Raw genomic sequence first — 72,089 nt, 5'->3', positions numbered from 1 at the left:
TTCGAACTCAGGACCATAAATCCATCCAACAGGATTACGAATCAACCGTGGATCTTGATGATCTAAGGGCTGAAAATGATTCTTATTTTATATCTTAAGAAATGTTCTTATTTTAGCCCTTCCCTATATATATATATATATATATATATATATTTTTTTTTTTTCAAAAAGCCAATAAGAGCCGCAGCTTTTTGGGGCCATCAGCCGCAACTTTTTTTGCAAAAGGATTCCTAACCCTAATTAATATATTAAGGTATGTAATACGTAAGAATTTAGCTCAAAAAATAGAGATGTGATAAATTCTTATATATATTATTTTATTTATATTTCAGATTTTTGAGTATTTGTTATTTAAATTAAGTATTTGTGTGTTTTAAGTATTTGTGTTTTTGGTAGAAAATATATTATAGGTAAATATATTACTATAATTTTTATACTTTAGTTGCACCTCGTCTACGAAAAGCCCATGCCTGCGCCTCAGGCTCTGCGCCTAGACTCCAGGCCAGTTTGCGCCTCATTGCACCTTGCGCCTTTTAAAACCAAGCTATGGGGGCTTAACATATGATTGGTAGCATGGTGTCTTTGCTCCATTCACAACCCCAGAATTATAATTAGTTAATATAGGGAAGGACTAAAATTGTTGGATCATGTATATCTCTTCCTCAACATAACATTAAGGAAGATGATAGGTGCATCCATTAGTCACATTATCGCCATTCATGAATTTTGGCAAAAAAGAAAAAATCTTGTAGACTTCAACATCATGTAGCAATAAGAATTGTTCTCATATTCGGCATTTGTCTTCGAAGGGCTAATTGGGTTATATACGTTTCAATTTCCTTATCAGTCATAAGATTACAGTCAAGGCAAGCAATTAAATAAGAAGAATCTACCTCTTTATGAATAAAGAAAACTGACAATTGCTGTGTTGATGATTTAAAAATGGTACTCTTCACCGTGCTCCACATGCACCTCCAGCTGATGGTCTTGACATCCGTAAACCTAAAAAATTAATTATTGTATGAAGATGGGTTTTTTAACATAATTTTTACATATCCGATGCACTCTTTATATCTTGCTTGTGGCAATGTTTATTTTGGGCTACTTCATTTATAGTTTTGAGATTGATTAAAGCTGCATGATTATGTTTTCTCATGGCAGAAGCAGTTTTATATCTCCTCCTTATTGAGAGCATAATCTATTTTTAGCACGTTTTGATTAATGTTACCTTGAGATATAGTGTGATTATTTATTTTAACTGAAGAACGCAGAAAGCATTCTATATGGATTATAATGATGCATCCGTGTTTCAGGGTATGCCAGGAGGAAAATGAAGAAGCCTTGATCAGTCTTGGATGTCTATGTCGAGGCGGTCTTTCGAAAGCACACCACTCATGCATAGTGAAGTGGTTTAATACTCGAGGTTCTAATAAATGTGAGATATGCCAGTTAAGTGTCCGAAATTTTACTGATGGTTTCAGCTTAATTTATGATGGATGATAATGAACCTCTACATTTCTCATGTAGGCAAGTAGCTGCTAACGTAATACCTCCTGATCCTCAGGCAAGTGTCGGTCAAATTTAGTTTTGGATGCTTTAGATCTTGATTTGGAATTCTGAAGGATCTATATGCCTATCTTCTTTACTTTTGTACTTCTTGCTTATGATATAAACCTTAGTTGGTGGTAGTATCACTGACTTGATTCTTATGCATGACAGACTAGTTACTGGGTTTGGACAGTTGATCCAGCCTTTAGAGCTCAAGATCGCCAAAGGGTGAGGGAGTATTCTTTTCTTTTCTTTGTCTAAGCTGTTGTGAGTAGATCTAACATCTCTTTTTGTTGAAAACCACTACTAAATTACTGATTATGACTCGATAACAGGGGTGTTTTAGTCCTCTTTGGGTGGCATTTTCCATTCTTGTTGGTGGGCTGTTGCTGGATGTGCTGATTTCCGTAACCCTTGGTGTTTCTGCCCTCCCAGTCAACATTATCATTGGTACAACTTTGTCGCACAATAGGATTGAACTCTGACCAAACTAATCTGGATGTTTATAAAATGTGAACTACGGTATGCAGGAGTGATTGTTGTGCTGGGACTTGGAACTGCTCTTCGACTGGGGCTAGAGTTTTGTCAAGAGTGGAATGTAAGAAGGGTGGTGCAACGGGTAGAAGCAAACGCCACTATCGGGTACCATCCCGCATTGTAATCCAGACTTTTTACCTGCATATTTTATGAGCGGATGTGTTGTGTCTTAAGTTATAAAAAAAGATCTAGCTTTGTTTACTAAGTTAGGGGTGGTAACTAGTTAGGAGGCTCATCGAGAGATCTTTATTTCATCTTGCTTCTATTGCTGACTTGCTGTATATATTATTTTATTGTCGCTGATTTTTTGTGAATGCATAGTGAAAGATCGCTGTATGTAGTGTTGCTGATATTTTCGGCTATCATTAAGACATTAACAGAGAGGCTCAGTTTCAAAAGTTCAAAGGTATAGTTTGGACCAATTTTTAAATCGGAGTGTATGCAATGACATAGCTTCCTTTATTTCTTTTACGGTGGCTTCCTTTATTTTTTTTATTTTTTATAGTTCAACATATAAGGAAATTAAGCGGATATTTAATTTTCAAATTATTTTTGGAGCTTTCAATGTTGTACACCGCCAATTGTTAATGTGGGTATATATGCATCTTAAAATTCATTATACCAAGATAGACAACCATGGAATTCAACATTGTGGTACTATTACTAATTTAGTAGAACTCCATGCAAGGAAAACTGCGGATAGGGTGTTTGGCTGAGCTTGTAAGCTTTTTAAACTAATTTAGAAGTATATTCCTAAAAAAAAAAAATTTAGAAGTATAAGCTCCTTCAAATAGTTTGTCAAAATAAGTTTCTAAAGAGTTTATAAGCTGTAAAAATAAACTCTAAGAGCTTATAAGCTTTCCAAAAAATAAGTTCATCCACTCCAATTTATTTTCTCATTATTTTATAAGTTACACTCATTTTACAAAAATAAATTAACTATGATTTTTTTTTCATTATATATTATTCTAATTTTATCGCTTTTCGATTTTCTCTCTCTAATTAAAAATTCTCTCTCTAGTTTATAAACTCAATTATTCAAACACTTTAACAACTTATGAGCTCTTAAAAAATTACTAAGTGGCTCAAAACTTTTCGCCACGAGAATTAAGGAGATGTAAATTTGTTAAAAGTGGTAGGGTGCACACTTTTCTGAAGATTAAAATTTTCTATTTATAGAAATAGGCCATTTGTAGTAGGATGACCTAAAATGAAATACATGTCACTTTTAGTGGGCGAAGGGAGTACATCTTATAAACTCTTTTTTTTTTTTTAGAATTACAAGAGGTATCTATAATTAAATAAGTCATCCGCACGCAGGATGGATCCCTACACCACCTCTACACCATACCTTTACACCGGATAAAGGTGTGAAAATAACTGCATGTAAGTGTACATATGTTGACCTAGTGGTAGAAGATTAATGCCCAAGGCATGAGGTTTTTGATTCGAGTCCTCCGTCGCGCGGTCTTTGAATTTCTTTATTTACTTCAGTAATTTATCAAAAAAATTAGTTGTATGTAGGTGGGATTATTGCCCACATAAAAGTGAAAAAACTAATCATACGCAGACAAAGTTGAACCAAAGACCTCTCACAAAGGAAAAACTCTTGAAATATCTTATAAGCTTATAAGCTCTTTAAACTAAACTTGCCCAAACACCCTATAAATCACCCACCATAATTGATCCATTTCGTAATTTCACTTCAAAAAGTGGCAATTAAATACAGTCTATAATTTTTTTGGCAACTGAAACTCAGTTGTCGTTTCCGACGATTTTCACTTAAAAAGGTTGAATATCATTTCAAAGTTTACAACGCGTAGTGTTGTACCAGCTATTTTCACTTAAAATTTTGACTTTCAATAGATAGGTCTCCAATCATCATCATCATCCTACCATCATGGAGGTCGAACATGCTAGAAAGCTTGCGATATTGCTGTGACATGAACAATTGTTCTCGTCATCTTATTCGGTAAAAAATTCATCGTTGCTCAATCAAAATTGACGACTTATACAACAAATATTTCCACTTTCAAAAACATCAAAAACCTATAAATTAACTGCATAAATCACATTGTATCTTGATAAATATTTCTAGAAATACTTCTATTTGTCGAGCTCAACTTACATGTTGAAAATCTCTTTAGTTAATTGCTTTTTGCCTTCGTTTCGACCATCAAACTACTCTATAGAAGTATTTTTAGAATTTTTATTTATCAAAATAGAATGTGATTCATGCAATTAATTATAGGTTTTGATGTTGCTGTGAATGAACAATTATTCTTGTCATCTTATCTGGTGAAATTCTTCATCATTGCTCAATCAAAATTGACAAATTATACAACAAAATTGTAACACCCCGTATTTAGTTACCTTACAATAGTATCGAAATACTACCGAGAGTTAAGGACTAACATACTAAAGTCGAGAGGAAGTTATCGATGGATGGTAATATGAGTGAAATAGAGATGTTATTTGTTTTCGAGTTGAGACGAAGTGCGAGAGATAGAGTCGAGGTAGTGATTGAGAATTTCTATAGAGAGGATTAATCTAGAGTGACGATTAGAGTAATGACGAGTGATGATCTGTTTTTAATGTGATAACTTTGTGAGTTATTTATTTGACGATTATGTGATTTATATGATACGTGCGCACTTATATTATTTGAGTCGTATAATTTTCGAAAATGGCATACATGATTTTATTTTACCACCACACACTCCTACTCTCACACCATTATTTTTAATCCTTTTCCCACATGTGGAAATAGGCGGATTAGACTTGTTGATTAGGGGGAGACAAAATACTATTTGAGCATTTAATGCTTCTTATCTTAGAGAATAAGAATCTTGTTAAAACCGAAGCGTCTCTCTCTCTCTCCGTCATTTCTCATCATTTTCGGCCTTTCAACTTCCTCTCTCTCCCTCAAGACATTTTCTCTCTCCTCCATTGGAGACTAAGCTCGAAGCTTCACCAGTCATAACTGAGATAGAATACTCCGCTAAATCTAGCCTTAAACACTTTCTACGCTTGATTCAAGAAGTTTAGTGGAGTCTATAACCCGAAGAATCAAGAGAAGACGCCCTTTTTCTTGAAACTCTTTGAGTAAGTGTTCTGATCTTTTGAGTCTAGACTTGCTGTGAGAAGAATGTGGTGATATGTGTGTGTAATAAGATGTTTCAAGCATGAGAAACTTCCCCTTCTCCTTTCTTCTTCATTTTCGAAAAACTTGGGTTCGTGCCCTGTAAAAACCCTTCTTTTCTTAAATGGAGATGAGAAATGTGTTATATGTGATGTTTTGAAGTGATTAACGTGTATTTTACAAAACCGAGTCTTGAGATATGAGTTTTTACAAAAATTAGTTGAGATAAGATTTTGGGAAAGATCTGTAAAGTGATGTCTTGCAAGATGTTTTGATGTTGAGTAAGAACTTGTGATAGGATTAACGTGTTTTTGATGATTTTAGAGTTTGTAGAGTTCGTGAGTGAGTTATGATGATGTATGATAAGTTTTGATGTTTTTGAGTGTTTGATGATGTTTGAGAATGAAAAAGTTGATGAGTTTTCGAGTTGCTCTTGACTACACCGTTCTGTCTTGAGTCTTGCTCTACTCGGAACCGAGAAGTCATTCCTCGGGCATGCCAGAGAAATCGTTTCCCCGCTGGCACGCCAGAGAATTCATTTCCCCGCTGCCCTGTCAGCGAGTTCGATTCCTCTGATTTGGATTCCTCTGAGTTCGATTCCTCTGAATTCGATTCCTCCGAGTTCGATTCCTCTGAGTTCGATTCCTCTGACGATCGATTCCTCTGACGATCGATTCCTCTGATGTCTGATTCTTCTAATGATCGAGTCCTCTGATGTTTGATTCCTCTGACGTTCGCCATTCCTCTGGCGACAGAGAGTTCGCCATTTCTCTGGCATTTCTCCGCTGCTCTGCCAGAGAATTCATGATTCCGCTGCCCGGGCAAGTTGATTCCTCTTCTCCGCTGTTCTTCCGAGCTATTCCGCTCCGCTCTACTGAGTTTTCCCACTCCGACCACCGAGCATTCTCTTACTCTGGTCTCCGAGTCAAACTTATGTTTTCTTACTTGTGATATGCTTTTAAGTGAGTTGTATGCTTAAGTGTTTATGCATGCTTATGTGCTTGATTGCTCTTAATCTAGCCTTTTAAGCGTTAAGTCGAGAATAAGATTAGAGTTTTTATCATAGAGTCGAGTGATTAGACGGAGATAAGCTGAGAATGATTATGATGAGTGTTATTATAAGATTAAGGTTAAGCTTTTTGTGAGGAAGTTTCTAACTAATTCCTCACTTGTCACATGCACTACTCCGACGTTACAACTACAGAGACCAGTCGAGGGCGTAAGTGAAGATCTTCCCGAGTACCGCCTACAGTAAGCCGAGCACTACAGGTGGGCAGTATGTTGAGAATATGTCGAGTATGAAATTATACCGAGTTTTCTGAAATGATTTATTGATGTTATGAACTTATCAAATGTTGAGTTAAAATGATGTTTATGAACTGTTTGACTTGCCAATATTTCTGATGATGAACTTGTGTGTTACCCTCTACTGATGAGACGAATTCGGATCCTGCCACAAGCGGGGTTGTGTACACAGAAGTGACTGTGAGCCGTCTTCGGGTCGGCCGGTCACGGTGCTTGAGAAGGAGGCCTACTTCTCGGTACCTTGATGATGATAAGTTGTAGATGCGGTACATGCATGTTGATTATTTGTCTGCAGACACTTCCTTGTGATGTTTGATTATGAAAACTGCATACACAGCTTCTTTGACGTTAACTTAATTTCTGTGTATTGCTGATGTTATGGCAAGCTTCAAACATATAGCTCTAAGAGCACTTTTCTTGTCTTTCGGCGCCTGCCCACAGAGTATTATGTACTCACGCCCTACATATATTTCTAAATGTGCAGGATAAGCATGGTCGGAGGATGGCATGGTGTTGGCGGGGACCGTTGTTTCGAGTGATCACATTTTGATGCCTTTCCGCCTCTATGGCAGCTTGATGTTTTTGAAGTTGTTCATAGCTTACTTAAGAAATATACTCTCGGCTATATGTCTCCATACATATAGTTCGATCAACTTTTGTTGTGTAACTCTGTATATATTAGAATCCTTGTACATAGTTGAATTACGACCTTTTGTTTATGTTAACACAAAACTCCGATGCTTGACTTTTATAGAAATGCCGATGTTTATAATCTAGAAGAATGTTAAAGTTATTACGAGTTGTTTACGCTTCCGCACAAAAACGAGATTAGTTTTTCAGCCTTTGTTTTCTTTTTTCATTTAGTCGTATCAATACCCGGTCTACGCTATCAATGGCTAGGCGGCAGGCTGCGACAAAAATATTCCCACTTTCAAAACCATCAAAACCTACAAATTAATTGTACAAATCGCATTCTATTTTGATTTAAAAATAAAAAATAAATAAAAAATCTAAAATTACTTCTATATGTCGAACTCAACTTGCATGTTGAAAATCTCCTTAGTTAATTTCCTTTTGCCGTCGTTTCGATCATCAAACTACTCTATATTATTAAGTTGACATTTCTTCTCAAAGAATCGTTGAAAACAAGAATGTGAAACCCACAACACCAAAGTTCGTGGTTGGTGAAAATAGTGACCAAGTCTTGTTAGAGTCAATGTTGATTCCGACAATGTTGGGTAATGTTGATAACATTCGTGTTTTCAATGTTGGGTGGAATGTTGATAACATTCTTGGTGTCAACATTTCTGGGTTTCAACCAACATTCTGGAGTCTGCCTTGACTCCATACTTTGACTCTCCATTGGTAATTGTATATATTTAATCTTTACATTCCTTTCACGTTTTCTTATTCTTTGATTGTGAAATAACAGTTTTATGCTTGTTGACCACGTTTCTAATAAGTGGATAGGCGGTTATGCATGGTTCAAAGTAGTGGGCAGGTTGTTGCTATTTTTCAGGAACCATGATCTCGTAACCAACATTCCAAGGCTGGTCGACTAGCAGTTTTTGAAGACATATTGCAGCAGTTATATGAAGGTTGGTTCTGGAAGTGGGAAGTGTATGAAACCAACCACGACATGAAGGCCTATAAATGCAACAAGAAGCTTCAATCATCCTCACGTTTTGGAAGTGCAAAATCAGCGACTTAACATTCACTCACAGCCAACTCGTCATTTTCCTGCTGCAAACGTGACACCGGTTCTTCAAGGATTGCTTTGACGAAGTAGACTTAGGTAGCCAATCTGTAAAGTCTATCTTTGTATCGACAGGACGTCGAGAGCAAGATTTGAAGTGCAAGGCCATTGGAGCGTAGCAGATTATTTGCTTTGTTCGATTAACTTTTGTTATTCGGCTGTTGTATATATTTAATCTTTACCTTCGTTTCACGTTTTCTTATTCTTTGGTTGTGAAATAATAGTTTTATGCTTGTTGACCACGTTTCTAATAAGTGGATAGGCAGTTATGCATGGTTCAAAGTAGTGGGCAGGTTGTTGCTATTTTTCAAGAACCATGATCTCGTAACCAACATTCCAAGGCTGGTCGACTAGCAATTTTTGAATACGGATTGCAGCAGTTATAGGAAGGTTCTGGAAGTGGGAAGTGGATGAAACCAACCACGACATGAAGGCCTATAAATGCAGCAAGAAGCTTCTTATGAGGAGTAATATATGCAGAGCAGATGAATGGACTTGGACAGAGGCATCGCTCGGATCAGAGGAACGGGATCAGTCAGAGGAATGGGCTCCGTCAGAGGAACGGGCTCGGTCAGAGGAATCACTGAAGTCAGAGGGATGACTTACCCACAAGATAGTTAACGACAAAAATGACCACTTCACCCGGGAAGCGCCAGAGCAGAGGAATCACTCGTTCGCAGAGGAATCCAAAGCTCTGCGATACATATGCTTCTTTGTCGCTGAGCAGAGGAACGAGCGAAGGAAGGCAAAATTACCATCGCACCCTTTACCACGCGTGGAACGTGACCCCAAGGATGAAATTACTATTTTACTCCTCGAATGTACTCTATAAATACCCCATGCACTCCTGCTATGTATTCCTACGTGTTCTCTAGCAATACAACAACAAATTTACTTCTCTCTCAGCAATTCAATTCTACTCTCTCAGTTTCCACGATCAACACTAGGTAAAACTCATAATCATCCTCACATTTTGGAAGTGCAAAATCAGCGACTTAACATTCACTCACAGCCAACTCGTCATTTTCCTGCTGCAAACGTGACACCGGTTCTTCAAGGATTGCTTTGACGAAGTAGACTTAGGCAGCCAATCTGTAAAGTCTATCTTTGTATCGACGGGACGTCGAGAGAAAGATTTGAAGTGCAAGGCCATTGGAGTGTAGCAGATTGTTTGCTTTGTTCGATTAACTTTTGTTATTCGACTATTTTAGGTTCTGTGTTGTATCAACATCGTAGTACAGAAAGTAGATAGGTTGGTTTATCTTAGGCAGGAAATCTGTAAAGATAGATCTCCAAGTGATCCAAATCTGTACTTTGTATTGTTGTGTCAACATAGTGAATTTAGCCTTGAGGCACTCACGGGTTATTTATGATCCGTGAAAAGGTATTCCCGTGTGTTATATATTCTTTTCCGCTGCATGTTGGTTACAATGTTATTAACATTCTGTTGATAACATTCCTTCCAACATTACTCTTTACATTACACAGTTTTACTTTGTTGGTAATTTGAGGCACTAAACTATTTCAATTGGCATCAATAGCAGGTTCTTGACGTACTAAGAATCGATTCATGTGTGCAATCAATGGATTTGTCAAGTGTGTCGTGATGAAGCCCAGAGCAGAGCTTCGGATACTGCCCAGAGCAGAGCTCCGAATGCAGTGCAGAGTAGAGATCTGGTGCATGTTCCCATTGGTCCGGTGACGAGAGCTAGATCCAAGACGTTCAAGGCTAACTTAATGGCTTTAGTGGAAGAGATCTGCAAGCAAGAGCTGAGAAAGCCGATTGGAGACAGGCTGCCAGAACAGAGTACAAGTGTGGTAAACCTTGTAACTTACAGAGCAGACCTGCAGAGCAGAACAGACCTGTAGAGCAGAGCAAACCTGCAGAGCAGAGCAGACCCGCAGAACAGAGCAGACCTGCAGAGCAGAGCAAACATGCAGAGCAGAATCGACTTGCCGGGTTAGAGAAGAGCTGAACTTCAGAGCTGGCTCTAGTCAGAGCAGAGCTGAGCTTCAGAGTTGACTCTAGTTCAGAGCAGAGCTAAGTTTTCAGAGCTGGAGTTTTCAGAACTGACTTTTTCAGAGCTGACTTTTCAGAGCTGGAGTTTTCAGAGCTGGAGTTTTCAGAGTTGGAGCTTTCAGAGCTGGTGCTCCAGAGCTGGTGTATTCCAGAGCTGGCGTATTCCAGACTTGACGAGTACAGAGCTGACTTTCTCGCTAGTTTGTTTAAACGTGCTGATCAAGTTTAGTTGTTCCTTGTTTTAAGTTTCCTTTGTTTTCACGCTATTTCCTTCATTAGATTAGGGTTTAGTATGCCTATATATATGGCTGATTATTGTTGGACGAAAGTTAGCTAATTTTTGATATATGATATTGTGAGTTATTCTCCCTCAAGTTTCTCGAATTCTTCTTGATTGTTCCAAAACAAGAATTCAATTATCGACGTAACGATGAGTTTACCATCCCTCGTCGCGTGTCATTCAACGTCCCCGAGTTGCTGCATCAATCATACGTTGGGGTTTAGGGATCCGTTCTCTAGATAACTTCGTAGATTAGGTCAGGGGTTTTGGGATAATTCCATACTTTATCTTATTTCAATTCTCGTTGTTCAGTCTTCCGCGTGTGTTCTCTATCCAGTCCGGCGAAGATCTTGTTATTACCGGCGAGGATCACATCAGTTGGTATCAATATCCAGGTTTCGTAAGGGTTGCACTTTCTAGGGTTTTTGTTCTCCATAATTTTTCGATCCATAACCCATATTTACACCATTCACGTCTATCTCATTTTCCATCACTCCATACTACATTGTCGCAGCCCGTTTCCCAATGCTAGTAATAGCGGGGTACGAGTATCGATACGACTATTTTTAAAAGAATAGAAGATAAGACGTATAAGTCAAACAGCAAGCGGAAGCTCGCATCAAAGGTGTTAAGAAAATCATCACACATGAACCCAAGGGTAAAATCGTCAACATCGTCATAACTTTTTAATTATCAGGAATTTCCCGAACAAAAACAAAACGGGTATAGCTCATTTTTCATCAGGAAGCATAAAATGCAGAGTATCGCAGCAAAAGGCGAACCGATTATATGTATGGAGACACATAACCGTGAGTATATTGCTTGATTCAAGAAAAACATTGTAACATTTTACTAAGGTTTTATCAACATCCGAAGGAAAACAAAACTCATCATCCTTAAGACTCTAACATCGAAGGAAAACAATCAAGGAAAACTTCATCAGTGAAACCATCCCCACCAGCACCAGTCCAATCTCGCTCCGTTGCTTAGCCTGCACATTTAGAAATATATGCAGGGCGTGAGTAATAATACTCAGTGGGAAAACGCCGAAAAAACATCAAAGGCGCTCTTAGAGCTATATGTTTGAAGCTTGCCACAACATCAGCAATACACATAAATAAGTTATCGTCAAAGAATCTGTGCATGCAGTTTTCATAATCATAACATCATAAAGAAACGACTGCAGTCAAAATATTCATTATGTATGTACCACGTCTACAACATCATCATTATTATCGATACTGAGAAGTAGGCCTCCCCCTCAAGTACCGTGACTGGCCGACCCGAAGACGGCTCACAGTCACATCTGTGCACAAATCCCGCTTGTGGCAGGACCGAATTCGTCTCATCAGTAGAGGGTGACATACAAACTTAACATAAAAAATTGGCAAGTCAAACAGTTCATAAACATCATTTATCTCAAAACATCAAAACATCTTATAATATCATCATCATTTAAACAGTTTAGAAAAGCTCTTAAACTGAATACTCAAAATAATGCCCACCTGGAGTCCTTCGCTTAAGCTCGGATAGGAACAGGGGACTTACTTTTTCGTCTTGCTCGGGTCTTCATAAATCATCAACATCATCACGAAGGTTCATGTGATAAAACAACCTTAGTTAGTACTCAATACTGAAATCCAATCTCGTCTCAACAATAACTTCTCACTCAACGTCTATTTACTCAGTAAAACTAAATCCCTAGGCATACTCGACTTCTAAGGATTCCCACGTCTTACTCTCGACTTAACTCTCAACTCGGACCATACTCATAGCAGTCAAGCACATAAGTATGCACAATCACATAAGCATGCAACTTCACATATAAACATGTCACAAACAATCAATCATAAGTTTGACTCGGAGACCAGAGCAGAGAAATGCTCGGCGGTCAAGGTGGAAAAGCTCAGCAGAACGGAGCTGAGTAGCTCAGCAGTACTGCGGAAAATACTCGCCAGGGCAGAGGAATCAACTTGCCAAGGCAGCGAAATCATGAACTCTCTGTCGCCAGAGGAATGGTGAACGTCAGAGGAAACAAACATCAGAGGACTCGATCGTCAGAGGATTCGTCGTCAGAGGAATCGATCGTCAGAGGAATCGATCGTCAGAGGAATCGATTTTAGAGGAATCGAACTCAGAGGAATCGATTTCAGAGGAATCGATTTCAGAGGAATCGAACTCGCTGGCAGGGCAGCGGGGAAATGAACACTCTGGCATGCCTGCGGGGAAACGATTTCTCTGGCATGCCAGCGGGGAAACGATTTCTCTGGCATGCCCGCGGGGAAACGATTTCTCTGGCATGCCAGCGGGGAAAAGAACTCTCGGCTGAGTAGAGCAAGGCTCAAAACAGAACGACGCAATCAAGAGCAACTCGAAATACTCATCAACTTTTTCATTCCCAGAAATCATCAAACACTCTCAAACATCAAAAATACTCACACTCTACATCATGACCAGCTCAAAACTCATTTTAAACACTAATTCATCAACATCACGTTAATCCTTTCATATATTCATGCTCATCATCAAATCGTCATTCAAGACATAACCTCAGATTTTTCCCAAACTCTTACATCAAACTGTTTTTTTTTTTTTTTTTAAAAAAAAACTCATATCTCAAGACTCAGTTTTGCAAAATACACCTTAATCACTTCAAATCATCACATAAAACGTATTTCTTACCCCAATTTTAGAAAAGAACCAGAAAGGTTTTTAAAGGTACCCTAATTTTCGAAAATGACGAAAAAGGTGGAGGGGGAGTTTCTCATGCTTCAATCATCCTTCTATGCACATATTTCACATAATAAAGTCTAGATCCCAAAGGATTCAAACACTTACTCAGGTAGTTTCGAGAAAAAGGGAATTTTCTTTCTATTCTTCGAGCATCAAACTCCACTAATCTTCTTGAATCAAGTGTAGAAAGTGTTTAGGGCTAGATTTAGTGGAGTATTTCATCGTAGATACGTGTTTAGAATATTGAGCTTAGTCTCCAATGGAGGAGAGAAGGAATGGCGTGAGGGGGAGAGAAGAAGTTGAAGGCCAAAAATGATGAGAATGACGGAGAGAGAGAGGGATGCTTCGGTTTTATCAAGATTCTTATTCCTTAAGATAAGAAACATTAAATGCTTGAATAGTGCCTTGTCTCCCCCTTAGCAGCAAGTCTCATTGCCAACAATTATCCCCATGTGGGAATAAGAGAATAAAATAAATCGGTGGTGAGTGTAGGAATGTGTGCGGCAGTATTTTAAAATCATGTATGCTAATTTTCAAAAATCACACTGACTCAAAAATAAGTACACACGTAAATAAATCACATAACGTCGAACAAATAACTCACAGAGTTATCACATTCACGGATCATCACTCATCATCACTCTAACTTAATCCTCTTTATAGTGATTCACAATCACTACCTCGACTCTATCTCTCGTCTTTCATCTCAACATCAAAATCAATTTACCATCTTCGTCTCAACTCGCACATCACTCTCAATTCTATCAACATCTCTAACTCAACTCGTTTCTCAAATCTCATCATTCTAACTCCATCAGGAGTTTGTCCACTCATAACTCATAATCTTCACATCTCGACATCTCAGTATTCTCAATAGTGTTACAACACTATCTCTCAACATAAGGAAAAGTACGGGGTGTTACATCCTACCCCCCTTAAAAGAAATTTCGTCCCGAAATTTGAGTTATTCACGTCGGGATAAAGCTCTGGGTACTTCTCTTTCATCTTCTCTTCGAGCTCTGGGGAAATACACTCCCGCAGATTTCAAGTAACCCATCAAGTGTGATTATTAAGTTCTTCTACACTTCCACGCTTCGCTTTTTAGCCATCTAGAATTTTGTGCTTTGCAGTTACTTCGTAACTGCCGCTTTAAACATCTGCTCACCACCATCTTCTCTTCAAATTCCCCAGTCTTCATTTTGAATGTTGACTCTCATTCCGACCGTGATGTCTTCATTGGATTTTCACCAAATGAATTGACTTGTTCCTCAATTGCTGAATCTTCCGGTCCAGTATAGCATCAAGTCTCTCTCTTCGTAGCTCAAAACTGGTACCAGGGACACTTCTTTTAAAGGATGATGTGTTTTGGATCAAACACATACTTTCTCAGTTGAGAAACATGGAAAACGTCTTGGACGTTCGCGAAGCTCGGAGGCAACGCTAGTTTATAGGCTACTTGGCCTACTTCTTCTAATACATCATAAGGTCTTATATACCTCGGTTTGAGTCTTTCCTTAATTCGAAAATAACTCGTTCCCTGAAATAGGGAAAACTTACATAAACATAAACATCATTTCTAACGTCCAAAGAATCTATCGGTGATTACTCAACTATCGGATTTCCTCTCTCGATTGTTGCTAATCGATGTCATAACCCTTTGTACTTACATCATCTTCATTCATAATACTTCAGCAGTTTTCTCTCGAGTTCTGTCCGCAGTGTCAGCGGAGAAAATGGTGATTTCCCTGCCAGAGCAGAGGAATCGCTAGTCAGAGCAGCGAAATCAAGAATCCAGAGGAATCGAATGCCAACACAGCGTAGTGAATCGCCAGAGGAATGGCTTCCGCTCTGGCGCAGATCTCTCACTTCGTCAAAACTTATGTATACATCTCAGCGCTCTCATCCCATCAAAAGTATAACTCAAATGCTCAATATCTCTATTTATCATCATAACTCCATCTCATCTCAATTACAATCTCATATCTCAGTACCGTAGTACTCTCTGTAGTATTTTGATACTACCACTACTCATAAAAGTACGGGTTCGCTTTTGATTTGACTCTTCAATTTTCTTATCAGGCACCCTCAGCCTCTTTCCTCAAACAAAACGGCATCATCTGCCGCCTCTTGGTAATTCTCTACACTCTCGGTTCGAATCTACATTCGCCACTTTTCCATCTTCTCATCATTCTCTGCCAGAGCAGAGGAATCGTGATTTCTCTGTCAGAGCAGGGGAATCGGTGCCAGCTCTGTCCAAAGAAAGACCGTTCAACACATAACTCTCTTGGCAGAGCAGAGCTTCTCGGTCGTAAGTCTGGTGTACGACTCAGTGCATAAATTACTATTTCTGTCATTTGTGGGGTATTTCTTCCTCCAAATTCATCTTCCCAAATTTCTTGATTAGGTTCACTTCTTGAGTAAGGAGAAATCCCAACTCTCCCTGGTTCTCTCTGCTTAACGCGTCATCTACAACGTTAGCCTCTCCAGGGTGATGATTCATTTCACAATCATAATCCTTCACTAACTCTAATCGTCTTCTTTGTTGCTCAAAGAAAAATTTGAGACTTTCATGATCGGTATACTTCTCACATCGTACTCCATAGGTGCCTCCAGATCTCAAAGCATGCACTACGGCTGCTACTTCTAAATCATGCATTAGATAATTTATCTCATATGGTATCCACTTGCTTTGACTTCTCTCTCTCTAAAGTTAGTTCCTCATCAGAGCAGAGGAATCGGCTCCAGTGCAGAGGAATGCTTTCAGTTCTATCGTCAGTGCAGAGCAGAGCTCAACTTCAGCTCTGCTTCCAGAGCTGAGCTCGGCTACAAATCATCGGAAGATAAGATATCTTTTCCCTCTTGCTTCAGCACGCAACCTAGACCATCTTTCAATGCATCGATGCAATTCGCATACGAAGTCTCTTCTTCAGCTCTTGAAAACTTCGTTACATTCGTTCGTTTGACGAACTTGACTTCTTTCTTTAGTAGGTGCATCAATGGTTTAGCGATTTTCGAAAAGCCCTACATAAAACATCGATAATACTCTGCTAATCCCAGAAAACTTAGAATCTCGTGCAGTGTAGTTGGCAATCTCCACTCCTGTATCGCTTGGACTTTCACTAGGTCCACTTCAATTCCTCTTGTAAAAACAAAATAGCTAAGAAAATTGATTTCTTTAAGCCAGAACTCGCATTTGCTAAACTTCGCATAAAACTTCTCAACTCACAGTCTCTCTAACACGATCATCACATACTCTTCGTGTTCTCGTTTACTCTTCGAGTAAAATCAGGATATCGTCCATAAAGACTAACACGAACTTGCCTAAATATTCGTGAAAAATGCGATTCATGAGGTCCATGAACAAGGTCAGGACATCCATCAATCTAAAAGGCATTACTATAAACTCATAGCGTCTATATCTCGTTCGAAATGCCGTCTTCGGAATATCTTCCGATCGTATCTTCAGCTGATGGTACCTCATTCTCAATCCAAAATTTGAAAGAGTACTCACTCTTCGTAATTGATCAAACAGATCATCGATCCGGGGTAACGGATACTTATTCCTTATCATCACTTCATTCAACTCTCGAAAATCGGTACCCAACCTCAAGCTTCCATCCTCCTCTTTAACGAAAGAACTGGTGCTTCCCTACGGGGAAACACTAGGTCATAAGAAACCCATCTCTAGAAGTTCTTGTAGTTGCCGTTTTAACTCTTGCAACTCTGTGGGGCCATTCTGTATGGTGCTTTTGACGTCGGTGACGCGCCAGGCTCTACATCAATCGTAACCCAAACTGTCGGTTTGGGGTAATCCCGGTAAAGTCTTAGGGAAAACATCTTTACACTCTCGCCCGACTGGCATCATCAACCTCTGCTTTGGATTTGTCTCTCTGGCTCAAATATACAACGTACACAGTTGTATCATTTCTCTGCAAGAACTTTCTTGCTTGGAGTGCCGAGATAATTAGCTTCTTCTTTCATTGCATCTTCACATGGTTTTTCTCTAACCAGTCTGTAACACCCCAAATTCCATAAATTTTACTATTTAAAAATTTTAGAGAACAAAAGATAGTAAAATAATAATTTCTTGATTTGTAAAGAAAATTTAAACTAATTTCAAAACCAACTTGCCAAAACTGAAGTAGTATCATAAAAAAATAAAAATAAAAACTGATAAACTAAGACTTAACAAGTTCAACTAAAATGTTCAATGTGAAACTCTATCCCTAGTCATCCTCCACTTCCATGGCCACCTCGACTCAGGAACTGCAAAACTGAAAAAATAAGGGGTGAGCATATTGAAAAATATACTCAGTGAGGAACCATGCACATATTCACATACGCTTAAACATGCAAATAATTCACATTGTCATACACATATACTTAATTCTGAGTGTTTCTGAATTTATAATCATGTACTTGAACATGATATTATGAATTTCTGATCATGTACTTGAACATGATATTCTGAGTTTCTGATCATGTACTTGAACATGATATTCTGAATTTCTGATCATGTACTTGAACATGATATTCTGCGTTCTGATCATGTACTTGAACATGATATTCTGCGTTTCTGATCATGTACTTGAACATGATATTCTGCGTTCTGATCATGTACTTGAACATGATATTATGAATTTCTGATCATGTACTTGAACATGATATTCTGAGTTTCTGATCATGTACTTGAACATGATATTCTGAATTTCTGATCATGTACTTGAACATGATATTCTGCGTTCTGATCATGTACTTGAACATGATATTCTGCGTTTCTGATCATGTACTTGAACATGATATTCTGCGTTCTGATCATGTACTTGAACATGATATTCTGCGTTTCTGATCATGTACTTGAACATGATATTCTGCGTTCTGATCATGTACTTGAACATGATATTCTGCGTTTCTAATCATGTACTTGAACATGATATTCTGAACATGTATTTCTACATGGCTGAGCAAGTATAATCAAACATGAACTAAGAGCATATAAAAACATACATGAATATAACTACAAGCATATAATCCCTCACCTTAATGTCGTAGACAATAAAAGCAACAAAATCTGGAATGGAAAATCTTAAATGCACCGCACCTAATCACATAAAAATTCAAACAATAGAAAAAAATAAGGGCCTAAGTAATGGACTAAGAATAATCTATAATTAAAAAAAATTATTCTTGTAAGGTTATTACTATTATAGGCCTAATTAAATAATAAAAGTTCTTATCTTATAAATATTAATTTAATATAACTAAGTTCGAGTTAATAATCTAAGCCCAGGTAATAGCTAATTATTAGCCAACTAATATAATAACTATGAAATTAACCCATCCAAACTAAACTTATTTAAAAATTTTGATACCTTAATCATCGAATTAATAAATCTTTGCAGACTACCACTAGTTAACATCATTCTTAATCAAAATTATAATTAATAACAAACTACAAGAATAAAGGCACTAACTAGACTTAATAATAAAATTAAGCTAAGTTGACTTTTTATATGAAAAATCATTACAACAAAAATAGGTTATAAGAAAACCAATTGTGCGAAAAGTATTTTACTAAAACAGGTATTCCAAGACAAAACTAATAATTTGGAACCTATATAAAATATTTGTAAAAAAAGGTGTTCTGATGCAGCATGAGCAGTTTCGATTTTTGGCTAAGTGAGAAAGAGGGTGATCCTAAATAAATATATTCTATTACTAATCTATGTTCAAGGCATACTGGCTAGATCAGACTAAACAAAATTTCACGAAAACTGTGCGTAGAAATAAAGGAAGAAAAAAATAGCATACCGATTTTGCTCGCTTAGGGTCTGCGCGTATGTATCTCTTTTAGGGTTTGAAAATTGATCTCATATTTATACTAGTCTTCAAAGAGTTCTAGTTCTAATAGGAAACAAAATAATACTAATAATAATAATAATACTAATACTAATAATAATAATAATAATAATAATAATAATAATAATAATAATAATATTAGTCTAGGTAAAATTAATGGTGCATATCTATATGTATCATGTAATTATTGTTAAAAAAAAATAAGCTATACAAAAAAAATACTATTAATTAAACTTATAAAATAAATCTAAATTATCGGGATGTTATAACCTACCACACTTAAAATAATTTCGTCCTCGAAATTTCTTGTCATGCTTCTTGAATTTCATAACCATATATGTTCTATCGTGAGTGAACTTACTAACACACTAACTTTTGTTCTATGGCAACAAAACTTGTTATACCTCTTTAAGCATAAACTTACTTGTACATAAAAGCATCATAAAAGAAAATATCATATAACTCATCATAACTGCCATATACTAGAACGATTAAAGCACATACCTTGGAGTCGATGCAGCACATGAGTTTCGAATGACTAGGCTTATTTAACCTTTTAAGCTTACTTAAACCTTTTTAAAAGCAAAACATTTTTTTTAAAGCACGAGTCTACAGGAACGTAGACCCGCTCTGATACCACTATGTAACACCCCAAATTCCATAAATTTTACTATTTAAAAATTTTAGAGAACAAAAGATAGTAAAATAATAATTTCTTGATTTGTAAAGAAAATTTAAACTAATTTCAAAACCAACTTGCCAAAACTGAAGTAGTATCATAAAAAAATAAAAACTGATAAACTAAGACTTAACAAGTTCAACTAAAATGTTCAATGTAAAACTCTATCCCTAGTCATCCTCCACTTCCATGGCCACCTCGACTCAGGAACTGCAAAACTGAAAAAAATAAGGGGTGAGCATATTGAAAAATATACTCAGTGAGGAACCATGCACATATTCACATACGCTTAAACATGCAAATAATTCACATTGTCATACACATATACTTAATTCTGAGTGTTTCTGAATTTATAATCATGTACTTGAACATGATATTATGAATTTCTGATCATGTACTTGAACATGATATTCTGAGTTTCTGATCATGTACTTGAACATGATATTCTGAATTTCTGATCATGTACTTGAACATGATATTCTGCGTTCTGATCATGTACTTGAACATGATATTCTGCGTTTCTGATCATGTACTTGAACATGATATTCTGCGTTCTGATCATGTACTTGAACATGATATTATGAATTTCTGATCATGTACTTGAACATGATATTCTGAGTTTCTGATCATGTACTTGAACATGATATTCTGAATTTCTGATCATGTACTTGAACATGATATTCTGCGTTCTGATCATGTACTTGAACATGATATTCTGCGTTTATGATCATGTACTTGAACATGATATTCTGCGTTCTGATCATGTACTTGAACATGATATTCTGCGTTTCTGATCATGTACTTGAACATGATATTCTGCGTTCTGATCATGTACTTGAACATGATATTCTGCGTTTCTAATCATGTACTTGAACATGATATTCTGAACATGTATTTCTACATGGCTGAGCAAGTATAATCAAACATGAACTAAGAGCATATAAAAACATACATGAATATAACTACAAGCATATAATCCCTCACCTTAATGTCGTAGACAATAAAAGCAACAAAATCTGGAATGGAAAATCTTAAATGCACCGCACCTAATCACATAAAAATTCAAACAATAGAAAAAAATAAGGGCCTAAGTAATGGACTAAGAATAATCTATAATTAAAAAAAATTATTCTTGTAAGGTTATTACTATTATAGGCCTAATTAAATAATAAAAGTTCTTATCTTATAAATATTAATTTAATATAACTAAGTTCGAGTTAATAATCTAAGCCCAGGTAATAGCTAATTATTAGCCAACTAATATAATAACTATGAAATTAACCCATCCAAACTAAACTTATTTAAAAATTTTGATACCTTAATCATCGAATTAATAAATCTTTGCAGACTACCACTAGTTAACATCATTCTTAATCAAAATTATAATTAATAACAAACTACAAGAATAAAGGCACTAACTAGACTTAATAATAAAATTAAGCTAAGTTGACTTTTTATATGAAAAATCATTACAACAAAAATAGGTTATAAGAAAACCAATTGTGCGAAAAGTATTTTACTAAAACAGGTATTCCAAGACAAAACTAATAATTTGGAACCTATATAAAATATTTGTAAAAAAAGGTGTTCTGATGCAGCATGAGCAGTTTCGATTTTTGGCTAAGTGAGAAAGAGGGTGATCCTAAATAAATATATTCTATTACTAATCTATGTTCAAGGCATACTGGCTAGATCAGACTAAACAAAATTTCACGAAAACTGTGCGTAGAAATAAAGGAAGAAAAAAATAGCATACCGATTTTGCTCGCTTAGGGTCTGCGCGTATGTATCTCTTTTAGGGTTTGAAAATTGATCTCATATTTATACTAGTCTTCAAAGAGTTCTAGTTCTAATAGGAAACAAAATAATACTAATAATAATAATAATACTAATACTAATAATAATAATAATAATAATAATAATAATAATAATAATATTAGTCTAGGTAAAATTAATGGTGCATATCTATATGTATCATGTAATTATTGTTAAAAAAAAATAAGCTATACAAAAAAAATACTATTAATTAAACTTATAAAATAAATCTAAATTATCGGGATGTTATACAGTCCATTCCAAAATTTATATCCAAGTACCATATAGGCATCAATCTCAGGTTTCTCACCTCGAGCTTAATCGATCTCAACTCAAATTCTAAGTTAGGGCACACGGATGAAACCGTAGTGGTTCAGCCTATAGGTGTGATTACTCTTTAGAGGTTGTGGAACAGGCTCTTCGTTCGGCATTGAACAAAATACAATGGGCACATCTTTCAATTCGTCTATCTCTGGAAATTTTCCCTCGATTCTTGTCTGGTGCTTTCTGCTCAAGCGCGAACAGTCTCTGTTGCTGCGGTTGATTCGCCTGCGGGGCTGGCGGTTGCCTTCTTGACTGACGTGGTCGAAAGGCTGGCTGTTGTCGCTGTGGTGGAGGTAGCGTTAGGATTCCTTTCCTTGCTTTATGTTGTGGCCGAACTGATTCGGTTGTCCTCCGTTTCCACTTTGCTGACGATTCGGACACTAGCTCGGGTAGTGCCCGACCCTTCTGCAGGTGTAACTGCTGTTCTATTCCATCTTACATCATTTCAAACATAGCTTATTGCTCTTCGTCAAGGCGACATCCCTCGTGATTCTTAAAGGTTTACTGCTGCTGGGGCAGTTGGGCCAACCTCAGGCCGTTTTTCTCAGTTCGGATATTGCGGTGGCACATTCTGACTCTGCCACGGCTTCTTACGGCCTTGACTTCGGTCGTCTCATTTTCTCTTCCCTTCTTGCCTTCATCCAGAAAAGATGGATTGCACATTTGAGTGCTCTAACTCGTTTGGGGTGCTGAAGCTCAAAACGCGTTCTCTGGCTGCATTGCCAGTTCTATATTCAATGCTCTATTTAGTGCTTCAGTGCACATAATCGCACTCTGACTCGTTAAATCGTCTCGTACCTCTTATCTCAAACCTGCTCTAAACAATCTTGACATCTTCTCGTTCATCTCTTCTTGATATGTGGCATACCGAACTAAGTCGTGAAACTGACGTTCGTAATCAGCTACGGTTTTATTGCCTTATCTCATATCATCAATTCTATTTCTTTCTTCAATCCGTTTCTCTTTCTCGTTAAAAGTATAAGGGAACATATATCAACCTTAGAACAAATTCTCATAACTCACAAGTCATAAGACTCTTACTCAATCATCATACTATTTTCTCAATTCTTATAACTCAACGTCAAAGACAGATTTCATGTCTATCATCGTAACATCAGCTCAAAGCTCTACTCAAGCATAGGGGCTCTCTGGTCATCGTCGTATAGACATATAGGAAAAGTTTTCTCTTTCGAGAACTTTTACTGATCGCGGGGCATAACGGAAATAAAACATTCCGTAATACTATGTCGTTGCTACTTCCATACTGATCGTCATCTCAGTCTGCTATCGTGGGAAAACGTCATCTGTTCTAATCTGTCATCTCGATCTCCTTGAATCTGCTATTGCCTATTCTGGCTTAGCATCACTTCTTCTCATCCTCGAAATGGTTAGCTTCTGCATACTTGGCTAATATAAGAAAATCCATAATCAAATTGTTGTGCTCGTCCTGTAATAAAACATTCTACGTCTACTCCCGTAACTCGTGTTTTCTTCCAAAATTCTCTTCTTATCATGCCATCCTAGTTACCTAGACATTCTTATCTCTCGTCGGATGTGGTAGGGACTAGGATGTGAAAAATGTCTGATCTTGAACAAGACGAGCTCGAGTAATGGAATGATTCCATAATAGCCAGTGCTATCTCAAGGATAATGAAGAAGTTACAATCAAAGGAAGATCAAAAGCTAGAATAGAAACTAGGATCAAAACTGAGATATAATATGATGGGAGTAAATCAATACTGGAAGTAGAAACAATCCACTAAGTGGAGAAGTGAATAAATTGTCCACTGTTAAAGCAAGGGGTAAGGTTTTTCCAACACAAACGGCTCAGGCTCAAACACAGTGGATCTGGAAACATTTCTCAACAGCAAGTAGTTCATCTCATATAGGAGTTCAAATGGATGCAGAAAAGTTTAAAATACGACCAAGCGGGATAGGGACTCAATAAGTCCATTCTCATGATCACTCTAGCGATGATAAACGCAGTCCCGGTAAAAGTACCTCTATTGCGAAGTACAAAAGGTCAAAAGTATCTATGCATCCTATGAGGTCTCCACAATACGTTCGCCCTATTAGGGTCGTGTCTGCAAATCGCGATGAAATCTCTAACTCTTATCGCGTTATCTCTACTATCTCTCTCTCTGCTTCTCTTCTTCATCTTCTTCTTGGTTTATATATCTTCTGTTCCCTCTTCTTCTCGGAGACATACTACAAAGGAGAAGGATTATATAACTATCGACTTCGAACTAGTCATTCGTCAAAATAAAATACTAATCCTCTTCTTTCTCACTTCGCTTCTATACCTCATAAGTGATCTCAAAATTCTCGTCCCCTCTAGTTCTCGTTCGTCATCATTCGGAATTTCTCGTCAGTCTCTATTTCTCATTTATCATCAAACATCTACATCATCATACAAAATTCTCAATCAGTTCTCTATATCTCAACTCAATTCTATATTTCTCCTATAGAATTCTCATGGTTCTCGTCATCTCTATCGTTCATCTAACATCATGCATCAAATCATCAATCTCAAAACTCTAATGTGACACCAAACTCTCTAGTCATCAACGTCATCTCTATATGAAAGGGAAAATTACCCCTCTCTCAAGGTCTTATGTACCAAGGCTCTAACCCAAAATGATGCTCTAACTATACCAGCATCATAGGTACTAAGTGCCTATAAATATATAAATATCAACTATACATCTTCACATATGTACGCGTCTATTAGATACACGTGGTCGCCAGTCATCGTCTCCTGAAATCCTGCTCGTCGCATTATCAACCTCTAAATCCTCACTCGGCTCTAACTCTCGCACTCGTCGATCAGTCGGTAGAAGCCATCGTCGCTCGGCTCATCCTTGACATCGGTGTCCAATCCCAAGGCAATAGATCAGTGCTGGGAGACGGAACAAGTGATAGAAACAGCTGGGGATAGAGGTGCAATCGCAAACGACTCCTCGGAAAGTGGGGGCATAACAGCTAACTCCCTTCCTTGGGCTGGTCTCTCAGGCTCTCCATACAGCGATGAAGGTGGCTCAAAGTCGCGATGAAGCCACGAAAATTGACGCTCACGAACGCCCGAACTCAGTCTTCAAGGTATGTTGCGGCACCAGCGAAGCCGCCCGTCTTGCCACTTGGGTGGCAGTTGTGGAATCAAAACGTAATGGCCTCCGCACCGTCAATCCCATAGGGAATAGCCCTCCTCCATCGTTGGTGATAGTGTGCCAGAAGTTCACCCAAGGTGTCATCCTCGTCCGGGATATACTTCCTGGACCATCGCTGCATCATTGTCTCAATGTAACTCGGCATCTCATCCTCGTTTGGTACGGTGGGGCATTGGCTACACTAGCCTCAACATCTCTCCTCATCTTCCACATCAACTTCCTCACATCAGAATTCATCATCATCAAACAACTTCGTCATCAAAACAATACATCACTCATTAGTGCATCAAACTCAGTTCTCATCAGAAAAGCGATAAGAAACAACATCAACCTCTTACCTCGTTAAGCCGGAGGAGATGGGGTGCTGGGGTTTCGTTTCAAAAGACTCTTTCTCAAGCTAGTCTAAGAACTCATATTAGACTAGTACTCAATCAAGCAATTAACTCAGAGCAGACGAACTGCTCTGATACCACTCTGTCGCAGCCCGTTTCCCAATGCTAGTAATAGCGGGGTACGAGTATCGATACGACTATTTTTAAAAGAATAGAAGATAAGACGTATAAGTCAAACATCAAGCGGAAGCTCGCATCAAAGGTGTTAAGAAAATCATCACACATGAACCCAAGGGTAAAATCGTCAACATCGTCATAACTTTTTAATTATCAGGAATTTCCCGAACAAAAACAAAACGGGTATAGCTCATTTTTCATCAGGAAGCATAAAATGCAGAGTATCGCAGCAAAAGGCGAACCGATTATATGTATGGAGACACATAACCGTGAGTATATTGCTTGATTCAAGAAAAACATTGTAACATTTTACTAAGGTTTTATCAACATCCGAAGGAAAACAAAACTCATCATCCTTAAGACTCTAACATCGAAGGAAAATAATCAAGGAAAACTTCATCGGTGAAACCATCCCCACCAGCACCAGTCCAATCTCGCTCTGTTGCTTAGCCTGCACATTTAGAAATATATGCAGGGCGTGAGTAATAATACTCAGTGGGCAAACGCCGGAAAAACATCAAAGCCGCTCTTAGAGCTATATGTTTGAAGCTTGCCACAACATCAGCAATACACAGAAATAAGTTATCGTCAAAGAATCTGTGCATGCAGTTTTCATAATCATAACATCATAAAGAAACGACTGCAGTCAAAATATTCATTATGTATGTACCACGTCTACAACATCATCATTATTATCGATACTGAGAAGTAGGCCTCCCTCTCAAGTACCGTGACTGGCCAACCCGAAGACGGCTCACAGTCACATCTGTGCACAAATCCCGCTTGTGGCAGGACCGAATTCGTCTCATGAGTAGAGGGTGACATACAAACTTAACATCAAAAATTGGCAAGTCAAACAGTTCATAAACATCATTTATCTCAAAACATCAAAACATCTTATAATCTCATCATCATTTAAACAGTTTAGAAAAGCTCTTAAACTGAATACTCAAAATAATGCCCACCTGGAGTCCTTCGCTTAAGCTCGGATAGGAACAGGGGACTTACTTTTTCGTCTTGCTCGGGTCTTCATAAATCATCAACATCATCACGAAGGTTCATGTGATAAAACAACCTTAGTTAGTACTCAATACTGAAATCCAATCTCGTCTCAACAATAACTTCTCACTCAACGTCTATTTACTCAGTAAAACTAAATCCCTAGGCATACTCGACTTCTAAGGATTCCCACGTCTTACTCTCGACTTAACTCTCAACTCAGACCATACTCATAGCAGTCAAGCACATAAGTATGCACAATCACATAAGCATGCAACTTCACATATAAACATGTCACAAACAATCAATCATAAGTTTGACTCGGAGACCAGAGCAGAGAAATGCTCGGTGGTCAAGGTGGAAAAGCTCAGCAGAACGGAGCTGAGTAGCTCAGCAGTACTGCGGAAAATACTCGCCAGGGCAGAGGAATCAACTTGCCAAGGCAGCGAAATCATGAACTCTCTGTCGCCAGAGGAATGGTGAACGTCAGAGGAAACAAACATCAGAGGACTCGATCGTCAGAGGATTCGTCGTCAGAGGAATCGATCGTCAGAGGAATCGATCGTCAGAGGAATCGATCGTCAGAGGAATCGATTTTAGAGGAATCGAACTCAGAGGAATCGATTTCAGAGGAATCGATTTCAGAGGAATCGAACTCGCTGGCAGGGCAGCGGGGAAATGAACACTCTGGCATGCCCGCGGGGAAACGATTTCTCTGGCATGCCAGCGGGGAAACGATTTCTCTGGCATGCCCGCGGGGAAACGATTTCTCTGGCATGCCAGCGGGGAAAAGAACTCTCGGCTGAGTAGAGCAAGGCTCAAAACAGAACGACGCAATCAAGAGCAACTCGAAATACTCATCAACTTTTTCATTCCCAGAAATCATCAAACACTCTCAAACATCAAAAATACTCACACTCTACATCATGACCAGCTCAAAACTCATTTTAAACACTAATTCATCAACATCACGTTAATCCTTTCATATATTCATGCTCATCATCAAATCGTCATTCAAGACATAACCTCAGATTTTTCCCAAACTCTTACATCAAACTGTTTTTTTTTTTTTTTTTTAAAACTCATATCTCAAGACTCAGTTTTGCAAAATACACCTTAATCACTTCAAATCATCACATAAAACGTATTTCTCACCCCAATTTTAGAAAAGAACCAGAAAGGTTTTTAAAGGGCATGTACCCTAATTTTCGAAAATGACGAAAAAGGTGGAGGGGGAGTTTCTCATGCTTCAATCATCCTTCTATGCACATATTTCACATAATAAAGTCTAGATCCCAAAGGATTCAAACACTTACTCAGGTAGTTTCGAGAAAAAGGGAATTTTCTCTCTATTCTTCGAGCATCAAACTCCACTAATCTTCTTGAATCAAGAGTAGAAAGTGTTTAGGGCTAGATTTAGTGGAGTATTTCATCGTAGATACGTCTTTAGAAGTTTGAGTTTGGTCTCCAATGGAGGAGAGAAGGAATGGCGTGAGGGGGAGAGAAGAAGTTGAAGGCCGAAAATGATGAGAATGACGGAGAGAGAGAGGGATGCTTCGGTTTTATCAAGATTCTTATTCCTTAAGATAAGAAGCATTAAATGCTTGAATAGTGCCTTGTCTCCCCCTTAGCAGCAAGTCTGATTGCCAACAATTATCCCCATGTGGGAATAAGAGAATAAAATAAATCGGTGGTGAGTGTAGGAATGTGTGCGGCAGTATTTTAAAATCATGTATGCTAATTTTGAAAAATCACACTGACTCAAAAATAAGTACACACGTAAATAAATCACATAACGTCGAACAAATAACTCACAGAGTTATCACATTCACGGATCATCACTCATCATCACTCTAACTTAATCCTCTTTATAGTGATTCACAATCACTACCTCGACTCTATCTCTCGTCTTTCATCTCAACATCAAAATCAATTTACCATCTCCGTCTCAACTCGCACATCACTCTCAATTCTATCAACATCTCTAACTCAACTCGTTTCTCAAATCTCATCATTCTAACTCCATCATGAGTTTGTCCACTCATAACTCATAATCTTCACATCTCGACATCTCAGTATTCTCAATAGTGTTAAAACACTATCTCTCAACATAAGGAAAAGTACGGGGTGTTACATACATAGTTCCATCTATTTTACCATCGTGAGTTTCTCGCAAATACATATTATATAAGTTCAAAAAAAAAGCAGAAAGCATCAAGTATTGAAAGTTTCGAAAACCTTTTGTTTCTTAGCCTTTCCTTTGTTCCTTGATTAGTTGGGTAGTATAACAAGTTGAGGCGTTTTCTGCGCAGCACTGATTTTTGGGTTTCAGTCTGCGTCTAGTGAGTCTTTCGTTTATTTGTCGAGTCCTATACATTTTGTGTGTTTGCTGTGGTTTCTTGTGGGGTGTCTCATCGAGTGCTCTCGTCGAGTGCGCTTGGTGTTCTCATTGTGCAGTTGGTACGTTGAATTCAAGTGGTAGATCGAGGGTGTTTGATTTTCTTGAGAAGAGAAATCGAGTGGAAAAAGGCAAGAGTGGTGAGATCATTAGAGGGAAAAAGCCGTACTTTGTGTGATACACGAGTGTTGAGCGATTCATCTTTGTGTGTTATACACGAGTGTTGTGAGGCGGTGAGGTTTTCCTTTCTTGCTACTAACCTTTTCTTGTTTCAGTGTCACAATGTCTAAGAAAGATGGACAGGAGTCACCGGCGGAGGAGCACCCTACCATGGATCCGAATACAAAGTTCATCATGGAAGCTTTGCGGTCGGAGTTTGGCAGGCTTATGCGATCTGAATTTGAGGGCATGCATGAAAGGATGGACCAATTTAAGCAAGCTCACTCCAATTCAAATCGCGGTGACTTTGGTGGTCGTAGAGGACGAGGATGTGGCCGTGGTAATGGGGGCTGGCGCATGCCTATTCGACATGTTCACCCTCGTGAAGAGCAAGCCGAGAGTCCGAGTATGAGAAGAATGGAGAGGGGCGTTGGCATCGAGTGAATGGTCAGAACTATCAAGATGATAACATCAACAACATCAAGATGACCATTCCGTCTTTCCAAGGGCGGAACGATCCAGAACTTTATCTTGAGTGGGAGAAAAAATAGAGTTGATTTTTGAATGCCACAATTATTCCGAGCTCAAGAAGGTGAAGTTGGCGGCGATTGAGTTCACAGATTACGCACTGGTGTGGTGGGATCAACTGGTGACGAGTAGAAAGAGATCTGGCGAACAGCCTATTCAGTCTTGGGCGGAGATGAAGGTGGTAATGAGGAAGCGTTTCTTACCTAGTCACTTCTACCGGGAGCAATTCCACAAGTTACAAAATCTGAAGCAAGGCAATCGGAGTGTGGACGAATGCTACAAAGAAATAGAGATGGTCATGATTCGAGCTAACATGGTGGAGGACAGAGAAGCAACCATAGCTAGATTCTTGGCTGGACTCAATTGGGATATTTGTGACAAAGTGGAGTTACAGCATTACGTTGAGTTAGAGGAGATGGTCCACATGGCTATGAAAATTGAGACTCAACTCAAGAGGAGGGGCAGCTATGGCGGCAGTCAACGGAGCACCTTCAGCGCTAGCAATCAGCAGCTGAGTTCGTTTAGCTCTGGCGGAAGTCAGCGCAGCAATGTCAGCGCTGGCAGCAACCAGCGCAACACTTTCAGCTCTGGCAGTGCGCTGCGACAGAGCCAGAGTACACCCAGCGCTGGCGGTAGCCAGAGTCAGCGATAGAGCTCTTTCAGCTCTGGCAGCAATCAGAGCCAGGGCCAGAGCTCGTTCAGCTCTGCCAACAATCCCAGATAGAACCAGAGCAGCGGAGGTCTGAAGGCTACCAATCCCAGCTCTACCGTCGCGTCCGAGGGAAGATACCGCGACAAGAAATATTTTCGGTGTAAAGGATTCGGCCACATCATGAGCGAGTGTCTGAATCGGCGAATCATGATCCTCCGAGACGATGGCGAGGTCGTCACCGATGGGGAAGAAATAGATCCAGACATGCCTGAATTAGAAGAACCTGACGAAGAAGAGTTGGTGGACATGGATGCACTCACGGGATACTTCTTAGTAGCCCGGCGAGCTTTGAGCGTGCAACCGCAACCGAATGAGCTCGAGCAACGGGAGAACCTCTTTCACACGAGGTGTCTTGTCCGTGAAAAGCTCTGCAGCGTGATTATAGATGGCGGGAGTTGCACGAATGTGGCGAGTAAGCACATGGTGGAAAATTTGGGGCTGACCGCGGTGAAACATCCAAAACCATATCGCTTACAATGGCTGAGTAACGCCGGCAATGTCAGAGTTACAAGGCAGGTCCGCGTGCCTATTCGCCTTGGCAGGTATGAGGACGAAGTTTTGTATGATGTTATCCCAATGCAGGCGTGCCACATCTTGTTGGGTCGTCCATGGCAGTTTGATAGGCTGGTGACCCATGACGGCTTTCACAAACAAGTACTCCTTCGAGTTCCAGCACAAGAGAATGTCCCTTGTTCCTCTCAGCCCCAAACAAGTGTACGAGGATCAAGTGAAATTACTCAAGGAGGCGGCGACGGTCAAAAATAAAGAGCAGTCGGTGGAGGCAAAGGCGATGGGAGTGACACACAAATCATTCCTTGCTAGACCGTGTGATATCAAGTTGTGCGTGAAGGAGGAAAGACCGATGGTGCTGCTGCTGTTCCGAGAGAACTTGGTAATTACTAACGATCTCTTATCTATACTCTCTTCTATTCAATCGATTTTGCAGGAATTCGTTGATGTCTTTCCCGATGAAACACCGCATGGTCTACCACCACTTAGAGGGATTGAATATCAAATTGACTTCATGCCCGGAGTGTTTAGCCCTATTTTGTGATGATTTTGTGAGTTTTCCTGCTGCGCATTCGAGCTCGTTTCGTACCTTTGTGATTTATTTTGCACGTGCTCGATGACTTTTTGGGTGTACTACTGTCGTGTGCAGGATTCGGGAGTTGATGAGCGGTTTGGCATCATTTCGAGCAATTTTTGGAGTCAGGCTCACGGCCGCCGCCGCCGTCGAGACGGCGGCCGCGGCCCCACGGCGCGGGCCGTGCATTGCTTGGAGAGAAGATCAGCAAAGACGGCCTACGGCGCCGCCGTGTCACGGCGGCCGCCGTCCAGGGCGCCGCCGTCCCACGGCGGCCGCCGTCGAGACGGCGGCCGCAGGATCACGGCGTGGGTTGTGCTTCTTTTGGAGAAAACTGCGAAGACCACCCACGGCGGCGCCGTCCCACGGCGGCCGCCGTCCACGGCGCCGCCGTCTCACGGCGGCTGCCGTCCCTGGCCAAATCCGGCAGTTACGTTTTCACCTTTAAAAGCCAATTTTTAGGGTTTTGCAGAGGACTCTCGACCATAGCAGCCTCCAGGCGATTTTCCACTTTTCCCCTTAGTTTTAGAGTAGTTTAAGCATCTACAAACATCTTTTAGACTTGGTGATTGAAGATTATGTTTGATTTCACTACATAGATTGAAGATTTGGATCGTACTCGCTGTAAGAACTTGGTTATTGCTTTCTTTACACTTGAATGCTAGTTTTTTCCCTTCGCGTAGATTAATGTTGCTTCGAGTTTAATTGATGAATTGTTGTTCTTTAATCTCGCCTAGATAACCGTTGCTTTATGATTGATTGAACTATCTAATGCTTTCTCAATTGCTAGTTAGAACCCTAGGTTTATTAGTTCTCTGCGTTCTTTATCTGCTTCCTATTTTTCGCCTAGATAGATTATATGCTTTCTGTTGATTCTGCACTAGATAATTTTACAAGCTTTATTTAATTACGCCTAGATTTAAAGAGAGAGTGCCAGACCCAGCTATCCGATTAGAGTGTTTAGGTTTTATTTCTGTAATTGTGAGTAGCACAATTGAAGCCCTGCTAAGTCTTCCTTGAGAGACGACTTGAGTCACCTTACCACCCTAGGACGACCTCGTATAAATTCGAGTCCATCCGCTAGGTGTTTTTAGGATGAGTCAAATTTTGGCGCCGTTGCCGGGGAAGGCTTTAGGCATTTGATTGTGTTGCATTTGTTTTCCGTGTTTATTTTGTTTCTTTCTTTTAACTCGGTTATTTTCTCCCTCCGGTGCGTTTGATTTGTTTGTTCGTGTTGTGTATGCAAGGACGGAGAAGCTTGAAGAGAAAGCTTGCACCTTACTACGACAACATTCACCGACCTCGTGAGGTCCTTTTAAGCCTGGAGGAGGAGTCCGAGTCCAGTTCGAGAACCCTTGTGGAATCACAGTCTCGAGAGGGAGACCGTGAAGAGAGAATCGCTTCCAACCCCTTTCTGGAAGCCGTTGAGGATACACCTCCGTTGCACTCGGAAGGAGAAGAAGAAGCTCGGCCTAATCCTGACAAAGAAACCATGGCGGAGCAAAATGTCCAATACATGGGGGATTTTTCCAGGCCGGTTATTGGGAACACTAGCACCTCTGCGATAGTGTTTCCCACGGCGGTCCGGAACTATAATCTGAAGCCTAACGATTCGAACCTGCTGCCGCTCTTTCATGGAATGCCGAGTGAGGACGCCTTGCAGTTCATCCGCGACTTCTGCACTCAAGTGCAGACCTTCCCACTGTTGGAGCTCACCGAAGATCAGTTGAGACTCAAGTGCCTACCTTATGCACTCAAGGACCGGGCGAGAACGTGGTTATTGTCCTTACCGCCGAACTCTATCACTACATGGGGAGAGGCGTGTGAGAAGTTCATGCTCAAGTACTACCCTAATCACAAGACACAGGAGATTAGGAGCCAGATAATGAACTTCCTGCAAGGAGCTGACGAGCCTCTCCACGAGGCCTGGGAGAGATTCCAAGAGCTCCTCCGCCAGTGCCCACAGCACCAGTTAGCACCCGTCATGTTGATGCAGTTCTTCTATGACAGGATTGATTCAGACGGCACAATTCATGGTGGACAGTACAGCAGGGGGCAACATTGCCCGGAAGACAGCTGATGAGCTCAAGGAGATCTTCGAAACGCTTGCCGCAAGTTCTCAACAGAAGTCAGTTAGAGGAAGGAGGGTTGAAGCCAATGCAGTAGCTCCCAATAATGAGCTTCAGAAGCAGGTAGCGGACCTGATGAGGCAAGTACAACACCTCACGATGAACCAGGTTGAGGCTCCACCCGTTCGCGCATCATCAGCAGAAGGTTGTGGCATATGTGGCGAATTTGGCCATGGAATTAACGCGTGCCATCGAATGGGCGAATTCCCACCTGAAGGACAAGCAGAAATCTATGCTGCTCAGGGCTATCCGGGGAGGCCTCAATTTGAACAGAGGCCCATCTTGAATCAAGGGCAACAAAATCCCAACTCGGGTTGGAGAGCTCAGCAGCAGAACTACACTCAAGCTTATCAGCAGCAGCAGCCCCCGCAGTATCAGCAGTATCATCAGTTCCCTATGCAACAAGGGAATTTTCAGCAGCAGCAGCAATACCAGAATGCTCCTCAACAGTTTCAGAAGCAAGCTCAACCGCAGAAACCGTCTCTCGAGGACACCATGCAGACCTTTATGGAGATGACCAAACAGAACATGGAGTCTCAGAGTGCTACCATCAAGCGCCTCGAGACTACAGTTGGGCAATTAACAGGAGCCTTGACTCAGCTGCAGCAAGAACAGCCAACGGGGAAGTTCCCAAATCAGGACCAACAGCCGCATCAAGCTCATGCCGTGGCGGTGATCGAGGAAAATGCCCCAATAACCGCTGGGAAATGGAGGAGCAAAACCGTGCAAGCAATCAAGGCTACCCAATGCGCCAGTGAGCCACTGCCACCTGTCATTGCTACACCAGAACAACCACCACCCAAGCAAGGAGATCCAGGTAGCTTTATTCTTGATATTAGCTTAGGTGGGGTTGATAAGGTTTTGGGAATGCTTGATTTGGGCGCGGCAGTCAATTTGATGCCGCTTGATATTTTTGAGAAATTGGGGAATAAAGAGCTGAAATGCACAAATATTAAGATAGAGCTAGCTGACGGCTCCATTAGCAGCCCACGAGGCCTTGTTGAGGATGTTGAGGTGGTTGTGAGGGGGATTAGAGTCTTAGCTGATTTTGTTGTACTTGATGAGGGAAAAGGGATTAGAGGCGAGAATGGGCATCTCGTGCTACTTGGCCGACCCTTTATGGCTACCACCCGTACTCGCATCGATGTGGGTACGGGAACTGTAAGTATGATAGGGGCGGGTAGAGCGGTAACTTTCTCTGTTTTTGATCAAAATCCTACTACCCCCACTTCCTTAATTCAAATCTGCTCTTATGTTGAAACATTTGATGCTTTGGATGAGGACTGTATTGTGCAGGAACTCTTGAATAAGCTGCAGGAGGAGGACGAGATCGTGGAGAAATTCCTTGCTAACTTGCAGGATGAGGCAGACATCGAGCAGGGATTCCTGGACAAGCTGCAAGAGGAAGATGATAAAGAGCAAGGACTTCTGTGTGCCTTGCTACTGGAAGAGAAGATTGATAAGATTGAGTTACTCAATCTCGTTGGATGCGTGGATAGAGGGCCATCCCAGGATATGAGCATGGAGGACTCATTTGGAGGACCCGCAGCTGCAATTCAAGAAGATGTGTTTATAAGGGCGCTAAGGCAGCTGGAGCTTCAATCGGATTTTGGTTAAGGGGTTCTCTTAGTCGGGCTGGCGACTTAAAAACTAGCGCTGCATGGGAGGCAACCCATGTTTTCTTGCTTCTTCTTGTTTCGTTTTTCTTTCGTTTTGTTTGTGTCTTGTTTTGTTGCTTTTGTTGTTTGGTGCAGGTTGTTGTGTTGGAGACTGCTTGTTCTTTGGACGAGAGAGAGGCAGACATTGTGGGACACTACAGACTCACCACTAGATCGGTATTTAGGGAAGTTTCCTCTTTCACCCCTCTTTTTGTTTGCACTGAGGACAGTGCCAGATTTTAAGTGTGGGGGGGCGTTTGTTGGTATTTGTAAATTCTGTGGGTGTCTTCTTGTTGTGTCCTTGGGCTTTCTTGTGTTGGGGCGAATGGTCCCCTTGCCTTGTTTTCTTGCTTGTTCTTAAGTGCATCGCATGTTGATAGTGGTTCATTGGCGATTCTGGATTGTGTCTGTGTTGTTTGTTATCCTCGTTTTTCTTGATTGATTTGTTCCCAATGAAGTGTAATTAGTTTAAGGTTTTGGTGCAACACCCTGATGAGCAACTTTTGACGTGATTTGTCCGGTAGAAGCTAGGGGGAGTGTTTTCAGTGCAAATTCCTAATATCATTCTCTGTGTTGAATTGTTTGGTTGGTTGTTGAGTTTTTGATAGATCTGGGTCTCTGCTCCTCTAATGGCTTCATTATGAGCATGGGAAACCACACGAGAATATTTTGGATCACCTCCAAAAGTTCAATCTCGTGAATTATGGCCCGTCTATTGAGAGCGAAAATAACTTGACCCAAAAAAAAAAAAAGAGAAAGTGAAATGTGAAAAAAATGTAAGAATGTGAAAAAGGATGAGATATGATTATAAAGGAAATGGCATTAGGAAATTCACCCCTAGCGGAGAACTGGGTCTGATCGGATTGAGTTGTATCATCTTGTTGTTGCATTTTAAACTTTAACTTTGAACACCCGATTGGGGACTTCGATATTTTGAAAGACTTGGATTGGTTGTGTTTGCCTGGTGAGAAGAATCGCTGGAGGATTTTCTGTCGATGTTGTGATTGTTGCTTGAGGACAAGCAAGGAATTAAGTGTGGGGGGGTTGTTTAGCCCTATTTTGTGATGATTTTGTGAGTTTTCCTGCTGCGCATTCGAGCTCGTTTCGTACCTTTGTGATTTATTTTGCACGTGCTTGATGACTTTTTGGGTGTACTATTGTCGTGTGCAGGATTCGGGAGTTGATGAGCGGTTTGGCATCATTTCGAGCAATTTTTGGAGTCAGGCTCACGGCGGCCGCCGCTAGGCGGCGGCCGCCGTCGAGACGGTGGCCGCGGCCCCACGGCGCGGGCCGTGCATTGCTTGGAGAGAAGATCAGCGAAGACGGCCTACGGCGCCGCCGTCGAGACGGCGGCCGCAGGATCACGGCGCGGGCTGTGCTTCTTTTGGAGAAAACTGCGAAGACCACCCACGGCGGCGCCGTCCCACGGCGGCCGCCGTCCACGGCGCCGCCGTCTCACGGCGGCCGCCATCCCTGGCCAAATCCGGCAGTTACGTTTTCACCTTTAAAAGCCGATTTTTAGGGTTTTGCAGAGGACTCTCGACCCTAGCAGCCTCCAGGCGATTTTCCACTTTTCCCCTTAGTTTTAGAGTAGTTTAAGCATCTACAAACATCTTTTAGACTTGGTGATTGAAGATTATGTTTGATTTCACTACGTAGATTGAAGATTTGGATCGTACTCGCTGTAAGAACTTGGTTATTGCTTTCTTTACACTTGAATGCTAGTTTTTTCCCTTCGCGTAGATTAATGTTGCTTCGAGTTTAATTGATGAATTGTTGTTCTTTAATCTCGCCTAGATAACCGTTGCTTTATGATTGATTGAACTATCTAATGCTTTCTCAATTGCTAGTTAGAACCCTAGGTTTATTAGTTCTCTGCGTTCTTTATCTGCTTCCTATTTTTCGCCTAGATAGATTATATGCTTTCTGTTGATTCTGCACTAGATAATTTTACAAGCTTTATTTAATTACGCCTAGATTTAAAGAGAGAGTGCCAGACCCAGCTATCCGATTAGAGTGTTTAGGTTTCATTTCTGTACTTGTGAGTAGCACAATTGAAGCCCTGCTAAGTCTTCCTTGAGAGACGACTTGAGTCACCTTACCACCCTAGGACGACCTCGTATAAATTCGAGTCCATCCGCTAGGTGTTTTTAGGATGAGTCACGGCACTACACTACCGAACCGACCAGCCTACCGCACTAAACCGGAGGAGACAAAGGAGTTGAAAAGGCAAATCGGCGAGCTTTTAGCTAAAGGGCACGTGAGGGAGAGTTTGAGCCCTTGTACGGTACCTGTGCTTCTCGTACCTAAGAAGGACTCGACCATGAGGATGTGCTGTGATTGCCGAGCCATTAATAACATCACGGTAAAGTATCGCCATCCCATCCCTCGTTTGGATGATACGCTTGATGAATTGCATGGTGCCTTTGTGTTCTCTAAAATTGATTTGCGTAGTGGGTATCATCAAATACGGATTAAGGAAGGTGATGAATGGAAGACTGCGTTTAAGACAAAACTTGGTTTGTATGAGTGGTTAGTTATGCCCTTTGGCTTGACTAATGCTCCTAGTACGTTTATGCATCATATGAATCATATTTTACGTGCTTTTATTGGCAGATTTGTCATAGTCTATTTTGATGATATCCTTATTTATAGCAAGCATCATGATGACCATATAGAGCACTTGAGGTCTGTTATGGACGTACTTCGCAAAGAGAAGTTGTTTGCTAATCTTAAGAAGTGTACGTTCTGTACGGACAAGGTTGTGTTTCTTGGGTTTGTTGTTAGCGCGCAAGGTGTACAGGTGGATGAAGAGAAGATCCGCACTATTTAGGAGTGGCCAACACCCAAGAGCCTTGGTGAAGTACGAAGCTTTCACGGACTTGCGAGCTTCTACAGACGGTTCGTACCTCACTTAGCAGCATAGCAGCGCCGCTCACCGAGGTGATCAAGAAGAACGTGGAGTTCAAGTGGGGCAAAGCGCAAGAGGAGGCCTTTGCGCTATTGAAGTACAAGATAACTCACACCCCGGTACTATCTCTTCCTAACTTTTCGAAAACTTTGAAATTGAATGTGATGCTTCTGGTGTTGGGATTGGTGCAGTGTTGATGCAAGAGAGGCGTCCCATCGCATATTTCAGCGAAAATTTGAGTGGAGCGACGTTGAGCTATCCCACGTACGATAAGGAGCTGTATGCTTTAGTGCGAGCATTACAGACGTGGCAGCACTACTTGTGGCCCACCGAGTTCGTTATTCACACCGATCATGAGTCATTGAAACACTTGAAGGGGCAGCACAAGCTGAACAAGCGACATGCACGGTGGATGGAGTTCATTGAGACGTTTCCATACGTCATCAAGTACAAGCAAGGTAAGGAGAATGTGGTAGCCGATGCCCTCTCTCGAAGGTATGCTTTGATCTCTACCCTAGATGCTAAGTTGCTTGGATTTGAGTGCATCAAGAATGTCTATGAGCATGATGAGGATTTTGGTGAGATTTATAGAGCTTGTGCACGATCTGCTAGTGGCGAATACTTTCGACATGATGACTATCTTTTTATGAAGAATAAGTTATGTGTCCCTAAGTGTTCTCTATGAAATCTGTTGTTGCTTGAGTCTCATGGTGGGGGGTTAATGGGGCACTTTGGTATTGCTAAGACCTTAGCTATGTTACATGAACATTTCTTTTGGCCTCACATGAAACGCGATGTGGAACACATATGTGGTCGATGCATTACTTGTAAGCAAGCAAAGTCTAGAGTCAATTCTCATGGTTTGTACACGCCTCTGCCTATCCCTAATACACCTTGGATAGATCTCTCCATGGACTTCGTGTTAGGTCTGCCTAGGACTAAGCATGGTCGAGATTCTATTTTTGTTGTCGTTGATCGCTTCTGTAAGATGGCACACTTCATTCCATGTCATAAAACTGATGATGCCTCGCATGTCGCTAACTTGTTCTTTAGAGAAGTTGTTAGGTTGCATGGCATGCCTAGGACTATTGTTTCTGATCGGGATGCAAAGTTCTTGAGCAATTTTTAGAAGACCTTGTGGTGTAAGCTAGGCACAAAACTTTTGTTTTCTACAACTTGTCATCCACAAACTGATGGTCAAACCGAGGTGGTGAATCGGACTTTGTCTATGTTGCTTAGACCCATTATCAAAAAGAACATTAAGTCTTGGGAATAGTGTCTCCATCATGTCGAGTTTGCTTACAACCGTTCTGTTCATTCTGCTACTAAGTATTCTCCTTTTGAAATTGTGTATGGTTTTAACCCTTTGACACCGCTGGACTTGGCTCCTTTACCCGAGAGCGAGCATATTAATATGGATGGCCAGCGCAGAGCTGAGTTCGTAAGGCAGGTACATGAGAGGGCCAGAGCTAACATCGAGCGCCGCACACGGCAGTATGCAGAGCAGGCTAACCAGGGCCGTCGCAAGGTGGTGTTCGAGCCCGATGATTGGATTTGGCTACACATGCGCAAGGACCGATTTCCAGAGCAGCGGCGTTCTAAGTTACTTCCTAGGAGAGATGGCCCATTTCAAGTGATGGAACGGATCAATGATAATGTCTACAAATTAGACTTACCAGGTGAGTATAATGTGAGTGCTACCTTTAATGTGTCTGATTTGAGTCCTTTTGATGTAGGCGATGCTGTGGATTTGAGGACAAATCCTCTTCAAGAGGAGGGGAATGATGCAGCCCAGAGCAGAGCTTCGGATACCGCCCAGAGTAGAGCTCTGAATGCAGTGCAGAGCAGAGATCCGGTGCATGTTCCCATTGGTCCGGTGACGAGAGCTAGATCCAAGACGTTCAAGGCTAACTTAATGGCTTTAGTGGAAGAGATCTGGAAGCAAGAGCTGAGAAAGCCGATTGGAGACAGGCTGCCAGAGCAGAGTACAAGTGTGGTAAACCTTGTAACTTACAGAGCAGACGTGCAGAGCAGAGCAGAGCAGATCCGCAGAACAGAGCAGAGCAAACCAGCAGAGCAGAGTAGACGTGCCGGGTCAGAGCAGAGCTGGCTCTAGTCAGAGCAGAGCTGAGCATCAGAGCTGACTCTAGTTCACAGCAGAGCTAAGTTTTCAGAGCTGTAGTTTTCAGAGTTGGAGCTTTCAGAGCTGGTGCTCCGGAGCTGGTGTATTCCAGAGCTGGCGTATTCCAGACCTGACGAGTATAGAGCTGACTTTCTCGCTAGTTTGTTTAAACGTGCTGATCAAGTTTAGTTGTTCCTTGTTTTAAGTTTTCTTTGTTTTCACGCTATTTCCTTCATTAGATTAGGGTTTAGTATGCCTATATATATGGCTGATTATTGTTGGACAAAAGTTAGCTAATTTTTGATATATGATATTGTGAGTTATTCTCCCTCAAGTTTCTCGAATTCTTCTTGATTGTTCCAAAACAAGAATTCAATTATCGACGTAACGGCAAGTTCACCATCCCTCGTCGCGTGGCATTCAACGTCCCCGAGTTGCTGCATCAATCATACGTTGGGGTTTAGGGATCCGTTCTCTAGATAACTTCGTAGATTAGGTCAGGGTTTTGGGATAATTCCATACTTTATCTTATTTCAATTCTCGTTGTTCAGTCTTCCGTGTGTGTTCTCTGTCCAGTCCGGCGAAGATCTTGTTATTACCGGCGAGGATCACATCATGTCGGCTCGGCCTCCTACTCTTGATAGTGGTGGCAAGAACTACAACTTGTGGAAAACTAGGATGAAAATCTATGTCAAATCTATTGATGAACGTGCCTGGGTTGCTGTGTTGGATGGATGGACTCCACCGAATACCACTGATGATAATGGCGTTACATCTCTCACACCCGAGAGTAGATGGTCTGCTGATGAAAGACTCATTTCTCATCATAACTCCAGAGCCTTGAATGCTATTTTTATCTCTGTTGATGTTCTTGCTTTTCGTATGATCTCTAATTGCACATAAGCTCGAGATGCTTGGCTCATTTTGCAGGAACAATGTGAAGGTTCAGTCAGTGTTAGAATTTGAGATTTTGACAATGCGCGACGATGAGACTATCTCTGCATAATATGAAAAGCTATGTGAAATCTCAAATGAAGCTATTGGTCTTGGGGAACCTATTAGCAATGAAAGGCTGGTCAGTAAAATGTTGAGATCTCTCCCTGAAAGGTATAACATGAAAATTTCTTCCATTGAAGAAACTGCTGATGTTGCTACCATGCGAGTTGGTGATCTGGTCAGCAAGTTGGTAACTTTTGAGATGAATCTTAAACAACAAAAAGCTGATCATGTGTCCAAAAGTGTGACTTTCCGTGTTGAAAAGACCTCTGAAAATTCTGATGTTACTAACATGTCTGAGTGTACAGATGTTAATCTTGAGGAGCAAGATGATGCTAACCTTGCCATGTTGGTTAAATTTTTTAACAACATGTTGAAATCTTTTATGAAAGAAAAATTCAAAAGTGGTTAAAGGAAACCTTCTGGATCTTCATCCAACATCACCAATGTTAAGAAGAATGTTGGAATAACATCAGAGGTAAGAAGTATTGATCACATTTAATGCAGGGGCTGTCAAGGGATGGGTCACTATGCAAATGAGTGTCCCACAGTTGCAAGGAAAAGACATTCTGGTCTTACTGCAACTCTGAGTGATGACTCAGATTCTAAGAAAGAAAAGGTTCTTCTTGTTGCTACGGTTGATGAAGAGGATATGCAGGAAGAAGACATGATTGGAGCCCTTGAAGACCTTGATGATGAAATCAGTTTTTCAGATGTTTTGTCTGAATCTGAAACTCTGAGTGTTGATGACAATATTTCCAGGATTGACAGTCATGTTGATCTGATTGATGAGTCTGAAAACATGAAAGTTGATGTTGATGTTACTAACATTGATGTGAACATGTCTTCTGAAAATGATCAGTTTGATTTGATTATTGATAATAATATTTTTGACATGAATACTGATGTTCAGGAGATTGATGGGATGAAAATCCCCATTAACACAACTAACTGGTATGAAATGACTATTCTTGATGATTTCAATTCTAGTGTACCGAATATTTGTTGTGTTGCAGCTTTGGAAGAACAGGAGAGTGATCCACTAAAAGAGATGGAGAATTTTAAGAATCTCTGTGAGATTGCTGATTCACAATGTCGGGAGATGAGAAGTGACATCTGTATGTTGGTTGATGAAAATCAGAATCTCAAAGGCCAAATTACAAGGCTTGAAAGGCTGCTTTCTCAACGTGATGTTGAACTCGGTGTGCTCAGCGGTAAAGTTTGTGATTCTGAAAGGGTGTTTGAATGTTTTAACAAAGGCACCTCATGTTTAAATGAAGTCTTGTCTCAAGGTCAACGTAGTAACTTTGGTATTGGTTTTTGTCCTGAGGAGCAAGGTAAGGAACATCGTGATACTACTATTTTTGTTAAAGAAAGAAATGTCAGTGTGAATGTTGACAACATTAAGGATTCTCATAAGAAAATCAAAAAGAAAAAATCCTATGTGTGTCATTATATTGTTCTGCTCCTGGTCATATCAAACCTCATTGTGTTAAATACATAAGTGATTGTGCTGTAAAGTCTGCAACACAGATGTTGGATTGCTACTAGAAGAATGTTGGTAACACTGGCAGATTTGACTTCAGCAGATTGTTGGACAAGAGAGAAAAAAACGAAACCTACAATGCTGTTGTCTACACCTCTTTGAATGTTAATATTTCTGAAAATTGGTATTTTGACAGTGGGTGTTCTAGACATATGACAGGAACAAAGACTTTACTCTCTTACTTCGTTCCAACATCAGGAGGAAAAGTCACTTTTGGAGGAGGTGCAAAAGGAACAATTTTGGGGAAAGTAGTTCTCATTGTTACTGATTTCCCTAAATTGAAAGATGTGTATCTTGTTGAAGGGCTTAAAGCTAACCTGATTAGTATTAGTCAGTTGTGTGATGCAGGAATGACTGTGAAGTTTGACAAACATCTTTGTGAAGTGTTTGATGACACCAATAGGTGTGTAATGATGGAAAAAAGGTCGTCTGACAACTGCTACAAGTCTCAAGAAGAAACCATCTGCAATACGGCCAAACTTGATGATGTTGAGCTATGGCATCAACGACTTGGACATGTCAACTTCAAGAATCTTCAAAAGCTTCTCACACATGATGTTGTTCGTGGCCTTCCTAATCTGAATTTCAAGAAAGATGTTGTTTGTCAACCATGCCAGAAGGGGAAGCAACACAAGACAGCTCATCCAATGTTATAACCATGCTGTACCTCAAGATGTTTTGAGCTTCTGCACATGGATCTAATGGGACCCATTGAAGTTGAGAGTTTAGGAGGTAAATGGTATGTTCTTGTGTGTGCCGATGATTTCTCAAGATATACTAGGGTTGAATTCTTGAAAACCAAATCTGAAACATTTGCTCATTTCAAGAAACTTTACAAAAGATTCAGAGTTCAATATGGTCAGAATGTTGGTAGAATTAGGACTGATCATGGCAGGGAGTTTGAGAACTCTTTATTTGATGATTTCTGTACTAACAATGGAATTTTCCATTAGTTTTCTGCACCCAAAACTCCTCAGTAAAATGGTGTTGCAGAAAGGAAGAATAGAACCATACAGGAAATGATGAGAGCAATGTTGCAAGCAAAAGGTATTTCCAAACGATTGTGGGCTGAAGCAGTGAGTACAGCATGCCACATCATCAATAGGGTGTACATGAGACCAGGTACTATGTTAACACCGTATGAGATCCTCAAAGGTAAGAAACCTGACCTCAAGTACTTTCACATTTTTGGTTGTGTTTGCTACATCTTGAATGATCGTGATCAACTTAGCAAACTTGATTCCAAAAGTGACAAGGGACTTTTTCTTGGGTATTCTGTGAATAGTCATGCTTATCGGGTATATAACCTAAGAACAAAGACTATTCAAGAGACTGTTAATGTTGTGTTTGATGACACTCTTAGCCTTGCTGATAGAACAGAGGATGAAAATGTTACTGAGCTACTTGAGGAGCCTAACAGTACAAGTCAAGCATCTGATCAACATAGAAGTGACAGTGTTGGTACAACATCAGTACCAACATCTGATGTTATGTCTGCTGAGTCAACATCAGAAGGAGAAACCGGTGATTATGTGTCAGACTCTGAAGAAGAACTGGGAGCTCAATTTCTTCATGATTCCATCAGACGTGATCCTCCGTGTCATGTTAGGAGGGATCATCCAAGCTCTCAAATCATTGGACATGTTGCTGAGAAAGTTGTCACTCGACAGAAAAAAGATGTTAACTACAAGGAGATGGTAAGAATTGCATGCATGACTTCTATATGTGAACTTGTAGAGTTTGAATGTTATCTGTCTCATGTTGAATCAAAGAATGTTGTTGATGCTCTTAAAGATATCATGTGGGTTAATGCTATGCATGAGGAATTAAATCAATTTGTTAGAAATGATGTGTGGGATCTATCCCTAGACCACAAAATAAGAATGTTATTGGTACTAAGTGGATTTTCAAAAATAAAACTGATGAAGCTGGTAACATTGTGAGAAACAAGGCTAGATTGGTTGCACAGGGGTACACTCAAGTTGAAGGGATTGATTTTGATGAAACCTTTGCACCTGTTGCTAGAATTGAGTCGATCAGGCTGTTGTTTGCCATTGCTTGTTAGTTTGGAATCTCTTTGTTACAGATGGATGTTAAGAGTGCGTTTTTAAATATAGTTTTATCTGAAGAAGCCTATGTTGAACAGCCTAAAGGTTTTGAGAATGTGAGTAAACTTGATCATGTGTTTAAACTAAAAAAGGCTTTGTATGGTTTGGAACAAGCACCACGTGCGTGGTATGAAAGGTTAACTGTGTTTCTCTTTGATTATGGTTTTTCTCGTGGTCAAGTTGATAAAACATTGTTCATAAAAACATGCTGGTAACACTATCATTGCACAGATATATGTTGATGACATTGTGTTTGGTGCAACTAATGATAAGCTTGTTAAGGAGTTTGTTCAGGCTATGTCCACCACATTTGAGATGAGTATGGTGGGGCAATTGAATTTTTTCTTAGGTTTACAAATAACACAAACTCCTGAAGGCATTTTCTTCTCACAAAGCAAGTACTCGAAAGGTCTTGTCCAGAGATTTGGTCTTGACTCTGCTAAACACATGAGAACTCCCATGGGTTCCACTGACAGATTATGCAGGGACGATGTTGGACGTGATGTTGATCCAACATTATACCAAGAAATGATTAGCAGCCAACTTTATTTAACTGCGAGTAGACCTGATATTCTGTATAGTGTGGAAGTGTGTGCTAGGTACCAAGCTCAGCCAAAAGAGTCACATTTGAAGGCTGTTAAGTGCATCATACGTTATGTTGCTGGAACATCCGAACTTGGAATGTGGTATTCCAAAGATACTAACTCTAACATTGTTGGATTTAGTGATGCTGATTGGGCAGGTAATGCTGACGATAGAAAAAGCACAAGTGGATGATGCTATCTTTTAGGAAACAATGTTGTGTCATGGTCAAGCAAGAAACAAAATTGTGTTTCTCTTTCTACTGCTGAAGCCGAGTTCATTGCTACTGGTAGTTGTTGTGCTCAACTTCTTTGGCTCAGACAAATGTTGGATGATTATGGTATGTAAAGTGATATCTTGACTGTTATGTGTGACAACACTAGTTCCATAGAGATTTCTAAGAATCCTGTTCAACACTCTCGCACAAAGCACATTGATATTCATCACAACTTCATAAGAGATCTTGTTGAGAAAAAACTCATTGTGTTGGAATACATTCCTACTGAAAAATAGCTTGCTGATATTTTTACCAAGGCTTTAGATTTTGAGAGATTCTTCCATCTTAGGAAGTCTCTCGGTTTGTGCTGCATTTAAGTTTTCTTGCATGTGAGATGTTAGGACTTAGGTTGTTTTGTTTGGATCCTAACATCTATTTCTGTTTCTTGTGTTTATTTTTTTTCTTTTAGGCATTTGCATGTTGGAGACTGTGTTACTGACAATGCAGTGTTCATGTTGGCTATCTGATGTTGTTCGTACTAACCGGAACATGCTGTGTTCTTTTAGCAGATGTTGATAAAAAAAAATGTTTTTGATGTTGTAAGACCGGTAGCACAAGAGTGAGGCTTGATGGTCATAAAACATCTTCATCAAATAAATAAGATAATCTCTTCTCTCATCTAAGTACTCGGGGCACGGCGTTCGCTGCGACGATGCACTCAGGAAAAATGGATGTTGAGTTCTTAGGATCTCAAATTGTTTTGAAAAGGGATCTTCTTCTGCTAAGAGAAACATAGTCTGTATTTCCGGATGTTGAATAATATTGATATCTAATGTTGGACTAACATTTGAAGTAACATTGGCTCTACTGTTCTGTTTCGTTAGGCATACCTTTCTTGTTGTTTGTTTCTCTCTATTTATCTTCTCCTTGGTGATCTTATCAGTTTGATTGTGTTTCTAGGGTTTGTTCTTCTGATACTTGGTTCGCCTTTCTTTATCTCTTGTGATATGGTCTTTCGAAATTCGATTTGCATTTGCGAGGAAGATTTTTATGGGATTTGATTTTATCTCGTGGCTTAGTGGTTGATGTTGGCTGGGGTCTTCTGTTTATTAAGGGGTTGTTCATGTTCATCATTATTACCTTTCATTTCACAAACCCCCTATCGAGTTTTGTGCAGTGTTTTCCTTTGAAGCTCAAAAGTCATGGACAAAAACGCAGATCTCTCTTCACTCATCAAGAGTTTGATCCAACACTTTGGTTCACCGGAAAGTGTTGCCAAACATCTCTCTGCTCTTCCACAGATGGTCGAAACCACCGAAAAACCCTCTTCTTCCCAAGCACCGGCGGAAGTCCCAGGTGAAACCATTACTCCAGCTCCATCTCCAAAAGGTTCTCCGAAGAGGAGCACCAATGAGTTCTCCGTTGGGACTGATGTTGCTCCTATCTCTCTGCAAATGGTGGAGACTCCCATCAATCCTGAGCCGATCTCCACTGTTGCTCCTCTTGAGATTTTCCATTCACCAAAAATGGCGCCTCAAGCTGGTCCTTCTCTTAAGGTTGACGAAGAACTCAAAAAGGGGAAATCTCTTTTCAAAAACCCTACTGTTCAAGCGGCCCCAGAAAAATCCACAGTGCCTTCATCTCTTGCTGTGGATTAACATCAAACTCCCCTTACCACTCCAAGCGAAGAGTCAATTCCCTTTTCCAAAGAGGAATCAGTGCATGCAACTCAAGATACTTCTTTGGAGAGAATTGGGGAGATAGCCAAAGAGGCTCTTCTTGATCTTGCCTCGCAACCTGGATCAGATGTTGATAAAGCCTCTGTTGTTGCTGAAGAAGAATTTGCAGATGTTGGCGACAAACCCACATCCATGGATGTTGATGAAACTGAAAGGATTCCTGATGTTGATCAGGATGTTGATCCAGAAGAGAGCACATATGTTATTGATGTTGAGACCTTTGTCCTTGACAAGAAAAGCGGGAAACGAAAAGTTTGTATGGCTTCTCTGAGGCGATCCTCAAGATCCAAATCCACACGGGTGATTCCATCAACTCTCAACCTTCCTAGTCGAGAAGACAGTGTTGTTGGTCCAACATCAAAGCCAACAGTGCTCAAGCCAAAGGTTGAACACTCTCCTACCTCGAAGAGCGGGAAGGTTTTTTCGACCTCTCACACTACCTCTCCTCGCATTAGCTGTTCTGGAAGCTCCTCTGAATAAGAGGTTGAGGTTAGTAAGTCGTATTCTACTCATTTTTACACTCGTGAAGCAAATAATGCGCTTAAAGTGTTGGCTGCTAGGAAGTTTTATAATGATAGACGTGCGGATAAGGATTTCTTTTCAAAGTTTAAGCTTGATGTCCTATTACAAGATAGGGGTATGTGGGGTAATGTTATCAATATTTTTGGCTATGATGCTGAGATTGTTAGGGAGTTCTATGTTAATCTGATGCCGGAGGCTTTTGATTCAAAATCTGTTAAGTATGGGAAAATATTTGTTAGGGGTAAGGTCTTTAATTTCTCTCCATCCGTTATTAACAAAGCATGCTACACTGCGGATACTAACACTGCTGATGTTGAGATTGATGATGATGAGATGACTAGGGAGTTAACTGGAGGAAAGCTTAAGGCATAGACCTCTAAATTTGCTGCGTCCACCTTGTCCTGGAAATACACTGTGCTACACAAAATTGCTGTTTACAACTGGCTTCCAAGCAAAAACACTACTGCTCTAACTAAGGAACAAGCTGAATTTATCTTTAAAGTTGGTAAGCCATTGGCTTTCACCTTTGGTGAGCAAGTGTTTGTTAACATCTCTCGTGCAACATTTAAGTCTACAGGAGGTAGTATGCTTCTATTTCCCAGCTTCATCTACAATCTCTTGGTTAAGAAAGGACTCGAGGAGAGAGAGGAAGTTGTGCTTGTTGAAGAGAAGAACTTGCTCGAGTTTTCCAAAACCCTTCTCACTCCTGATCGTATCAAAGATCTCCCTTACGAGCCTCCTCGTACTGGTCCTCACTACTCTCCTCAGCCTGATGATAAAGCTGGCTCTGCTGAAGCTGAGATCGACAAGTATGGTGAAGCCGAAGATGTTGATTACACAACTGGTCCAGATGTTGACCTTGATGTTGCTAACATCTGATCTGTCAAAGCCCATTTCACTAAAGAAACATCAACATCTCGTAAAGGCAAGGAACTAGTTGGAGAATCGGAGGTTGAGATCGATCTTGACATTGCAGAGCTCATTAAGGCTAGATAGGATCTTCTCAAGCTCAAAAGCCAAGTGCAATTAATGGCGGATTAAACGATCAAGCTGGGGCAGGATATGCTCGCGAGGGTTGATTGCTGTGAACAAATTTTCTCGAAACTCCTACCTTTTCCTTCTTCAACAAAAAAGGGTGAGTAGTTTTCTATTGTTAGTTGTGGAGTTGACTACGATTGTTGGCAGTTTTAGTTTCAAAACAATGTTTCTTTGGTGGTATTTTTGATGCATGGACATCTTTTACTTTGTTTTGTTTTTGGGGTTCTAATCCTCTTGGATGTTTGTTGTGCATGAGCACCTGTTTTTGGTAACAAAGTTTTTGTTATCTTAGTTTTTGATTATCTGTTGGTTCAACATTTATCATTTTTTTGATATACTTTCGTATATTGTGTTTTGGGCAGGTCAAATGAAGGTCTTGGTCTTTGGCCGACCTTCATTTTGATCAAACAAAGAAAGGCTTCATTTGATCAACTTGTTTGTGAAATGTTTCATCTTGTGTTTTGATCAATGTTGATCGAGAGGTTAAATGCTTTGAGTATTATCTTGTTGATCAAAGTTGATCAAGAGGTTGAATGCTGCTGCTTGCTTTGTTTATTTTGAGTATGTTGATCGAGAGGTTAAATGCTCCGAATGCTGTTGTTTGTTTTGCTATCATCTGTGTATCAGGTTCTCATGATGTTCGATTTAGGGGGAGTTCTTTACTTCTTCTTGTTTGTTCCAAAACGATTGTTGGGTCAACATTCTGTTTTGGACTCTTTCTTAAGGTTGTACCGCTTGTTTGTTTCAGGGGGAGTGTTGTTCTAACATCTCTTCCGAACTGTTTTTGAGGTTCACCTCTTGTTTGATTAAGGGGGAGTTTCTAACTCTTTCTTGATCTAAAATATCTGTAACATAGAATTCTTTTTTTATATAGTTTTTTTTCTTTTTGTTTGTTTTTGTTTTTGTTGCAGGAAGAAAAAGATTAAGGGGGAGATTGTTAGAGTCAATGTTGACTCCGACAATGTTGGGACCAATGTTGATAACATTCGTGTTTTCAATGTTGGGTGGAATGTTGATAACATTCTTGGTGTCAACATTTCTGGGTTTCAACCAACATTCTGGAGTCTGCCTTGACTCCATACTTTGACTCTCCATTGGTAATTGTATATATTTAATCTTTACCTTCATTTCACGTTTTCTTATTCTTTAGTTGTGAAATAACATTTTTATGCTTGTTGACCACGTTTCTAATAAGTGGATAGGCGGTTATGCATGGTTCAAAGTAGTGGGCAGGTTGTTGCTATTTTTTAGGAACCATGATCTCGTAACAAACATTCCAAGGCTGGTCGACTAGCAGTTTTTGAAGACGGATTGCAGCAGTTATATGAAGGTTCTGGAAGTGGGAAGTGGATGAAACCAACCACGACATGAAGGCCTATAAATGCAGCAAGAAGCTTCAATCATCCTCACGTTTTAGAAGTGCAAAATCAGCGACTTAATATTCACTCACAACCAACTCGTCATTTTCCTGCTGCAAACGTGACACCGGTTCTTCAAGGATTGCTTTGACGAAGTAGACTTAGGCAGCCAATCTGTAAAGTCTATCTTTGTATAGAGCAAGATTTGAAGTGCAAGTCCATTGGAGCGTACCAGGTTGTTTGCTTTGTTCGATTAACTTTTGTTATTCGGCTGTTTTAGGTTCTGTGTTGTATCAACATCGTAGTACAGAAAGTAGACAGGTTGGTTTATCTTGAAGGAATATTAAGTTGAATTAATACTCGATTGCCCGATGATCGTTTCTTGGATTATTATTAATTCATCATACAACGATTAATTCCTAACATGCTCCTATGAATTTAACAGCTGCACACAGGTGTTAGGAAAACTTACTTGAGAATCGGATGCACAGATGGTTGATGATCGCGTCGAATGATTCAGACTCCAGCTCTGATCTTCTCGACTGTATCCCGCTCAATTTCCAACGTTGGATGGACAACGAGCTATGGAAATTCCCAAGACAGAATGCCTCTCACGTTTCCTGCGCCCCCTCTGCTCTCAAAAACCCTAATTTTATCAGTGTATTTTCCTGAGAGCTGACAGCTGTATTTAATAGATAATTAAATACGTATGGGGCGCTCCTTTTCTTGTGAGGGACGATTTCTGCCCTACTTGGGCTAGGAGACATTGGGCCAGCCCAGGGACCAGATACAAGGAATAAAGATGGGCCTCAAATAAATTAATTTATCTATGGTCAGCCCAGACCATAATTAATTTATAAATATCAGTTCATTCCACTAGAGAACCGATACTGACTTACCCCTTTATTGCCGGTGATGAGTCGGGGCTTGTATTTAGACTTATTAAATCTCCGTATTTAAAATGTCCGACATCCATTAATTAATTAGAGCTCTGACAGCTTAAATTAATTAATCTCTTAATAATTCCTTAAGCAGTACCACTCAAACTTTATTATTACGCCTGAACTTAATCAACCTGCAGGGTTTAGCGTAATAAACCTTATTGAGCTCCTTAAGGGGATGTCATTATCCTATACCGGATACGGGTACTAATACAGATAATCAAATATCATATATTAACCGCTATCACCCAAGATACAGAGTACTCGAGTTAGCATTTAACTCTCGCCCATAGTAAGTCAAAGTGATATACGAGTTAACATATATATCTGAATACTTATTAGTATTAAGATTTATAAGTCACCGAGATCTTGATTCTTCACTTAAGTCAGATAGAAGAATACATCTCAAACTGTGGTCCTATCAATACGTAATGACGTACCAGTATAGACAAGTAGCCAAGACAAACTACTTCCATCTATACTGCAGCCTAAACCAATAACTTGTCCTAGAGTTATTTCGGCTGTGATCATATTATATCTCTTAAGGTTATTCCAATTATATGGTCTTCTGTGATCTACAACACACCATATAATCTACTTATACAGAGATAAAGAACATACATATGCAATCATGAACACAATCAGATAGGAGATAAGAATAGTGAATAACAGGAATCATTGTATACAAGCATAAAGTTCTTGCTTTCAGTATACAAATCCAACAATCTCCCACTTATACTAAAGCAAAACTTTTAGTATACAATGTGTCTAAATACTAGCTATTACAAAAACTTCACTTCATCTCTCCCACTTATACTGAAAGTTTTTCTCTAAGTGGGTGGCATCAACCGCAATCCCATCCCTCGAGCATGCTTCTCATAGGTCTTTTGCGGTAAGCTTTTCGTGAAAGGATCAGCTAGGTTCTCCAATGTATCAATCTTTTCTACTAGCACATCTCCTCTGTTTACGATTTCTCGTATGATGTGGTACTTTCTCTCTATGTGTTTTGACGCCTTGTGGCTCCTGGGTTCCTTGGAATTTGCCACTGCACCCGAGTTATCACAATAAATTATGATACTCTTAGGCAAATTAGGGACCACTCCTAGATCCAAGAGGTAGTTCCGGAACCATACAGCCTCCTTAGCAGCTTCCGAAGCAGCTACATATTCGGCTTCCATGGTGGAGTCTGCAATGCACTTCTGCTTTGCACTCCGCCACGATACGGCTCCACCTCCCAAGGTAAACACATAACCAGAGGTAGATCTCTTCTCATCCCGGTCAGCCTGGAAATCCGAATCGGTGTAACCCAAAGGAAATAGACTGTCTGACTGGTAAACTAGCCTATAATCTCGAGTCCGTTTCAGGTACTTGAGAATATGCTTTACCGCAGTCCAGTGTCCTGGTCCAGGGTTCGACTGATATCTCGCAACCATGCCAACGACATAGCAAATATCAGGTCTCGTGCATAGCATCGCATACATGAGGCTACCTACAGCGGAAGCATAGGGTATCTTCCTCATCTCCTCAACCTCACTAGGCGTCTTAGGACACATGTCCTTAGACAGAGGAATACCATGTCTAAAAGGTAGCAAGCCTTTCTTGGCATTTTGCATGCTAAAACGAGCAATCACAGTATCAATGTAAGACGCTTGAGATAAGCTCAACATCCTTTTCTGGCGATCACGAACGACCTTGATCCCCAGGATGTACGCTGCATCTCCTAAGTCTTTCATTTGAAACTGTTCGGATAACCACTTCTTTATGTCCGATAATAGCTCAACATTGTTGCCAATGAGGAGGATATCATCTACATAAAGTGCAAGGAAAACCACGTCACCATTGGCATCTAAACGGTACACGCAACTTTCGTTCTCACAACGAGTAAATCCATAGGATTTAATGACCTCGTCAAAACGTTTGTTCCATGACCTCGAAGCTTGCTTAAGTCCATAAATGGACTTCTTAAGCTTCCACACAAGATGCTCTTCGCCCTTCTTCACAAACCCTTCAGGTTGCTGCATATAGATGTCCCTTCCTTCTTCAAGGAAACCGTTTAGGAAAGCGGTCTTGACATCCATTTGCCAAATCTCAAGGTTCATGTGGGCTGCTATGGCAAGGAGTATTCGGATAGACTTGAGCATGGCAACCGGCGAGAAGGTCTCATCATAATCTATACCCTGTTCCTGGGTATAACCTTTCGCCACCAGTCTAGCTTTGAAAGCTGCGACTTCGCCATCCGAATCTCTCTTTCTCTTGTATACCCACCTACTACCTATAGCTAAAAAGCCATCTGGTAGTTCGGTCTTTTCGTATACATCCATAGCACCCATGGATTCTATTTCAGAAACCATGGCCTCGTACCAAGAATCTGCATCTTGATCTTTCATCGCTTGTCTATAGTTATCAGGGTCGACATCCTTTTGTTCATCAACAGGAAGTAGATCCGAAGATTCTCCCAAGAACATAAATCGATCGGGTTGAACTACAACCCTCCCACTACGACGAAGCGGTGGTGGTACAGCTGTGACAATGGTTTGTGCAGTGTCTTGTGGTGCATTCACTTGCACACTTGGCTGGGGTGATGGAATCGCCTGTCCATTGCCTTCGATTTCTTGAAGGACAATCTCGGACCTAGACTTGTGCTCATTTATATAATCATGCTCCAAGAATCGTGAGTTGGTGCTAACAACCACTTTCTGATCCTTAGGATTATAAAAATAAGCACCTTTCGTTTCCTTAGGATATCCTACAAACAGCATTAATTCGCACCTGGGTTCCAATTTCTTCGCTTCCTTGTCTAGCACGTATGCAGGACAACCCCATACCTTTATATGGTTCAAACTGGGCTGACGCCCTGACCATAACTCGATAGGAGTTTTAGGAACCGATTTGGACGGTACCCTATTTAGCAAATAAACCGCTGTTTCCAAGGCATATCCCCAAAACGAAATAGGCAAAGATGCATAACTCATCATTGATCGTACCATTTCCATAAGAGTTCTGTTTCTTCTCTCTGCTACACCATTCTGTTGGGGAGTACCCGGTGCAGTCCATTGGGATGTAATCCCACATTCTGACAAGTACTGTAAGAATTCGTTTCCGAGGTATTCGCCACCGCGATCAGACCGCAATGACTTGATAGATTTACCCCTTCTCTTCTCCACTTCTGCCTTGAATTCTTTGAATTTCTCAAAGCATTCAGACTTGCGTTGAAGTAGGTAAATATACCCATATCTTGAGTAATCGTCAATGAAAGTGACGAAGTACTCATACCCTCCACGAGCTCTAGTGGACATCGGTCCACACAAGTCAGAGTGAATCAATTCTAACACATGCGAGGCCCTATTCCCCTTGGCCTTAAAAGGCCTTGCCGTCATCTTTCCCTCTATACAGGATTCGCAGGTTCTAAATGGAACAGCTTGAAAATCTTTCAAGACTCCATTTGAAACGAGCCTTTGGATCCTATTTAGATTGATGTGGCCTAATCTTAGGTGCCACGCATGCGTATATTGTTCATGAGAATAATACTTCCTCTTATTCGGATTTGGAAGGATTTGTGATGTAGATGCAACATGGACAGAGTTATTAATTGGACATGTAATAGTATAGAGAGAGTTGTTCAAAATTCCAGAACAAATAGTCTTGTTATCTCTCATGATAGAAACACCCCTATCAAAAATAACAGAATATCCATTCAAAAACAATTTTGAAACAGAAATTATGTTCCGCCGAAATTCCGGCACATATAAAATATCTCTCAAAACTAAAATGTCATCACCAAAACATAAAGATAAATCTCCAATAGCAACAGCTGCGACCTTCGACGCATTGCCCATGGAGATGGTGATCTCATCACTTGCTAGCTCCCTTGTTGGGTTGAACCCCTGCAAGGTGTAACAAACATGGTCAGTTACCCCCGTATCCACTACCCACGAATGAGTAGAAAACGAAGCTAAACATGTTTCTGTTACCAAAACTTGTGACGTACCTTGTCCATTTGCCTTGAGCACTGGACAATCTTTCTTCCAATGCCCAACCTTGCCGCACTTGAAGCACTTTCCCTTGGCCGTTGGCTTGTTCACGCCGCCGGTAGGGCCATCAACTTTGGCTTTACCGCTCCCACTAGCCTCATGGTCATGCTTGCCTTTTGGACCTTTCCACTTCTTTTTCCCGCCTTTCGACGAAGAAGTAGATCCCTTGGCAGCAACAAGGACCTCTTTCCCATTGCGCGTGCCCATGACTCCCTCCGCCGAAACTAGAGCATTCAATAACTCATTGAGAGTATAGTTGGCCTTGCTCATAACGACGTTGAGTCGGAAGTTCTCATAGGTTTTGGGGAGAGTGTTGAGGATGATATCGACCTTGGCTTCGCCTTCGATACCCCCTCCTAGCAGATCAAGCCTGTCAAACAAATTTGTCATATGCATGACATGATCGTGCACCGAGCTGCCCTCGCTCATCTTACAAGATAAGATTTCTCTCATCAAGTTAAAACGAGCAGACCTCTCGGACTCCCCATAAACCTCCTTGAGGTTTAACATGATTTCAGCCGCGTCATTCATGACCTGATGCTGGAGTTGCAAAGTTTGTGACATAGTCATCATAATATAGCACTTGGCCATATTATTTGACTTGTGCCACCTTTTATGCGTTTCTCGTTCCGCATCAGTGGACTCATCAGTTAAGGGCGCGGGACGTGGAGTAGTAAGCACAAAACTGTGCTCATCAGCGTCAAGAATATACATAATATGGCATTTCCATTCGGTGTAATTTGGACCGATGAGAGGATTGTTTGCTAGAATATTAACTATCGGAGACATAGACATATCTGAAAGTAAACAAATAAACATGTAAGAACATGAAAAGCATATAATTCGTAACAATAATATTGTAACCTTTTGATAAAACAATATTAATGAAACCTCCAACGGCTCAAAGAATCCCATGTGTAAGCCACGTGGGGTGGACAGTTACACACGAACTCCTCAACCAGACTATTCACCTAGTCATTTAATTTCCATCCATGTCAACTTAACATTTTGACAAAGGAAATTAATAGTTGGCACCTTAACTAGACCATATCATCATCAAGAAGGGACTTCGTGGGGAAGTTGTACATTGTACTTGATATGATATTTAAGCAATAACCACATTTTAACCTTGAAAATTAAATTCTCGAAATTAACATACTCACGCGGACCATGTCGCTTTCAATTTAATTTTCTTGGTTATCTTATTTAATACCATTCTCCAAAGTACTTATGAAAATTATACAAGTAAGCCACGTGGGGTGGACCGTTACTGCATAACTCCCACTACTTCAATGGTTTAAATATTTTTATAGAAACCTCTTCTGACAAACTTATGAGAAACAGATATGAAGTAAGCCACGTGGGGTGGACCGTTACTCATATTGCTAATCACTTTGTCTAGAGACCGCATGTGGAGGTCTAAAATAATTTTTAATTACTATAAAAATTATTAAACAGCTTAGTCTTTTTCTTTCAAAAGGTTTGTTCATGCTCAAGCACATAAACCTAAACATGCTTCTCTAGAACGCAACATGTAAATCATGCTCACAGAATTCTAAAACATGCTTAAGAAAACGGCAAACCTACTATCATGCTCGTCTAAGCGCAATTAATAAACAAATATTAACAAGCAAAGACGTGCAAAGCAGGTAAAAAGAGCATAAGGGATTAACAACCACGACATGCAAAGAACATAATTAAAGAATTAAAAATTCTTCGTGACCCATTCGTGGAAACCCAACATTTATTCTATTTTAAAAGAAAATAAAATAAATAAAATTGGACAAAAAATGCCCAAAAACGCCTAAAATAGGCTGAAAAAAAAAACTCTCCAGCCCAGCAATTGGGCCCAAAAGCCGCGGCCCAGCCCTCAAAGCCCGTTCAGCAGCCCAAAAACGCAAGGAGAAGCCCAGGCCCGCGAACTGCTACCCGGATCCGCGAACTGTACCCGGATCCGCGCCTCGGATCCGGGTCTTCACCCCTCTGACCCGCGTCTGGGTTTAGGGTTTGCGGGAAAAAAACGCCGCCTAGGGTTTGCGGCGCCGCCACCTTCTTCGACCGCTGCACCAGCTCCCTTCCGGCAGCCTCCAACAGCAGCAACTCCTCGGCGATCTCGGCGATAGCAGCAGCACCCGACGGCAACAGCAACGGCAGCAGCGGCAGTGCGCCGCCCGCCGGGCGCGCAGCGCGCAGAGCGCGCAGGCGCGGCCCCGGGCGCGCACCGCCCCTGCCGGTGGCTTCCAGCCCTCGCCCAGCTCCTGCCATCCTCGCCTTCAGCGCACAGAACAGACCAGATCACAGCAGCGGCCGCGCGGTCGCCGATCTGGGCGCGCTGCGCACGGTGTGGACGCACCCGCGCGCGCGCTGCCCCTCGGCGCCCGCAGCCCCTCGCTCCCGGTCTTCCTCGCCTCGCCACGCCTTGCCCGACTAGCACCAGACACGGCGGCGCCCACCAGCGGCGCGGCAGCCTGATTCCGGTGCCGGGCGACCAGCGGTCGCCCGGAAAGTTTGAATCGGCAAACAGCCTCATCCCCGTTCTTCGTGTTCTTCGTTTGTTCTCCAAAATTACAGATTACAACAGAAAAACGAATACAATTCGAAAATCTAATCTAACCACGGATTTTCTCGTGGTGGAAAAACAATTACAACGTCAAACCGACGTATTCCACGAATCAACGAAACACGAAGAACAACAGCAGTTAAAAACAACGCAAATTATTAATCGTACACAAATTAATAATAGAGCCAAGAAATTAATCCTGGGCTTTGATACCAATTGAAGGAATATTAAGTTGAATTAATACTCGATTGCCCGATGATCGTTTCTTGGATTATTATTAATTCATCATACAACGATTAATTCCTAACATGCTCCTATGAATTTAACAGCTGCACACAGGTGTTAGGAAAACTTACTTGAGAATCGGATGCACAGATGGTTGATGATCGCGTCGAATGATTCAGACTCCAGCTCTGATCTTCTCGACTGTATCCCGCTCAATTTCCAACGTTGGATGGACAACGAGCTATGGAAATTCCCAAGACAGAATGCCTCTCACGTTTCCTGCGCCCCCTCTGCTCTCAAAAACCCTAATTTTATCAGTGTATTTTCCTGAGAGCTGACAGCTGTATTTAATAGATAATTAAATACGTATGGGGCGCTCCTTTTCTTGTGAGGGACGATTTCTGCCCTACTTGGGCTAGGAGACATTGGGCCAGCCCAGGGACCAGATACAAGGAATAAAGATGGGCCTCAAATAAATTAATTTATCTATGGTCAGCCCAGACCATAATTAATTTATAAATATCAGTTCATTCCACTAGAGAACCGATACTGACTTACCCCTTTATTGCCGGTGATGAGTCGGGGCTTGTATTTAGACTTATTAAATCTCCGTATTTAAAATGTCCGACATCCATTAATTAATTAGAGCTCTGACAGCTTAAATTAATTAATCTCTTAATAATTCCTTAAGCAGTACCACTCAAACTTTATTATTACGCCTGAACTTAATCAACCTGCAGGGTTTAGCGTAATAAACCTTATTGAGCTCCTTAAGGGGATGTCATTATCCTATACCGGATACGGGTACTAATACAGATAATCAAATATCATATATTAACCGCTATCACCCAAGATACAGAGTACTCGAGTTAGCATTTAACTCTCGCCCATAGTAAGTCAAAGTGATATACGAGTTAACATATATATCTGAATACTTATTAGTATTAAGATTTATAAGTCACCGAGATCTTGATTCTTCACTTAAGTCAGATAGAAGAATACATCTCAAACTGTGGTCCTATCAATACGTAATGACGTACCAGTATAGACAAGTAGCCAAGACAAACTACTTCCATCTATACTGCAGCCTAAACCAATAACTTGTCCTAGAGTTATTTCGGCTGTGATCATATTATATCTCTTAAGGTTATTCCAATTATATGGTCTTCTGTGATCTACAACACACCATATAATCTACTTATACAGAGATAAAGAACATACATATGCAATCATGAACACAATCAGATAGGAGATAAGAATAGTGAATAACAGGAATCATTGTATACAAGCATAAAGTTCTTGCTTTCAGTATACAAATCCAACATATCTTAGGCAGGAAATCTGTAAAGATAGATCTCCAAGTGATCCAAATCTGTACTTTGTATTGTTGTGTCAACATAGTGAATTTAGCCTTGAGGCACTCACGGGTTATTTATAATCCGTGAAAAAGTATTCTTGTGCGTTATTATTTTCCGCTGCATGTTGGTTACAATGTTATTAACATTCTGTTGATAACATTCCTTCCAACATTACTCTTTACCTTACACAGTTTTACTTTGTTGGTAATTTGGGGCACTAAACTATTTCAAGTCTAATCGCCAAACAAATGTAAACTATATATTTAAGCGTTGATTTTGAAAATAGCCTATTTCTTTTAGTAAATTTTAAAATTGTCTACTAAGATAAAAATTTAAAAAAATGGCCACAATTACCATTTTACCATTGCATATAAAAATTAAAATATTATTCTTTAAAAAATTCGCGCATTTCACAACAAGTCGAATTCACAACTAGAATTTATTTTGATTGTGAATTCAAGTAGTTGTGAATTTGAGTTTTAAAGTTTGAATTCACAACTAAAAACATTAGTTGTGAATGATCACAACTAGAAATATTGTTAGTCGTGAATTCAAGTTAAATCTTGAATTCACAACTACAAATATTGTTAGTCGTGAATTCAAGCTTTAAAACTCAAATTCACTACTACTTGAATATACAACTAGCAATAGAGTTGGTTGTGAATTCGATATTTAAAACTCGAATTCACAATTAACACTAGTAATTCAGTCGTGAATTCATCAAACTGGCAATTCTAATTTTAAAACTTGAATTCGAGCTTTAAAAAACTCATATGCACAACCAATACTAACGATTCACTTGTGAATTCATCGAGCTGGTTGTGAATTCATAGATTTGATTGTGAATTCAAGAATATTAAGTTGTGAATTCATAGATATGGATGTGATCGTGAATTCAAAAACATTAAGTTGTGAATTCATAGATGTAGTCGTGAATTCAAGAACATTAAGTTGTGAATTCATAGATTTGATTGTGAATTCAAGAGCATTAATCAATTATCCAATTTTTTCCTCTTTCTATCGATCAAATCTCTCTCCAATAAAATTCACAAATCAGCACAGGAACAAAAAAATAAAAAGAAATGGAGAAATCAGATGGCAAAATGGAAATTATATGAATGAATCTCCACGGAAATGGACGGAGTCTCTCTCCCTCGTAACTGTCTTTCGCCAAACACCAGCATAAATTCGCGCCATATTTCATGTGAAATCGCCGCCGCCGCCACCGGAGGGCCGGCGAGCGGTTGTCGTTCCATGCCTCATGTTCCATCTCCTCTCTTAATTTCTCATTCTTTCTCCAAATCTCTTGAAGATCCACAAAAGTGAAAAGCGCAAAATTTCACTTTTTTCGAACTATCGTGGCTGATCTCGAATCCGGCATGGATGAAGGTATTGCCGGTGGATGATACGAAGCTAATAGAGAATTTTGGCTGATCTAGTTGTGAGAGGAGCATATCTAAAACTTCGGTTGTCGAAAGCTTCTCGAAACTAATTGCGAGAGGAGCAGATCTAAAACTTTCAGTACTTGATTTGGCCGAAGCTAATAGAATTGGTTGCAGCAAAAGCTTCATCACCAAATCAATTCAATATTTTAATTGCGTTTTTGTATAATGTCAACGTGGTTGTGGTTTCATCCAGAAGCCATATTATTTTCTTATGTTTCGAGTACTCTTTTTTCATGTGATGTCGTTCAACGATCTTTTTATGGTAAGGGTAATTAAGACTTTTAACATAAAAACTGGCTAAATTTTTTGATTATTTATTTGCGTGGACAAATTTTAAGTTTACTCTAACAAAATGGCTAATTTCATATAATGACTCTATATTTAATTGTTAACCTTTTATTTTAGTGTTACAATTTCAGAATGAATCATAATTTGCTGATTTATTTGATAATTGCTCTAAACTTTTCAATCCTGCGTTTAGACAAATCTATATCTCGCGTATCTATTCTTTTTTATGTATATAATTCCTTTTAGTTGGTTGAAAATAGAAACTTTTGGTAGTCCCGTTGCCACGCACAAAGTGACTCCACATCTATTATTATTCAATATACAAAAGCGAATTGAGTTGCCATGCAATTTAAACCCACAACGACATAAGTAATTAAAAAAAATTTAAAGACAGCGCGACGAAGGACTTAAACCCACAACCTTAGGTCTTGGGCATTAATCTTCTACCGCTAGGCCAACACACGCACGCATTTTTAGACAATCCTTTGTTGCATCGTGGTCCCTCTTATTAGTGAAATAAAAGGGATCGATGATGTTCATACAATGCAAATAAATAAAAATGATAATTATTATTAAAAAGAGATATATGTTATTAAAAAAGAGTGACATTTATTCTTCAAAGCTTTAATTATAAAGTGACGATTATCTTAAAAAAATGTTAATTATACTAAAAGATATGATAATGTTACATCTGTTTGCACCATATGGATGTCCTTCCACAAGTCCACCTCAAAACAAAATGAGTTAGTCTCCTATACACTCAAGTGTATGGAAAAGACGGGTCGGGTTGGGGTAGGTGGGGTGGGATGGGCGCGGTCTTGAAATGTAATTATTGTTAGGATGAAAACTAATAACCAACCCGAAGAAATGTAATGTTTCGAAACATTATCTTTCTTAATATCAATGATTATTTTCTCTTACGATCATGATTTTTTTTTACAATAGTGATAATTTAACCAAATAGTTAAAAATACAAGTTTCCATGAGTAAAATAAATATTAATTTTCTTCGTATTAATAATTACTTTTATCTTATTTTTCTGTGATTTCAAAGTAATTGTTGTTATGATGAATAGTAATAATCAATATGAACAAAGGTAATGTTTTTGTAATATTACATTTCTTCCTTTCAATAATTACTGTTTTTTTACAATAATGATTACTTGACCCAATAGCTAAAAATACAAGTTCTCGCAAGTAAAAATAACATTATTTTTCTGTATAAAAATGGTTATTTTTTCTTACCATAATAATTACTTGACCAAATAACTAAAAATACAAATTCTCATGAATAAAAAGAACTCTTATCATAAATAAATATATTTTTTTAAAACATTACATCACTTAAAATAAATAATTACTTAGGCACTTTGCTACTACACAAGTTTGAACATAGAAGGGAACAAGAATGAAGAATTAAATAATTCAAGGCCAGACATCCAGTCATCTTCGTCAACTCCATCGTCCTCTCCGACCTCAATTTCATTGTCGGCGTCACCAGGCTTCGTGTCCACTTCAACGTCAGCCTCGACACCGGCATCATCGTGCGCAACCCCAACCGCATCGGATTTAAGTACGCCAAAATCGGTGCGCGCCACCAGGAATCTAGACTTGCCGCTGGCGCTGATGACGGATACTTATTTTTTTTTTTTCATTTTTCTAATTTTTGGGGTTCGTTTGAAGAAGACTTCGGGGCTATAGATGTGATAGGAGATGGGGTCTTTGGCGGTGGAGGTGATTGACGATGGATCCTCGTCGGAGAAGAGGGGCGGCGGCACAATAGAAGTGGAAGTGAGAGAGAGAGAGATATAGTGAGATGAGAGAAGAGGGAGAGAAATAATGTCGCAGCCTGATTCCCGACGCTAGTGATAGCGGGGTACGAGTATCGATACGACTATTTTAAAAGATTAAAAGACAAGAAGAACTAGATTGAACGTCATGCGGAAGCTTACATCAAAGCATGCTAAGGAAATTCATCATAATTTAACCCAAGGGTAAAAACGTCAACATCGTCATAACTTTATAAATATCAGGAATTTCACGAACAAAAACAAAACGAGTATAGCTCATTTTTCATAAGGAAGAATAATATTCAGAGTATCGCAGCAAAAGGCGAACCGATTATATGTATGAAGACACATAACCGTGAGTAAATTGCTTGATCTCAAAGGAAAGCAAAGTATCTCAAATTGTCATGACTCTATTAACATAAAGGCAATACAGAAATATAACTACGTCGATTGAAACGTTCCCCCACCAGCACCAGACCAATCTCGCTCCCTGCTTAGCCTGCACATTTAGAAATACATGCAGGGCGTGAGTACATAATACTTAGTGGGCAAATGCCGAAAAATAAGAAAGGTGCTCTTAGAGCTATAGGTTTGAAACTTGCCACATCTTAGCAATGCACAAGGATAAAGTTAGCGTAAATGAATCTGTGCATGCAGTTTTCATAATCATGATATCATAAAGAAACGACTGCAGTCAAAGATCTTAACATGTATGTACCACATCTACAACTCATCATCATCAAAGGTACTGAGAAGTAGGCCTCCCTCTCAAGTACCGTGACCAGCCGACCCAAAGACGGCTCACAGTCACCTCTGTGCACAAAATCCCGCTTGTGGCAGGACCGAATTCGTCTCATCTCATCAGTAGAGGGTAACACACAAGCTCAACATAAAAAATTGGCAAGTCAAACAGTTCTCAAACATCATTTATCTCAAAACATTTGATAAACTCATAACATCATCAAATCATTTTAGAAAGCTCATACGATATGTGTATACTCAAAATATTGCCCACCTGAAGTCCTTCGCTAATCCTGGAAAGAATAAGGTGACTTACTTTTTCTTCTCGCTCGGGCCTTCATATATCATCATCATCGTCATCGTCGTCATCGAAGGTTCATGTGATAAAACAAACCTTAGTCAGAAACTCATCTTCTAAATCCAATCTCATCTCAAACTATAACTTCTCACTCTACGTCTATTTACCCAACAAAACTCAATCCCTAGGTATACTCAACTTCTAAGGATTCACACGTCCTACTCTCGACTTAACTCCCAACTCGGACCAAACTCATAGCAATCAAGCACATAAACAAGCATAAACACTTAAGCATATGAAAAACACACATAGACAAGTCAAAAACAAACTTCACTCTGTACTGACTCAACTTCAAAACCTCACCAGACTCGGTAAAGAACTCCCCTGGAGTCGTAACCTATACCAAAAGAAACTTATTTGAGTCTAGTTTCATTTAAAAAAAAATTGGGATAAAAAACTCTAAGTATTTTAGGAGATATGCCCGTTTTACTACAGCCTACCATATTCGGCAGTTTTTAGCAATCGAAAAGTTTGATTTTTGAAAAATAGTAAACGTGGTCAAAAAGGTCTGAAATTTAGTGGGTACTGAGCTAAGACACTCATGTCTTAACAATAAAAATTTGGGTTCCAAAACGTCAAGGAAAAATACTGAAAAAGGTACTCTATTGGCTACTCACCGAACATTTCGGCAGAACATAGCAGTTTTGGTTTTACATTTTATAAAAATAGTAAGACTTGAAATTTTACTGGTGTGCTTAAGACTCTCAAATATACTTACCATAAAATTTTCATGGTATTTGGGTATCAAAAACCACTCGAAAACAGTAGGTCAGTGCATTACAAAAAATGACTCTGAACTCAATCACACAAGCAAACATGCTCAACTCAACATTCCTTCAAACAAAACTCATCAAAGCTCATTTTAAACACTTATAGCACTCAAAAACATTCAAGTACAACATAATACTCATCATACTCAATCTCGACTCTTTTCTTACATCATAAACTCAAATCTCAAGGAAAACGTTTCAACGAATGCATCAATTAAATTCTCTTTTCATTTTCATGCTCAAAATTACTCAATCATTCATAAATGACCTCATACATCATATAACTCATTATACACACATAGATCCTCTTTAATCATTCAAACTAAACTAAGTCCAAATTTTACTTAGCCAACAAAAGACTTAATCAAACATAAATAGACACTAATTTCATGCTCAACCACATATATCCTAAACCAAAACCACTTAAATAACACATAGGCAAAAAGTCCTAATTTTTATTAAACTAAACTCTTTGAAATTTTATAAACACACATGAAACCTTAATCTAATCATAGATCTATCAATTTTACCCATTTAAACTCACATATAAACCACCAATTTCCAATTTAGGGCATAGATACACATATCCCTAATTTTATTAAACTAACTCACCTCAAATTCATCAATTGACATCATATATTCCATCTACCCCATCAATCATCATCATAAACATCACATAAACTCATTCTCATCATCAATTCATCTTTTAACACATCAACTCACCAATTCCCAATTTTTAGGTAAACTAAACTCATCCAACTTTCACATCTCAAGGCATATACTTTCACAACACACATCAATCATCAACAAACACAACATAGATATCATTTTTCACCCCAAATCAAGGAAAGAAAAAGAAAATTTTTTGAAGGGTGGAGACCCAAAATTTTCGAAAATTTGAGAGAAAAGGAAGGGGTGATTTTCTTGCTTCAATCTTTCAAGAATACTCACATACAACATCATTCAAGCTAGATCTATGGATTACATGATCACATACCCAAACTTTACACCAAATATTAAACTTTCTCTCTCTAGCTTTGAGGCCAATCTTCAAGGATCTCCTTGGATTCAAGTAGATGGGAGGTGTTTAGGTAAGATTTTGATGGTGATTTATGTGTTTGGCATACTTTTGTGAAGCTTTGAAGGTCTCGTTAATGGTTGACAATGGAGGAAATGTGAGAGATGAGGGAGAGAGAGTGAGTGTCGAATGGGGGTGGAAGGAGAGAGCTGGTGACTGAAAATTGTGAGTGAAGGAGAGAGAAATACTTAGCAAGATTTGTGAAGATTTTGGAAATCTTATGAAAGATTTGTTAATCTTTGAGAATATATGGCATTAAATGCCTTAGTCTCTCTCTCTCTCTCTAATCTCTACACTCTCTCAATAATCCACTTGGCAAATGTATAATTAAGCACATGCTCAAAGGTATAAAATAATAGTGCGAGAAGGGTGATTAAATAATAACCACAATAATTATGAAAATATTACTCATTAATAAAATACCATAGCATAATTATTCATGTGACCAAATAAAATAATTATAGCACTAATATTAGTGCACTCACTCAATTATAATATTCCTCATCATAGAAAAAAAAATAATTTAAAAATATTATGCTTGGAAAAATTTCCATAAACCGGCATCATTAGATTTCTCGGTAAAAATAAACCGCACTTGCTTTGGAAACTTAATCAAAATTCCAAGTGCTAAAGTCCTCAAATAAAAATATAATAATTTGCTCATAAAGACATACGTAACAAAAATCACATAATCAATTAGTCACGTAAGTTCACATAATATCACGTCAAAGCAGTCGGCAAACACAAACAAACTAGACGTCTCTCTGACCGACTCTTTTCATCAAGGTTCTCACTCTTTCTTCCTCGACTCTATGTCAAACTCATTATTCCTATTTTCTTAATAGGACAGTAAATCTCTGATAACTCGGTATCCGGTAATTCTATTTTCGGTAGTCGGAAATGAAATAAAATCTCAACTCAATTCAATTAGCATCTCTAACTTAACTCATTTCTCAAATCTCATCACTCTAACTCCATCATTGATTTGTCCACTCGTAACTCTATTTAAAAGACAATCTGTCTTATCTGGTCATAAAAAAAAGTAGTCTCGCATCTCGACATCTCAGTGCTCTCTATAGTGCTAAGACACTATCTCACAACATAGGGAAAAGTACGGGGTGTTACACCTGGTGTAAGGCTAACCGAAGGAAGCAGTTGGTAAGGCCATAACAGCAGTCGCAGCCAGCACAGATGAGCTATACATGAACCAGGAAGAGAGCTCGACGAAGTACCCTTCAGAACCATTCGAGGCGCGGGAACGTTCGAAGTGTACCACCTGGTATAAGGCCAACCGAAGAAAGAAGCTAGTATGACCATTCCCGTCAACAACAGTCAGCAACTGGAGCTATATATAGAAAGACGTGTGGAGGAGATTGCCCGGAAGATTCTAGCGAATTCTAGCAATGGAAAGATCTGGAATAATGTGGAATCAACCCCAAATCCGCCGGAGATCCATTATCTATCAAATCAAATCAAGGATCAAGCTAAATAAGGAAGGAAATAATCTGTCAGATTTGGTCTGCCGGCTAGGGTTTACCGAATTGCTATATAAACTTCAGCATGTGTGGCTGGCAGAGAGGAGTTTTTGGAGTCTTACGAATTTCAGAGAGCAAAATTTACATTCTAGAGTTTAGGATTACTCTTCTAGACTTAGATTTTAATTAGTTCACCAAGAAATAATTTACTTTTAGTTCTTTTATATTTTTCACACCAAACAATTTAGTTGCTTGTATTTCAATTCCGTTGTGACGAACAAAGCCAAGGTTGTTGCCTTAGGTATTTTTTATATCAAGTATTTCAAATTTCCTTTCATTCATGTGTTTATTTTATTTTGCATTTACGTTTTTCAATATGTGTGAGTAGTTCCCTTGGTGAGGTTTAAGGGGTGGAAATAATTGTTGTCAATATGTAAATATTCGTGAGGCATTTGTTCTTTCGGTTGAGTCTCGTGGTTCCAGATGGATCTGTGCCAAACCATGGACAGTAGGGGCCTAACGGGTGATCTCCGTTCGGTAAAATGTTGTTCGTGCTAAGCAAAGGCCAGGGCATACCAGGGCGTGACAACCGGTATACCCATGACCGAGTAGCTGAGCAGCGTCAACAAAAGGCGTTGTAGATCCGGAAGGTGAGGAAAGGATTGATGGGATACACTGTCCTTCCTTAGTCTTGGGCTTCTCTAGAAACTACCCATCAACTGTGACGAGGCATAAAGCCATGGTTATCAAACGAGGAAGGTAACTATTGCGCCGTAGCATGTCTATGACTGGTCGGCTGACAAGCCGGAAATGATTGTGTCCAGGAGGCATGTGTCACTCAAAGTGCAGAGTTGGGGACCTCGGGATAGAAGGTTGGTGAAGGTCATACTTGGTGAGTAACGGGTATGACTACTATCTAAGGAGGAGTGAAGCACTGCCTTGTGACCGGGGATTGTGTGACCTTCGGACCAAGTGATCGCAATGGACTCAACCATCCTAAATGTGAAGTATAGCCTCTTGAAACGCCCCAATGTCTTTGGGCCATGCCTTGAGTCTATACGGATCATGAACGGATCATCAGTATGCCTATGACCGTAATAAATATTGACAATAGTTATGACCTAACTGAAAACCTTACCCCTTGTTATATTTGATCTTTGTTTAAGTTTAATTGTGCAGATTATACAGATTGAGACCGTGACAACTCAGTTTGTGCACCCGAAGAGTAAAGTAGTTCCTCACTCTCCGTGGGATCGACCCTATACTTGCTACTAAGACTGTTCTTTGGTTGCGAGCAATAGGAGCGTGTACTGTCCGTCTGGGGCATACACAAATTATTTTGATACCGCGAGCCGGACGACAGGCGCGCATGTCCATCAAATTGGCGCCGTTGCCGGGGAGTGACGCGTAACAATTTTACTCTTCACTTTTCATCTTCCGCTTACTGTGAGACGCGGTACGGCGAGACGCGGGATGGCAACTGCTGCCCCGCAGGCCATACGTCAGCTGGCATACCCGACTGACCTGAACTTGAAGCCCAACCTGATCCAACTTATGTAGGGATGGGCAACGTCGAGCTCAAGACAATAAACAAGAGCGCTGACTGGGAGGCAACCCAGAATAAGGTCGTTGGTATGACCATTACTGCTTTAGTTTCATGTTTCTTTAGTTTTCCTTGTGTTTTGTGTTTCTTAGAGGACTAACCCTGCAGATGAGTTGAGCTGGATCTTATGCATTGAAGATCAAAACCCACTTTGCGAAGCAAAGTGTGTAGGTGGGGCCGGTGGAGATACAGTAGGTGGTCAAGGGATTACTGCATCAGCAGTATGATTGGTCAGGGTCTGCCCGACTGGCAAGACCTTTGCATTTTGAAGGATCGGAAAATTCATTCGCCTACTCTCCTTCACTCCATAGCTGCTACACATGATCTCTACTCCATACTGATGTCAAGGAAATTTTGTTGAATATTCGGGATGCATTCCACCGAGAGAAGAATCAACCTCTTGAGATCGAGTCCTCACACTCCATGAATAAGTTTTCTCTCCCTAGTAGTCTTTGTTTTTCTTTTGAGTCTTGAGTTAGAGTCTGTCTGCACATATTGTTGGTATTGGTGATTCATGCATGCTATTTGGTTTGACTGATTTGTTGGTATGATGAGCATGATCACATGATAGCAGTAGAGAGCATACTGAATACTCCCACATGTGAGATCTGAGCCAAAATTGCATTTATTTTCTGTGTGACTATGCTGCTTGGTAACCCTAGAACTTGTTTATGAATTTTAGCTAGTTGGTATAATTTACATGATTAGGGCAATTTTCTTCAAATTAGAGCCCCAAAATTATTTCCTTGAGCTTTAAATGATAAACCTTTGCTAAACCACTTTGAGCTGAATGAAATTCTTTTGTAAGCCCTTGAATTGAAATGGATGAAAAGGTGTGCCTTCCACACCATACAAAAGATAAAGGGAAGCATATTGCTCTCAGTGAAAAAGCATAACTTGACAAAGGAATGTCTGGGCACAAAAATGAAACAATAAATTTGCTTGAATTGAAGAAGTTAAATCAATCCGTGCCAAAAAAAAATAATACTCCCTCCGTCCCAGCTTTTTATATCCACTTTTAGTAGTATTTACTACTAAAAGTGGATACAAAAAGCTGGGACGGAGGGAGTAATAAAGGGAGAAAATGAAGTGGGTGTGCCATTACTGAAGAAGATAGGTTGGTATGACTGGAACTAAGTTTTAAGCTACTTATCCAGAAATCCTTACCTCCACTCCGTATGCCCCACTACAACATGTAAAAGACCCTTTGATGAATTATTCCAATTTGAACACTTGCTACGAAAAGTAAAGTAGTTCCTCACTCTCCGTGTGATCGACCCTATACTTGCTGCTAAGACTGTTCTTTGGTTGCGAGCAATAGGAGCGTGTACTGCCCGTCTGGGGCATACATAAATTATTTTGATACCACGCGCCGGACGACGGGCGCGCGCGACCATCACATAGCAGCCCTGTAATTCCCATCATCTGCAACACAAGCAAGAACACCCAAAATCAAACCAACCAGACGGGCATCAAAACAAGAAACATACAAACAGAAAACAAAGAACAAGCGGAACCGAAACTAAGAAGAACATGGGTTGCCTCCCATGCACCGCTAGTTTTAAAGTCGCCAGCCCGACTTAGAGAAACCCTTAACCAAAGTTACATTGAAGCTTCAGCTGCCTTAATCCCTGTGAAAACACATCCTCTTTGATTGCAACTGCGGGTCCTCCTACTGAGCATACAACACTCATTACATCAAAAGACATCCTGACCACTCTTTTTCGGGAGCCAGATCGGAAATTCCCATCTTTCTTCTTCTCCAAGGGCAGTACACACTGCAACCCTTGCACGACACCATCTTTACACTGTAGCCCGTCTAGAACTTTTTCTTCAATGGTTGTCTCATCTTTCAAGTAAGCCGGAAGTTCTTGCACTATTTCTTCTTCGCTTGGCAGCTTGTCCAAAGACTTTTCTTCAATGGCCACCCCAGCTTGCAGGTCATCAAGAGAGTCCTACACATTTTCGTCCTCCTCCTGCATAACATTATCTTTCTCCTGCAGATTATCAATGAATTCTTGCACAATACAATCTTCTTCCGCAGGGTCAAATATCTCAACATAAGAACACTTATGCAATGAAAGAGTAGAAATAGCAGGCTTCTTATCAAAAATAAAGAACGTTACCGATCTACCTGACCCGGCCATACTCAAAGTTCTAGATCCCACATCAATGCGAGTCTGGGTAGTGGCCATAAAAGGCCGGCCAAGAAGAACAAGATGGCCGTTCTCTCCTCTAATTCCTTTCTCTGCATCCAGCACAACAAAATCCACTAGCACTCTGATTCCTCTCACCATGACTTCAACATCCTCCACAAGTCTTCGCGGACTGCTAATAGAACCATCAGCTAGCTGAATCCTCATATCAGTGCACTTCAGCTCGTCTTCCTTTCTTCCCAACTTCTCAAAGATGTCAAACGGCATCAAGTTAACTGCCGCTCCCAGGTCAAGCATACCCGAGACCTCTCCAACTCTTCCCAACTCAATACTAAAAATGAAGCTACCGAGATCTCTTTGCTTCGGTAGAGGTTGGGTTGACTTAACAATGACAGGCGGCAGAGGCAGACTGGGACGTTGGAAAGCTTTTATAGCCTCCACTGTTTTGCTCCTCCACTTTTTTGGTTGCATCTGTTGTTCTGCCTTCTCTTCTTGGCAGGTGCTCTTCAATTCCTCATCAGCAGGTTTTTGGCAGGTGCTCGCCAGCGCTGGCGGCCTTGTCAGCGCTGGGTATTTCTACTTTATTATCCACCGTCTTGCCCCTGTGGTAAACAGTAATAATTAGAGCCTGATGAGCCTGCAATGGCTGACCGTGAAGTTTCCCGGACTGCTGCTGCAGCTGGTTCAGAGTTCCCGATAGCTGCCCCACAGTAGTCACAAGGCGTTTGATGGTTGCTGCCTGAGACTCCATATTCTGCTTGCTGATCTACATAAAAGATTGCATAGTCTCC

The 72,089-nt window shown here is 40.1% G+C and overlaps 3 protein-coding genes across 3 annotated transcripts in view; all 3 read left to right on the top strand.

The window, feature by feature from the left end:
* LOC130992890 (uncharacterized) overlaps positions 1-2,515 on the top strand; it is a 5,298-nt gene extending 2,783 nt beyond the window's left edge. The window contains exons 2-6 of the mRNA XM_057917649.1: positions 1,314-1,448; positions 1,528-1,564; positions 1,720-1,776; positions 1,884-1,998; positions 2,079-2,515. Of these exons, the coding sequence (XP_057773632.1) occupies positions 1,314-1,448; positions 1,528-1,564; positions 1,720-1,776; positions 1,884-1,998; positions 2,079-2,209 (475 nt within the window). The 3' untranslated portion in view covers positions 2,210-2,515. The remainder of the gene's footprint in view (positions 1-1,313; positions 1,449-1,527; positions 1,565-1,719; positions 1,777-1,883; positions 1,999-2,078) is intronic.
* A 37,151-nt stretch (positions 2,516-39,666) lies between these two features.
* LOC130994194 (uncharacterized) lies at positions 39,667-43,572 on the top strand. Its single transcript, XM_057919228.1, has 6 exons — positions 39,667-39,931; positions 40,043-40,346; positions 40,926-41,254; positions 41,412-41,718; positions 41,878-42,814; positions 42,922-43,572. The coding sequence occupies exons 1-6, from the start codon at positions 39,667-39,669 to the stop codon at positions 43,570-43,572; spliced, it is 2,793 nt and encodes a 930-aa protein (XP_057775211.1).
* Positions 43,573-47,025: 3,453 nt separating this feature from the next.
* On the top strand, positions 47,026-48,963 carry LOC130994193 (uncharacterized). The gene is made up of 4 exons (XM_057919226.1): positions 47,026-47,472; positions 47,572-47,979; positions 48,046-48,450; positions 48,655-48,963. Exons 1-4 carry the CDS (start codon positions 47,026-47,028, stop codon positions 48,961-48,963), a joined length of 1,569 nt encoding a protein of 522 aa, XP_057775209.1.
* Positions 48,964-72,089: the final 23,126 nt, after the last annotated feature.

The sequence above is a fragment of the Salvia miltiorrhiza genome, chromosome 7 (assembly GCF_028751815.1).
Source record: "Salvia miltiorrhiza cultivar Shanhuang (shh) chromosome 7, IMPLAD_Smil_shh, whole genome shotgun sequence".
NCBI lineage: Eukaryota > Viridiplantae > Streptophyta > Magnoliopsida > Lamiales > Lamiaceae > Salvia > Salvia miltiorrhiza.
This window is presented reverse-complemented; position numbering and strand designations above follow the sequence as displayed.

What these genes read in the sequence shown, in the direction of transcription:
- LOC130994194 (XM_057919228.1), top strand. Translation starts at nt 39,667, where the DNA reads ATGGATGGCCAGCGCAGAGCTGAGTTCGTAAGGCAGGTACATGAGAGG. An exon ending in GAGCAGAGTAGACGTGCCGG is followed by an intron (nt 40,347 to 40,925) that starts GTCAGAGCAGAG and finishes CTCGTTGTTCAG; the next exon opens with TCTTCCGTGTGTGTTCTCTG. An exon ending in TCAAAAAGAAAAAATCCTAT is followed by an intron (nt 42,815 to 42,921) that starts GTGTGTCATTAT and finishes GATTGCTACTAG; the next exon opens with AAGAATGTTGGTAACACTGG.
- LOC130994193 (XM_057919226.1), top strand. Translation starts at nt 47,026, where the DNA reads ATGGACAAAAACGCAGATCTCTCTTCACTCATCAAGAGTTTGATCCAA. An exon ending in CAGTGCCTTCATCTCTTGCT is followed by an intron (nt 47,473 to 47,571) that starts GTGGATTAACAT and finishes ACTTCTTTGGAG; the next exon opens with AGAATTGGGGAGATAGCCAA. An exon ending in CTACCTCGAAGAGCGGGAAG is followed by an intron (nt 47,980 to 48,045) that starts GTTTTTTCGACC and finishes TCTGAATAAGAG; the next exon opens with GTTGAGGTTAGTAAGTCGTA.